Here is a 72,089-nt window from a genome sequence, read left to right as displayed (position 1 = left end):
AACACTTACACACACATAAAGTACATTTATGTGAAATTTCGAAAAAAAAATCGGTTCAACCGTTTCCGAGTCCATAGGAAATAAACATATATTAAGTACCTTTTATATATAAGTAGAGATAATTGGGTTTAACATGATTGTTTCCTTTTGAATTCTATTCGTTTTAGTATTTAATTATCTACCCCTGTTTTTATTTTTGATTTGAAACATCTGCCGAATGAAATAAAGAACAGCTTTTTCCTAATTATTTCACTTGAAATTTTTAGAAGATTATTTGGTGAGCTCTTTAATATACATCCAATTTATTTAGAGACATTCGACATTTTATTTATTTTTTTTTTTTTTTAGAATCAAGTTTTAGCCTATGTCATCTGCATTTCAAGGTTGGTATTTCTAGTACTTTTCTGAACATTTTTCTGAAAATTTCTTTGCATAAATTTTGTTCGTGATACTTTCATTTAGCAAGTGCCTTTATAGATAAGAGATTCATGCGATACCTTGAATTTTTTACATTAAGCTCTTAATTTTTTTTCCAGAAACGCCTGTAAATTGTCTTTGCTCCTAAATTGACATTGAATCACAGTTTGATATACCTCTGCTCACTAATTTCATTGATTATAGTTCCATTGCATTTTTTTTTAATAAAAAAACAACTACTAAAAGAATTGAACATTGAATAGTGAGATTAATTTTGACACTCGTGTAATTGGTTGCTGCTATGAAATCTCATGTGATTCATTAGACTAACACCTGGCTAACAGGCTCTACCGCAAGAACCACACACATGGTCGAACTCAAATGCCTCCAGAACGTTTGATACGGACAACTTTAACAAAACATGTTTCAATATGGAGCACTGATTACTGGCAGTCGTCAAAAACTGCGCATAACCGATCGCTTTCAAGTCTTCATCCTCTAGACCCTCATAGAATTTGCTTGCGTACTAAAACGAAAAAGCAAAACAATCGTGTAAAACTATAAATTCTCCGATATTTAATTTAGCAAATAAATCGTGATGGAAACTTCGGTTAGATGTGGTAGCTTTTTTGATAAAACATGAAGTCAATCTGGCGAATAGATGACAGAGCGTTATGTTTGCTTTTTTGTACAAAATAATCTTAGTAAACAAGTGTGGGAAGTCAGTAATTCTAGTCTCGCATAAAATTCCATGTTTCTATAAGTAGCTCTTCATTAAATATGTGATATGGTAGCTGAGAAAATTATTTGTTGATAAGTACGTGAAAGCATTCACCAACTCTTACGATTACAATAGAAGAATGCCCGTCCTGGGACAGGTAAAACTAACACACCCGAACACACGAGTTTTGTATCACTTTTATGCCCACCTACGAAAAGTAAAATTAAGACATAATGAAACTAAAGACTTATGGATTTTTCAAACTACTGTGCTCATCTTGAGTGTTATGCACGACGTAACCTCCGACCTTCTTCATGCTAAGGGTTTTCAGATTGTTTTTTTTTTTATTATATTTTTAAACATCTTCTTTGGTTTGTGTTTCAATCGTTTACTAGCCTGGTTTCGTTAAATCACTAAAAGTATGCTTGGTCAGTACCAGATGGATGACCATTTGAAAATACCGGGCGCTGTATGTGGGAGGACGGCGACACCTCTGTGCAAGGTGATCGACTGAGCTTCAATCTATGTGTGCTCCTGTGATGCATTCAAAAAATACCTTTAGTTACAATCACTATCCATAAGCAAAGTTTCTTTCCTAAAACTGCCCGTCTGTGGAACACAATACAGCGGGCTGCTTTCTCGCTAACTACAACATGGTCGTTTTAATTTCTAGTGTAAACAAATTTTTGCTGAGCCGTCTTCTTAAATAATCAAATTCTTCCAATCACAACCATCATTATCAATCATCATCTGATATTCTTTTAACTTCTATCCTCGAGTGGCCTTTGGATCTTAATAAGTGTTTACATCTTTGTAAAAAAAAATAAAATCATTTCATCAAAATCATCTAACCTGACTGGGATATGCATGCGATTGGCTTAATATTCCTTAAAAACTTCTTCCTTAAAGGAAGAAGTCGACTCAATCCGCCCAGGGTTAATGTCGTTCCAAGTCAGGTCAGGGTCCTGAACGATTATTATGTTACAGTTAGTTATATAACAGTTGCGTGAGGAGCCTATCGTTTTCCGTTCTAATTAGATGCCCAATCCGAATACGTATGGCGGTACTTCTATGTTGTTACTTGTAGAACACCGGTGTTCGGAGCAAATGGTTGCTAATTAACAATTAGGATCCTCTTAAAGCATCCTCTTAAAGCATCTATATTTATATATACATACATACATGCATTCATTCATACATACGTACCTACATACTTACATACATACATACGTACATAATCTCATACATGCATACATACACATGTACATACATACATCTATACATAATGTTGCTTCTTCTCCACAGAAGTTTGCGATCTCTTCGTTTAACTGCTGTGCGGCTGTGTGTACATAAGTGACTATTTAATCCGGCTTCTGTATTACAGGAACGTTTACATGTGTCACACACTTTCCTTTCTTTTTGGTAAGGGTATTCGCATGTTAATTTGCTTAGCATTTTGTTTTTCATGGGGATACGGCAGCCTACGGGATGCCAGACAATCACCCATAATTTCCATCACTCCGACCAGGAAATATTGTAAGATTCTAACCGTTACTTTGAGAGCAATTGTTTGTATTTCTCTTGCACTTGGTTTACCGAGTGTAACTCTGTAGCTTGGGTGGAACCTCAGTGCTTCACTGGTGTAGCTAGTTCCGGGACATTCAACTTTTACGCCAAGTGAGGTGGGCCTGAAGACGTCCACTAAGGTCTATAATACCTACGAGCCCGATTACATTAGATACATCCACTAATAGATATAAGGCGGGTGTATATGTCTGTTTGGCACCGACCAAGTGAGAATGAGAAATAATTGTTTGGGTTAAAGATTTATTTCCCAGCAAAAGAGGAAACGTCAATACGCTTTGGGATTTTGATTGATGAAAAAAGAGATTGTCTACTCAGAAGGGACTGCCGACTCTGGCTAATTGTTGGGATATGAAATTATATATGTCCTTAGGATAGCTTGCGTCAGGTTAGTCGGTCTGGTGTGGACGATTGACCAATTATTTTCAGCGAGAATCAAAGTAGCATGAGTTAATTGATTGATGGAAGGTGAAATAACCTCCCCAACTGGCCACACTCTCAGTATAAACTATAGCGCACAGCTGTTTTTTTATCCGTAATATCGGTTGTGTTCAGTTAAAAAATTCGGGAGGTGTAAGATAGACAGATGAAGAATCATCAAGATATTCGGAGATTCGTGAAAACTGTAAAAATAAATAACAACTTAGAATTCCTTGAACGAAAACCATCATAAATAACTGGAAATGACAAAGATATTTTCCCCTGCATATTGTTAAAGAATGTAAGAAAATTTGAATACGTCGAACTGGACGATAAAACCCCAGAAAATGGTGAAAAAGGAATTAAATGAAATTTCAGAATAACGTATAGGAACGAACAACACTCCCTCCGTTTGAAGAGAACAAAAGAAGAAATAAAACGAGAGAAAGAAAGAGAAAGAGAAGAAACGAGAGAAAGAAAGAGAAAGAGAGACAGAGAAATAAATGAAGCCCGTTCGCTGAGAGCCGAGTAAAAACGTGGACACATTCTTTTTTGCTCTTTTTTTTTATTAACTGTTTTTCTTTCTCGTTATATATTGTTGATTGTTCACCGACATGAACTATTACGTTGGTTAAAATATAAATGTTTGAAAGATCAAAGAACGACTTGCGTCATTATTTTGTCTTTATCGCTCTAACGACGAGTGTCGCTTCTAGTTGTTTTGCGAGAGTGACAGTACATCAGTCCATTTGGCGAAGACCTCCCATGAATGACGACACCTCAACCGGTTGAGCGAAGAACTTCTATGTGGTACTATAGCAATTCTATCACATTTATTTATCGCGGAGTCTAGAACACTAGAACTCCCCCCCTTATAACTTAACGGGGCTGACTCTATGGATAACAACAACTCCTATTGTTGAGGGTCTCGTTATGTTTATACCAGGTATATACAACAGGTAGTTTTTGAAATTCTTTGTTATGGGCCCAGGTGCTCCTATAATTATTGGAATTATTTAGATCTTAAGATTCCAGTTTCTTTTCATATCGTACATAAGGTCTTAGTATTTCTTTATTTTCTCCTCTCAGCTCTATTTAATCCAGCATCGTTAGGGACACTTACTTCAACTAGGGTTGCTACTACCTTCCTCTTGTCCCATATCACTGTATCAGGCTTAACGACCGTTTTCTAGGCAATCCCCAAATGTATTGTGGAGCCAATTTTTAAATTTGCAGATTACATAAAAAATATGGCACCTGGAGTTCGTGCTGTTATATCTTCCTCATCAAACTGTCGATGATGTCTAGAAGTGTGTGATTTCAAAAGATTTCCAACTCAATTTTTGACAGAAGAAACCTATCACATACAGTGCACATCAGTTTCTGATACATATTCCTGACACTATAGTTTCGACCTGCTCTCTTAAAATACACTTTAAGACATCATGATCTACACGACGCTCTTCAAAATCCTTATCTCGTTTTCTGGTGTTTTCCTCCATTTTGTTTTCCAGTTATCTACACTCATCTCAAATAGTTTCAATTTATTTTTAAGAACTTCCTTAAACCTTTTACATTGTTTATGCCATGGTCTTTCCCCTCTATCTCGCTATAAAACAGCTGTTTCGGGAGTCTTTTGTCCTCCATCCTAACCAAGTGTCCATGCATTCATGCATATCATCATCATCATCATCATCATCATCATCATCAGCGATCTGCTGTTTTAACAGCGTCGGCGACCACGGCTCCCCAAAGATGGTAATCTCGGGAAGACAAGTAAAGACGGTAGTTCCTATTTACAATGCCTCCCCTATGGGCAGAGTTAGACACAAGGGTCGTGTTTTAATGTGGAGAAAAGGAACAAAAACTAAAAATTGTCTCAGTCGTGAAGGATTTCTCCTCCACTAACAGAGAACAAGAAATTGAAGTGTAGCATCTGAAGAACAGATACGGTATTTATTTGCTCCCCCCACCGAGCAAATTAGGCACAAGGCCGATTTTTAATGTGTGGAGTGAAGGGAAAATGGGGACCAACTCCCCGGGGAGTAGGGGAGCTGGATAGTGACAATTGGTATGAAGGGTTGCCCCTACATTGACCAAGGTCTTATATGTGGGGTCGCCCCCACATATGGTTTTTACTTGCAGTATCTGTTCCGGCAGATACTACACTTTGAGGTATTTATTTGCTCCCCCACTGAGCAAATTGGGCACAAGGCCGATTTTTAAAGTGATGAGTGAAGGGGAAATGGGGACCAACTCCCAGGGGAGTAGGGGAGCTGGATAGTGACAGTTGGAATGAAGGGTTGCCCCTACATTGACCAAGGTCTTATACGTGGGGTCGCCCCCACATATGGTCTTTACTTGCAGTATCTGCCGGAACAGATGGTATTTATTTGCTCCCCCACCGAGCAAATTAGGCACAAGGCCGATTTTTAATGTGAGGAGTGAAGGGAGGGGGAAGGGGAAAAGGGGACCAGCTCCCGAGAGGTGGGAAATGGGAGCTGGTTAAAGGTCAGGCATGTGGGGTTGCCCCCCACATATGGTCTTTGCTAGTCATAGCTAGTCATAGCTAGTCATAGCTTGCAGCATCTGTCGGAACAGATACTACACTTTGATCTGCCGGAACAGATGGTATTTATTTGCTCCCCCACCGAGCAAATTAGGTACAAGGCCAATTTTTAATGTGAGGAGTGAAGGGGGGGGAAGGGAAAAAGGGGACCAGCTCCCGAGAGGTGGGAAATGGGAGCTGGTTAAAGGTCAGGCATGTGGGGTTTCCCCCACATCTGGTCTTTGCTAGTCATAGCTAGTCATAGCTTGCAGTATCTGCCGGAACAGATACTACACTTTGATCTTCGGGGATGTATCTCCTGCAATGAGTTAAACGCACCCCCAGATACCAACTTGAAAATTTCTGCTACTTGGCACGGTACATACAACGCCCAGCCTTCCCCAATGTCCACTCATCTGGTACTGGCCAGGCTCATCGTTGCTTAACTTCGATGATCTGGCGATACCGATGTGTCAACGTGATTGTGACGTATATGCATCTATACATAGATAAAAAGCAAGGTTGGTGGAACCTCTCCGGTACATATATACACAGATGTTTTATTATTAGATACTCGTCACTCCTGATCTTAAATGAAACACATACATTAAATCCGTTGCCTAGGCCGCTGGAAAAATGGTGAGATCCTTCTATCGATCCAGCAGATATCTCACTACTGATGAAATTCTTTATCTATATAAGAGCCAGGTATGTCCAATAATGGAGTATTGTTGCCACATTTCGGCAGCAGCTGCTAGAAATGACTTATCCCGCTTTGATAGATTTCAAAATAGACTTCGTGGCCTCGTAGGAATGCCCTTTTCTCTTCCCTCCAACCTCTTTCTCACAGAAGAGATGTTGCGAGTTTGTCTCCGCTTTATCGTTATTTTCATGGAAAGTGCTCGGCTGAGCTCCAATCTATGCCCCCCTCATCAAACTTTCACAAGAAACACTCGTCTAGCAGAAAACACTATCAATAATTTCCGCCACTCTTTATCTGTGCCTAAACCTAAATGTACATTCCATGATCAAAGGTTCTTTCTTAGAACTGTACGTCTGTGGAATTGTCTTCCGTTTTCCTGCTTTCCAGCTGACTACAATATGGTTGTCTTCAAGTCTAACGTAAACAATTTTTTGATGAGCCGTTCCATATAAGTTCACAAATTTACCGAATTTCCATTACTAATGATTCCTATATTGTCCAATTTCTACTGTACAACTCTTTAACCCTTATCCTCGAGTGGCCCCTTGGCCTTGATAAGGGGTGAGGCTTATGTAAAAAAAAAATAAACTAAAAAGGCTATCCGTAATACACATTTATTAAATAAGTCTAAAGTTATTATAAAAGCCAATAGTTTTTTCAAGAGTCGTGTATAAGTTATATGTATGTATAAGCATGGATATTTGCTAAAAACATCAACCACAGACTCTTTGCTTGTGCGGTGATAAAACTTCTAAAATGTACTTGTGATGTTAGGCTGCATAGGGATGTTAACTTTGGTCAAAATATGACTGTTCTTTCTTTATAATCGAATTTTTTCGATTATCGATTTTCGATACTTATCGGGGGCATTCTGATACAAAACCAATCTAATAATACTCTCAGACATAATGTACATTTGTGTGAATTTTTTTTTTTTTTAATAATCTGCTCAGCCGTTTAGGAGTCCATAAGAAACGAACTCACACACGCATACACACACACTAAGTGTTTTGTATATATAAGTAAAGATCCGTAATACATATTTGGTAAATAAGTCTAACATTATCATAAAAGACAATAGTTTTCATTTCCGTAGTCATGTATGTGTCGTATGTATGCATGGCCATAGATATTTGCCACAAACCTCAATGACAGACTTTCAGTGAATTTTCCTGCGTACAAAACGTATCACTTGTGTAAATATTTAAATTTTCCGATGTCTAATTAGACAAATTAGTCATGAGGGAAACTTCAGCTATATATGGTAGTTTTTGGGATAAAACATGAAGTAAATCGAGCGAATACATAACAAAGCATGATTTGTTGTTTTCGACAAACTGAAAATTCTTTGTAAACAAGTGTGGGAAGTCAGTAATTCTAGTCTCGCATAAAATTACCTGTTTCTATTTTTGACATGTGATATGGTAGCGAAAGATGGCGTAGAATAGAAAGACAAAGACTCGTTCCAACATTTAAAAATAATTTCATTGATTATCTTCGTCAGTAAAAAGATAGAAGAGGAGAGGGTTAATAGGAGCATGAGTCCATGTGTATGGACGGAAACCAAAGATTAAGCAATCCTGTTCGAAGAGAAAGCGCCCATGTACGTGTTGAAGATTGGATCCGGCGATAGCCATGCTGGATTCTCCTTGATGAAGTAGTACCAGCCACCAACGACTCGGGTGGATTCTGCTGCGCCCCAAGAGAGAAGTTTTGGGATTGGTTTCGAGCCCTTTGATTTCCGGCTACGAAGAGTAAAATCAATGCATAATGATACGTAACCTTATGGATTATTTGAATTATTTGGACTCCTGTTCTCATATTCAGTGTTAATCTCGCAAGGTTTCGACCAATGTAACCTCCGACCTTCTTCAGATATATGACGTTGAACTCAGGAATCGCTTGTCAAACTCGGAAATCTGTATGGAATTTCAAACGGATAAAGTACTAAGTAGAATTCAGTTTTATGTGAAGGTCTTCTGGAGGTTCAGAGTTCAATACTCAGTGTGAGCGATACTAAAAATAAGACTTCTATCCAGTCATGGTTGATGTGACGATGGCATGCTACCCTCGTGAATTAAATAAAGGGTTCCGTTCCAGAATGACACTCAAGATGAGAACAGTAGTCCGAATAATCCAAATAATATAATCAACCCTAATCTCAAAAATTCAGAAATACTAAACCCTATGTCTAGAATCCTTATTCTAACTTTGATCAAAATCCATTACATGATACTAGAAAATGACTAAAATCTAAGGTTGCGAGTCTTAAGAAGAAATTAAAATTCAAAGAGTCTTTCTTTATTAGTAACTGATGACTAGGGCTGTGACAAGAGAATATTCTTTTCTTTCTTTTAATTCTTAAGTATATATCCGACACAATATAAGATACAGTCAACGAACCGAGAACCACATCAGTCTATATAAAAACACATAAGATCTTTACCGATGCATACTCAAGAGTCAAAACAATGAAAAGAATATGCTGTTGTCACAGTCCCACTGATGACTACGGATCAAATTCAATACAAATCTGATATATTTGAATTTCGAAATAAGCGGTTTTGTCCATATTATCATCCCTTAAAAACCATTTAAATACTCTACAGAAATTGAAATTTGAGGAATATTTATTAATTGATGTCTAAACGCTATTGTTAAAATTTCACAAAAATCGGAAATACTTAAATTTTCACGAAAGGCTTTCACCCCCATTTTCATCCCCCTTACATAAACTGAATTAAACTGAATATAATCCATATCGGCTTACACTTAGCAGTTGTATTTCTATGTTCATAATGATAGGTTAATTACTCTAGAAGTAAATGCTATACATACGCATATATAAATATCTAAACATACTTTATGTAGATAAACATATGTCGCGGCGCTGTAAGTTATTGCACGATTAAAGGAATAAAACAGCGATCACCGTTCTATGTATTTTCCTTTGAAGTGGTCTGATGACACAAAGCCTACTTTAATGTGTTGAGCTCTATCGTGTGCGCAGTTATTCGGTTTAAAAGTGACACCACTAGAGGGCGTTTGTGAGTCAAATTTAGATGGAAGGTTTTAATATTTCTTATTTTTTTCTTTCTTTTAAAGAGTTCAGAACACGCCAGCAAGATCTACACTGCATCGGTAAAGTAATACTTACACTCCTTACATAACAAGACATGTGCAGTGTATTAACGTAACATTTTTATAAACAATTATTAAACGAACAAACGTTAAACAAAAGGATGCACATAGTCTTTTCACACTACTCGCTGCATCTGTGAGGTGTTGCTAGTCAGAGACACAATAAATTAATAAAAGCCTTTTTTACATACGTGCGCGGTCGTCGCTTTTCCATTTAGCTGTTTAATTCAGGCGAATAAAACTAATGTATGGAAACAGAAAGGAAACTTATTGGTTTCAAATGTTTTATTGGAGAGAGAAAAGTCGTTCACGGGGTAAGCTAAAAATTCCTTCGAAAAGATAGTCTTAAATTAGTTCTTTCTAACTTAATTCTCTTAATTAGCCTTAAAAATGATTGACAAACGGACAGAATCTCAAAAATATTTCACTTAGATATTTACATTGTCGAGCACGTCTACTCTGGCCGCTTCCTCGACTTTAACTGCATTTAAATTCTGTCCCATCCAGAACACGTGATGTATTCTCTATCTAATAATTCGACACTTGCAATTCTAACACGTTTTGTCTAAAGAGCTGACCTTTGAACACTCGCATAAATCACACTAAATGCACTGGGTTTATTTCTGTTCGCCGCCAAGTTGGCCTGACATGCAACACTCTCGAAATTCATACTAGTTAATATAATCTCTACTGATTGGCGTAAATTTCTAATATATAACATTATGTTTCCTTAATGTATATAGGATACATAATTGGTTTCGTGTATCCTGCCGCCGACTATGGAATATGCTTTGTAAAATTTATGCGGATATTGGACTTGGGTGTGTAAAATAATGTTAAAAACTGATAACTAAATGTAGAGCTGGATAAAGTAAGAAAACGGAATTATTTATTAGATGCTAAGTTAGTCTTACGTGTATAAGAAGTTGGATCATAACAGGAAGTTGACGTGGCGGAAAAACCAAGTCAGCTTCTTGCGTGTTCGGCATCTAAACGAACGAACGTTTGGTTTTGAAGCTTCACTGTCGGGGTTAGAATAGAGCATGCAGTTTCTCTAGATGTATTTTCTATCAAATACTTTAAAATGTAAACTAAAACCCAGAGAAAATAATAAAATAATTTGTTGTTTTTAATTGCTTCTTCAGCTGCTACTTTATTTTAAATTGTAATGCAGGTGTCCGTGATTTACATTCCATAAATAAGAATGTTGTATTTTATAAGGTCTAATTTCAATAACATTATCCATTAAAATCTAAAAATGCACTGTTTTATAATTTCTATTTTGATTGCTTCTATGTTTAACATTGCTATCTTCGCCATTGCCGAGAGACGTGACTACCCAAAGAGACAAACACTTAAGTATCAACGAAGAGGACAGCTCTTTCTATCAACAGGATTGATATCTGGTGCGGATCGAAGAACTCGCCACGCAAGATTAAAGTTTAAATCCTATAGCATCTATTCTGTAGCTATTTCCAAACTACTCTCTCGTTTAAACAACTAATGTATTTTTACTCTCTACTTTATTACCAAACACTTACGGGTACCATTTACTCTTATTAAAATGATCATAATAAATAGTTTTTTTTGTAAAATAACGTTTTATTATTTATTTACTAGCAGGGCTACCTGGTTTCGCTCGGGACTACATAAAATAAATAGAAGTTTAATAATGTGTGTAACATATCTCTCTCTCTCTCTCTCTCTCTCTCTCTCTCTCTCTCTCTCTCTCTCTCTCTCTCTCTCTCTCATGCCGTCTCTATATCTTTCTCTATTTCCCACTCCTCCATTTTTCGTTATCGGAAAAATGAAGGAGATAATGCTTGGGAGGATGTTCACGTGACAACAAAACGAATATATATATATATATATATATATATATATATATATATATATATATATATATATATATATATATGCACGTTTCATTAAATAACACGGATAACGCTTGCTTGTTTTTCTTGTAATCCTTCTTTTCTCTTTGTCGGACAATTTTTCGAACGTTTTTTTTTTTTTTCGAGTGAAAAAAAGAGAACGTTTTCGACCTCCATTGGTCATCCTCAGGCGAGTAGTAAAAAATAAAAAATGAAATTGAAAAATGAAAATAGCGAGATGAAATTAAAAGACGATTAAAAGACGATTAAAATCGCTTAAAATCACTAAAATATTCAAAAACACTTGAGCGTGCCCTCCGTTTAAAATCGCTTAAAATCACTAAAATATTCAAAAACACTTGAGCGTGCCCTCCGTTTCATTTTGAGTCTGGTTAATCATTGGTTTATTAATGTGGATTAACAACGCCTCAGAGGTTTGGAGGCGTACCTCGCAATATGAGTCAGTTAAAGTGGCCGTGTTTTTTATTAATATGCCTCTAAATTCAGTTTTAGGGGTGTGATGTGCTATGAGGTGCTGATAGATTGAACTATTCGGGGAAGACAGGTGACATGTTAAACGACGGGAGGTGCCCGGTTCGAGTCATGCCAATGTACGAATTATTTTTGGAGACACATTCTCCTATGGGACATTTAAATATGTACACGGCATTTCTAGTTTTCAGCATACTGCCATCGGATGTAGGGTTATTATTTATTAGTAATTGGTTAGTTTTAAATTTTTTGTAATAAATAATAAATCTTATTTTAGAGTTTGTTTCCGTGGTTACGACATGTTTGTGTACAATATCTTTTATTATTTCTTCGTCTAATTTGTAATTCTCATGCATCTGCTTACAATAATATATGTCAATGTTTTTATCGCTGCCATTATTATTATTATTATTATTATTATTATTATTATTATTATTATTAATGGTAGTTAAAAGTGTCTAATCTGCTGGTCAACTTTGTAGTTTGGGAAGCCGTTATTAATTAGAGTTTGTTTTGCATATATATATATATATATATATATATATATATATATATATATATATATATATATATATATATATATATCCTAAACTAAAGAGCGTATCATTATATGAACTTTTGAATATGTATGCTAAGTAACACGGTGAGTAACATGGTGGCATCATCATCATCATCATCATCATCATCATCATCATCATCATCATCATCATCATCATCATCATCATCATCATCATCATCATCATCATCATCATCATCATCATCATCATCATCATCATCATCATCATCATCATCATCATCATCATCATCATCATCATCATCATCATCATCATCATCATCATCATCATCATCATCATCATCATCATCATCATCATCATCATCATCATCATCATCATCATCATCATCATCATCATCATCATCATCATCATCATCATCATCATCATCATCATCATCATCATCATCATCATCATCATCATCATCATCATCATCATCATCATCATCATCATCATCATCATCATCATCATCATCATCATCATCATCATCATCATCATCATCATCATCATCATCATCATCATCATCATCATCATCATCATCATCATCATCATCATCATCATCATCATCATCATCATCATCATCATCATCATCATCATCATCATCATCATCATCATCATATTATTATTATTATTATTATTATTATTATTATTATTATTATTATTATTATTATTATTATTATTATTATTATTATTATTATTATTATTATTATTATTATTATTATTATTATTATTATTATTAACATCAAGATTAACATCGGCACATTATTTTTTGTAAACTTTACTATTTAGGGAATGTGCTATCTCAAGCCCAAATAAAAAAAAATGAGAGAAAAGAATTGCTCTAGATCAAATTACATTTTAAAAGGATCAGTGTGCGCTCGAGCGTCAATATTATATATTAACTTGGTAAATCTTAAGCTATTTAACTTATTATGAATTATGGAATATGCAGGATGTGTAACGCGGGAACATTATTTATTTATTCATTTTATTTATTTATTAATTTTTTTTATTTATTTATTTATTTATTTATTTATTTATTTTCCAAACTTGACCATTTAGTGGAGTACTACCGAAATCATACCACAGTCCGTAAGAAGAAAATAACATCAAAATCTAAAACTAATTCTATATTTATAATACTGGAACGGGTAATCCACTAGTTCATCTATACAAATAAATAGACATAACTCTTTAGTATAGAGCGGAGGATTTTCCGGGGAGAAAAAAGTATATAAAACTTCTCTTAAAGATGAGAACGTTTCAAACGTTTTAAGAGAAACGTTAAATCTTTTCCTCGAAAAGCAGAAAACTCATTGTTGACATTTGTATGGAAAGCTATGAAATGCGTTTTTACAACATGCTTGCTTTGACACATAAAACAAATCTGCCTGCAAATCATACAAAATAAAACGTCCCAAGTTTAGGATTTGCTTATTGATTTGTTTTATTGTCTCCCTTTGGGGATCCCTTAGCATTTTTTATTGCTGTTGTTGTTTGTGTCTTTAAATCTAAAGCAGGTGGAATTCTTAATGTTTTATTTTATTATCAAGTATAAATTACATTTGCTTTTATTTATTCGTCGTGAAGGAAATCGGGTGTTTTTGTCCGCAGATGAGGACGAGTAGCATGTATAGCTGATATGACTATGCAATCCCCATGGCTACTTCCTTAAAAACGGGCTGTTAAACATAACATAGTGATATGGGACAAGAGGGAGAAAGTAGCAACCTTAGTTAAAGTCTGTGTTCTTAACCCATTAGCGGCCGAATTAAGTGAAACATTTTAGGTGTAAATGTAGATATTTTTTAGAGTCCCATTAATGGGATGCTGGCAAGTAATGGGTTAATGATGCTAGCTTTAAAGGAAAAAAAAAACAGATCAGAAGAAGATAATTAAATATCGAGTTCTTCTGTACGGCATGAAACGGAACCGAAATCTTAGGAAGGGAATTTTATCCCGAACCCCCCAAAATCAACAGAGATTAGATAATTCCTGGCCCTTGTTAATTGCGGTGTAATGCTGGTTCTGGGCAGTTCTAGGAGGTCCACCCTTCCAGGCTTTGCGTTCTCTCTTTGAGAAGGGGTTTATTGCTAATCGTCTGAGGCGCCCTTAGCGGGGAATGCCGACGGGGTTGCCCAAGCACTTTTTGCGGGGCAGAATACCCCTCCTCAGGGGGCGCTGACTTCTCAATCTGACTTTTCAACCCTGATGTCACAGTTCTTGTAGTGAAAGAGAACTAAGATACCTTTAGAAAGATCTCCATCATTGCAGTAATCATAGGAGCAACTGGGCTCAGTTTCGACTCAATCATGAGCTACATCGACACATACTTATATAGTAAGAAGCATGGGTTTACTTCCTTTTTACAACAGAAATACGTGGCACAAGGTAAGCCAGCGCATTTAAAGGAGGTGCATTCTGGCCTTTTAAAATTGCCTGAATAGTTCTGTCGATATTCCCTACAAGGGTACTTCAGGCAGAAAGCAATAAAGTTACCCGACCCGAAACACAGGAGGCAACGATTTGAGAGAGTAAACGTCCGAGGACTACTCAGAATCATACCTAAGACTAAGACATGACAGAGTACTCCCTATTCAAAAATCTAAGACTCATCGATTGGCATGAATATACCTTTCTCAGGCTCTCAAGTAAGTATTCAATCAAAGCATATTGATATTCTCCTTCAAACCAATCTTTATAAAAACCAGATCATTTAGCGTGTTACTCATCCGACTGTTGATTTATCCCATCCCGAACATTATACCCAACACGAACATACTATAAATCGATTAATCATGAATGTTGTGGTCATAGGTCTGTGTATTATTGTAATCGAAATAGTAGCAGGCCGCCCAATCGCAAAATACGCTGAAATATAGTATTTTAATTCATGCAAATTTCGTATCTATTATTATTAAAAAGCCAGTTCTCTATTGATGATTATATGATACCCAATATATAGTAGTGCTTTCAGAAGTTTATATATATATATATATATACTTGTTTATTGTTATATAAACATGCTCACATCCCGCTGCTACATACTATATACAGCGGGATGTGAGCATGTTTATATAACAATAAACAAGTATTATCAGCTCTTTTTATTGAGCACTATCTAACAACCTCGTTGAATTCATTAGTCCATTACTTTTTAATATAAAAACCCGAGTATATATATATATATATATATATATATATATATATATATATATAGAGAGAGAGAGAGAGAGAGAGAGAGAGAGAGAGACTTGTATGTAATATACTGAGTTCGTGTAATCCAGTAAATTTTCATATACCAATAAGTTTTAGGCTAAAAAGAGATGACTTAAAAAGTAAGCTACAAAATTATCATATTTCATAATTAAGCATTAATATATTGTGTAAGCAAAATCAAGACTTCAAAAAAGGTGTTGATAGCAATAAAAAGTGTATTTCATTTTACGTTACAATTGTTTCCATGCCCGGTCAACAATTTCAAACATTATATCGTTTGAAAATTTTCAAAAACCAGCATTTCTTCAGACTTTATGAATAAAAACACTCTTGACAATAGAACATTGTTTAAAGAGAAAAAAGAAAGAAAAATTCCCTTAACGGAAAAAGAAGCATGTGAGAAACATTTACTCTTGGGGTAACCTCCGTGGGGGCTTTCCATATATATATATATATATATATATATATATATATATATATATATATATATATATATATATATATGACTTGGGCATCATAAGCTAGAATCGAAAACAAAACATTTAGCTCTCCAGCCTTATTTATTACCGTCTGACACAGGTGCATACGCATATGAAAAAACGTTTAAAAAATAAAGATATAAATGAAAGATAATTTTTATAGATATAAATGTATATTTGTGCATGCGTAGAAATAACATATTTAGTCGATTTACGTCCACCTAGTTTTAATTATTTTCAATTTTGACCTCTTAGCAGATACAGTAGCGTCCAAAACTAAGGGACAACATTTTAAAAACCTAATATTTGTTAGAAATAACAACTGTGAAAAGCTGAACTGGTAGTCGTTACCATCCATAATAACATACTAAAATTTGAATAATTTGCAAGGCTTTTGACAGGGTATGGCATGAATGTCTTCTCGGGAAAATCAGATCATACGGTATTACTGGAAGAATACGTAACATAATTAAATCCTTCTTAGATAATAGAAAAATCCAGGTTGTCCTCAACGGTCGTTCATCTAAACAATATTATATAAATGCGGGAGTGCCTCAAGGGTCTATCTTTGGACCTCTATTATTCCTAATATTCATAAATGGCCTCCCTGACAAAATTGCCTGTGGAATTGGTATATATGCTGATGACACCACGCTCTACAACAGACACGACAGAAAAACAAATTAACACAGATCTAAAGAAATGGGAGAAACATTAGAGGATGACCCCCAATCTGTAGTGGAATGGAGACAAAAATGGAGAGTCACATTCAATGCTGCCAAGATTAAACTTGTTTCCTTCAATAATTACAAGAAACCATGTCTGCCACCAATAGCAATGGCCAAAGACTCTTTCCCTGAAAGTACATCTTTCAAACTGCTTGGCCTAACGTTCACAGTAAACATGAGTTGGAAAAATTCCATTGAGAGCATTGCCAGGACCACTGCGAAGAAGGTAGTTTCTCTCCGTCGTGCTAGAAAGCTACTAACGCCCGAAAGTATCCTGTACCTCTATAAGGCCATCCATTCGCCCATGTGTAGAGTATTGTTGTCATATTTGAGCTGGTGCATCTGCTACTTGTCTCTCGCTCCTAGACTAGGTACAAAAGAGAGTCGCCAACCTGATAGGCCCTGAACTGTCATCTAAGCTTCAGCCTCTGTCCCATCGATGAAATATAACATCCCTCTGCCTGTTCTACAAGTACTTTAACGGTGAATGCTCGGGCGAACTGCAAGCACTTGTATCCTCTCAACGGAAATACCCCCCGACAAACCCGACAAGCAGCTAAATCCCACTCCTTCACAGTAGAGATCCCTAGATGTAAGAGAGTCTTCTACTCCAATAATTTCTTCCCCAGAACAGCTAGACTTAGAATTTCCTTCCGGGTTCCTGCTTCCCCAACTGTACTGACATGCAGAAGTTCAATTGTAACGTGAACCGATATCTTGCTGCCCAACTCTCCACATAGTACCCCTGTAGCTTATGTTTCTGATATTAGCCCCTACATCAAAGTGGCAATGTGCCTTGTTTGAGGTGAAAATGTAATAAAAAATAATTTTAAAAAAGGATAGAAAAAGAATTATAACGATTATTTATTTATTTTCAAAATAGGAACGTCCAAAAGTAAGGGACAAAGTTGAGAAAACCAATGTAAGCAGTATGCTATATATAATTTTTTTTTCCTCTAAAGAATAAGTCTTACTTAGTCATTTGTAAACGTTGCATCAGCAGGCATCATGGCGAAACGCCAAAAACTTTATTACTTTATGAGAAAAGCTATTGTGAAGCTACACAAGGAAAAGCACACCATTAGAGAGATTTCCGAGAAAGTGAAACGTTCCAAGGGTTTTGTAGGCAGGGTTGTTAAATCCTACAATGATACTGGCAAAATAGTTAGTGCTTTTAAAACCGGCAGACCTCGCAAAACTTCGGCAAGAGAAGATCGAATAATGCAGCGTATGTCATTAAAATACCGTTTATGTCTTGCACAGAAATTAAAGGGGTTATGAATAGTACCTCATGTGTTAATGTGTCAAGACAGACTGTTTCTAGACGACTGCATGATCGAACCCCATGGAAGAAACCACTTGTTAGTTTGAAGAGTAAGAAGAAGAGATTAGAGCCTGCAAACAGGAATGTAATTTGAACATATGAAAATTGGGCAAAAGTATTTTTCAGTGATGAAAGCAAGTTTTATATGTTTGGAAATGAAAAAAAAAAACAATGTAAAGAGACGTATTAGTGAAAGATTAAGTGCAAAGTATACTAAAAAAAACTGTTAAGTTTGGGGGCGGAAGCGTTATGGTATGGTATTTGGAATGTTTTCTAGCCAAAGTACAATGCCTCTTGTCCAGTTACAAACTCGTGTAAACACGCAGATCTATAAAAACATTGTTCAAGATCATGTTGTGCCAATCATACAGAATTTAGGTTTCGATAGGACTACCTTTATGCAAGATAATGCCCCATGTCACAAGGCAAAGGTGGTAATGAGTTACCTTAGCGGGCAAGATTTCGAAATTACGGATTGGCCACCGCAAAGTCCTGCCGTAAATCCAACAGAAAATCTTTGGAATACCTTAGGAGTGAACATTAAGGAAACACTCATTATCCCCAAATCCTCGAGGGGCTTCCAGACCTTGATGGTGACTCCTGTGTAAAAAACAAAAATAAAAGATACAACATAACTCCAGGGTCATCGTCAACGGTGAGGAGAATTAAGTAAAATTTAACATTTATAAACCCATGTACGGATATAAACGTTATTGAGAACGATTTACCTTGACCAAGCGACCGGGAAGTCGTGATCTCGCACGTAAGCCAACTGACCGACTTTTTTTATTTCACAAACAGTGCTCAAACTTTTATTTTCTTTTGTTTATTTGACTTAACAGGTTTTCTCTTCTTATTCGGACATTGTTTTCAGTGACCCTGGCCCTCTCCTTGCGATCAAACAATCTGTAAGGCACTTCATGTTAATATTTAAACACCGCGTGTCCTTCAAATTGGTTAGCTGTAAAAGCTCAATGAATGGGTTGTGCATTAATTAACTAAATAGATGTTGGTTTCAGAAATCGGTCATCCAAAAAAAAAAAAAAGATATTTCTGTACTTATACGATCATTGTTTCCAGTCGTCCCGATCATCTCCTTGCCACTAAACAATGTTTAAGGCACTTAATGCCATTATTTCAGCGGTGCTCAGTCATCCAAAGCAAATTGATGTTGAAAAAGCTCGATAAATAGCTTATGAATGAACTCACTAAATAAAGGTTTCTTTTTGAAATCGGTCGTTATTTTCCGATAAACTTAATTGACTTTCTCTGCTTATACATACACTGTTTCCAGTAGACTTGAACTTCTTGTCGGAATCAGTATCGAAATGGAAAAAATCTTGATTGAAAATTGTGATACAACGAAATAATTATTTCTCTTTTAAAACAAAACGTTAGTTGACAAAATGCTATTTGGATCATTTCATTAAAATAATCTACGGTTGGTATTCAAGATGGTGTCTATAAGGTTCTCTTCTCATGTTAAGAAGTTATAAATAATCACGTGACTAATTAGAAAACCATTCTTAATATGAAAAGGGTCAGACGGATATGCTTTGTTTACTATTCTGTGCTTTCTTTCTATCAAATGTTTTTCATGTTTTATCCTAATTATAAATAGTTAGATAAAAAATTGGCTGAGTAATTTGGTAGAAACCGCAGAGGTCATTTATTTAAACACTTTCACCCTTATTATGACCCCTTAACATTTATTGTTTTGGGCTTAAATCAAATTATAAAGTAAGATCCATGTCCAAGTAACCTATATCTAAAATTTCAAGTGTTTAGACCCAAAATTAGCGAATGAGTTAAAGGTTACAGCCAAACTTCTGGCCGAAAACTGATTAAAAAGATTTTCCCAAATATCAATACTCTTATGTCAAATCTAGAGTATGTAGACCGAAAATTGACAGAGTTATTTGGTAGGGAAATGTACACAGACATTTTAACTTTTTTTTTTTTTAAAATTTTCATCCCAAACAAGGCACAGTGCCACTTGAAGCAGGAGGCTACTATCAGGGACTTAATTAGCGGGGTCATTATGAAGGGAGATGAGTAGAAAGATGTTTGTTAACATTACACTTGAACTCCTGCATATCATTGCAGTTGGGAAAGCAGAATCCCGGAAGGGAGTTCCAAAGACCCGCAGTTCTGGGGAAGAAACTATTGGAGTAAAAGGCTTTCTTGCACCTAGGGATCTCTTCTGTAAAGGGATGAGACTTAGTAGCTTGTCGGGTTTGTCGGGGGTAGTTACGTCGGGGAGGTACAAGTGTTTGCAGTTCGTCAGAGCATTCACCATTAAAGTATTTGTAGAACAGGCAGAGGGATGCAACATCTCGTCGATGGGACAGAGGCTGAAGCCTAGATGACAGTTCAGGACCTATCAGGTTGGCGACTCTCTTTTGAACCCTGTCCAGGAGCGAGAGACAAGCAGCAGATGCACCAGATGTGACAACAGTACTCCATACATGGGCGAATGGTGGCCTTATAGAGGTATAGGATACTGTCAGGCGTAAGTAGTTTTCTAGCACGGTAGAGGGAGCCAACCTTCCTTGCAGCAGCCTTGGCAATGCTCTCAATGTATCTATTCCAGTTCATATTCCCTGTAAACGTTAGGCCGACTTTATAGACATATAGATACATACATATGCACATAAAGTTATGAACAGTACATAGGGCCAATGCGGGCTGAAAAGCTAGTATATATATATATATATATATATATATATATATATATATATATATATATATATATATCAAACACGATTGTGTTTGAATATATGATTAAGTGGCAAGTTTAATCATTTATAACCGCTTAAAAGCTTCACTGCTCACTCATTTTTCGACCAAATTTCAAACAGTTATTACAGTTTATGGATCACCTTCTTAGCCATATTATGAAAAAAAAATTTTCAATTTTTGTTCAGTAAAAAAAAAGTTATGATCATTTTCTGGTGTTCAAAATCGTAAAAATATGTAAGAAGGTGAGCGACGTTTTTTTACACTGATTTTCATGGCAACCACGTCGCTTCAGCGACTACTGTTGCAACTAATTCACTGCTGTCGTGAAACGAGAAGTAACAAGTGAAAGAGAAAGAATGAAAGCATGAAAGGGAAATAAGTGGGGGATTTTATTGAAAGCAGGTGAGTGCCGTACATTGTTATTACCTATGTGTTTAAGGAGGGCAAAAAATAAGACTGAGATTAAACAAAGAACAGGTGAATTTATTGGAAACCTGGAAAAATTATGGATTACAATAGAAAAATTTATAACTTAAAATATGGCAGCATTAAGAATTTTTTTTAATTCAATTTATAACATTTTATAATCAATTCTTAATGCTGGTATATTTTAAGTTATATATTTATTATATTTTTTACTAGAATATCTTGTCCTTTTCTTTTCCAGTTTTAACAACTAGTCCTTTACTTTTCTAGGTTTAAGCTTAACCATATTACTTTTCACGCTCTCATTTTCTATTGTAATATATATATATATATATATATATATATATATATATATATATATATATATATATATATATATATATATATATATATATATTAAGAGAAATAAGAGAAAGAAAATTAAAACTGAAAGTTGAACTTTACAATCAAAATTTATTGTTCCAATCGGATTATATGTATCGTCACGCTGGACTTATTTTGGAATACATTCTCTCTAAAGAACTATTTTGCATTTCGGATCAACTTGAGAGGATTTTCATGAAAGCTGAAATATTATACGCGGTTTGTTTTTATATATATATTTTTACATATCCAACATTTTTTCACTTTTTTATTCGGCAATTTATAACTACAATAAATTGCGGTTTCACTTAATGCCTTAACTAGCAAATTCTAGCATTGCTACAAATATAATTTGTTGATGTCTTTGTGTCCTCTTATGAGAAGAATAACAAGAATAGCATTCTTTGAAACTCCGCGGAATAAGGACTTTGTAAATTGTTTTTTGGAGTATTCAGTCGAACAATAAATTTTAATTTACACTTTGATTTACACTTCCAGTTTTAATTTTCTTTCTCTTATAATAAGCTCTACTATCTATTGCGTATTGAGCTTTTTTTATTCGGTTGGGATTAAATTTTCTATATATAAATGCTGTCATTTATATTAGTTTGAAGTTTACCATTGCGTATATCAGGTAAACACTACATCCCTTTGTTTTCATTAATTTCTTTCTCTTATATATATATATATATATATATATATATATATATATATATATAGTAGAACTCCAAGATAAGATGGCCCTATGATACGGTTTTTTGAAGTTACAATATGGAATACGATATTTTTCCGGACTCTGGTTTTCCCTACTTTATCGTGTTATTTATGATGTTATTATATTATATACATGTATATTATATACTGTACTGTATTTTGTTACTAATTTTTAATGCCCTATCCTGGGATTATACTGTGTATATATATATATATATATATATATATATATATATATATATATATATATATTTCTTCATAAGTTTTGGTTTCGGTTTCGATTCAAGCTGATGCACCCAAGTCATATGGATATATTTTTTTTATTTTTGAAATCACAACTTTATAATATATAAGAATCAATAGAAAATTGACTATATAATAATATATACGAAATTTGCATTAATTAAAATATCATATTTAAGCGTATTTTGCGACCGGACTACGCCGGGCCTCCCTGCTAGCTTAGATAAATACTTTTACCGCTTTAGCAAAAGAGCTACAATAATATCAGAACTTCGCCATTTACGTTGAACATACACAGAATGCCAACATCAATTTATGACATAAGAAAGAGTCCGCTGTGGAATTTCCACAGTTCCTGCTAATAATACTTATGCCAAATTTATAACTAAATCACCCCCACCCACCCACCCAAAAAAATGATATTTTACTTTTTTAAGTGATTACATGTAAACCCTCTTGAAAAAAGTTGACAAACTGAAAAAGAAGAGTAAAAGATCAGTTTCGTACATAAAATATACGTAAAAAGATCATTTCCAGGGCATTCTAACTTTTTAAGTATGTTCACTAAATATTTTTATTGCTAACTCTAAGTTCGATTTGAAAAGTTGTAAATCACTAAAGAAAAAGTAGATCTTCCCAAAAAATAAATATATGTACATAACTTTTTTTTTCTCAATGCAAAATACCAATTCTTGGTTAAGGGCTCTAAAATGCTAGAATGTCTCGAAAATAGGAGCTCATTTTACGTTGAATCTATATGCGAAAACATATAAATTAGAAATAAGCCCCTTAAAGCAATATTCTGGAAAAGCGGAGAGAGGTTCTAGTCAGATTCTTTATCTAAAAACTAATGGTTTCTAACGCTCTTTGGCTATTTCTTATGGAAATCGCTCCAGACAATACCTGAAGCCACTTGATATAAGAAGTTAACAAGAACAAATGATGATTATCGAAAAGACAGGAGATGCTTAGTCTTGAAAAAATCAAGATTATAGGTAGGAGGAAAACAGTCGGCAGGAAGACAGTTCCATGAGCTTGTAGTTCTTGGAAAGAAGCTACTGAAATAAAAAGTTGTATTACAATAGAGTATCAAAACAGCGAATCGAGGAGGCCATTAGATCAATGAGTCAAGCGAGCTGGAACAAAAGAAGCAAAGAAATATAGTTGATGTTCATATATTTTCGTATGAATCAGATTATGTTGGAATTCGTTTCCCCGATATCTTTCTAGTTAGAATTCGTTATAGAAAGACATGGGTTATTTACTTATGCAACATCCCAAAGTGAAAGAGTTTCTGTGTAATGAACTGGATTCGAACTTGGATCCTCAGGTTATCAGTTCATGCCGTTAACCACCCAGCCATCGTTAATTCCTAAGTGTTGTTGAATAAACAAATCCAGTATATGAGTGTGTATGCGTACGTGTGGTGTGTGGGAGGTAGGTAGATAGATTGGTAGAGAATAAGAGCGAGAGAGGGATAGAAAGAGAGAGGGCAAATCTTTCGTCGGCCATTTGCCGACTAACAAGGTGAACGGTGAGGTAGTGGGAGGGATAATGGCCAAAGCATGAAGGTTAGGTGTTGTCATTTGCTTGGAATGTAACATTTGTAGACTTTTTAGAAGGAGACGAAATTGGTCTTCGTTTGTCATCATCCTATTCTTTGTTTTTTTTTTTATGGGGCTTGACAACTGAGGAAATATAGAAACGATTCTGTTTTTTATAGGTTTTCTTTGTTTTTTTTTAAAAGGGAGGGGATTTTGTTTGTCTTTGTTTTTCTTTTTACTTTTTTTTTGGGGGGGGGTATTAATTGGGTGTTTTTTAAACGTCAAAGAGTGTTTATGATTAACTTGGCAGCTTTCGCTTCCAGTGAAAGCTTTCAGTTCCACCCTGGGTGATTGACACGCCCTACCCATCTTAACTGCATAAAAAATGCCCTTAGTTCGTCACATACAATGTGTACATAAGATGAAAAGACTCTCCTGGCACTCAAAGATGACTTTCATTTGTAGTTTCTACACGAGTGAAATTGACGTTCCTTTTTATTTATTATGTTGGTGCAAAAATAATGTCGTTTTTTTTACGTTCAACTATATATACATTGTTTTTGCACTAACCTAATATTTATTTTAGCTGCAATTTTGGCCGATTTAATATAGATGATAATTATTAGTTTTGCGTGAGAGTATCCGTGCTTTATTAAAACACAATTTAGATAGATAGATAGATAGATAGATAGATAGATAGATAGATAGATAGATAGATAGATAGATGGATGGATGGATGGATGGATAAATAGATAGATAGATAGATAGATAGATAGATAGATAGAAAAATTGATATTTATTAATATATAAAAAAGAACTTATATTAAAGAAAAATTATTAACTCATAGATTTTCAAAGACATACTCTTTTCATCAGAAAATAAACATCAGTAAACAATGAAACTGATTAGCATGAATTTGCAAATATATTTTTAAAAAATGTGAATTAAAAGGCATTTCCAATAGAATTAAATAAAATTTGAAAATCAAAGTAAAAATTCAAAAATTTAATCAATTAATTAATGAAGCTGTACTCCGTAATTCAACCGAAATTTTCACTTTACTGTAATCGATTCACACTTCAGGTTCTAGATTCTTCCTTTTGGTCCTTACAGAGTACAGATATTTAAGGAAAGACGTAAGACTTTTAACTTCAAAAACGTTAGTGGAATTTAAAAACAAAAAAGAAAAGGGAACGTCTCAAACTAGAAAATTCTTAAAAAAGTAAAGAAAAAATGGAAAGGAAAAAACGTATATATCGGTACAGGAAGCAGAAAAGAAAAATTGTCTCGTTACGGAAATAGATTCACGTCATCTCTTATTCTTTTATTTATCGCACACACATTTGTGTGACGAGACGAATACATACTTACAAATACACATTGTTCTTTATTATAGCGTCAGAGATCCCCATTTTCAGAGAAACATTATTAACGACTGATTGAGTATTTAAAAGATTTCAATAAAAGAGAAATTAATTTCTCCCGGGCTTCTTTTTTCTACTCTCCGCCCTTTCTTACATTTTTTTTTCTTTTTCCCCTGCCAATTATCTTTCTGCATTCACTTGCAATGTTTCTCCAATATGGAAATATGTTATCTCTCTTGGCATTTACATTTACGGAAGTGTCATATGGATTAAATAAATAAACGATTTTTTTCTCTACGACAACCACCAAACTGAACACTATGAATAAATATTCGAATATATAAACAACTTGAATCGTAAAATATTTTTACCAAAATAGCTGAACCCGAAAAGGGTCGATATGCCCTAAAACAAAACAACTAAACTAAACATCATGAATAAATATTTGAAAATATAAAGAACTTGAAACATAAAACCTTTTTTATCCAAATTTATCGGATTCGGTATTAAATAAATCGAAAACGGTTGATATACCGTAAAACAAAACAATTATACAACCAGTTTTATACTGTTAATGTCGCAGAAATTTTGCTTGGATCAGTCTTCCACTTAACTCACTAATGACGTAATTCTCTTCCTGTAAAAGAGTCAAATTGTCAGGAGATGGAGTACTTTTGCTACATCTGAGAAGTTGCAGCTCAGATTTTCTGGTCTTGCCGTGACAGAGTACAAAACCGACTACGGAATCTAGTGAGAGGCGTCCTTTTTTTATGCAGACTTTTTCTCGCAAGAGAGACGTTGCTAGCCTTCCCATAACCCATCATTATTTTCATGGCAGGTGTTCTACAGAACATCAATTTAGGAATCCCCCCCACACACACACCTTTTCCTTCAAAACCTCCGCATTAATAATTCGTCTAGCTACAACCAATAAAAATGATTTGCCTCAGTTTACTCAAAAATTTCTTTACAAGAACTGCCCGTCTGTTGAATGTAATAACATGGGATTGCTTCCCAGCTGACTACAACATATCGTTTTTAATTCCAATTTTAACAAATTCTTTTTGTACTGTCCTTTTAAATAATCAAACTGTCCATCATTACCAATCATCAAAACAAACTCGTAAACCTCGAGTGGCGCCTTAATAATGGGTGATTTGCTAGTATATAAAGAAAACTGGTGTATCCCATTGAAAAATGTTGGATATGTCGATTTCCATTTTTCTATAGCTTATACTGTTTTATACCTCGTATGAAATAAAATATTTGTGAACTTTTGGCATTTTTTAATTGAAAATTGCTTTAGACAAGACATGAAGCCATCTAAAAATACTATATCGAAATTAAAAACTAGCCAATGATAAATGGATAGATTTAGACAAAAAATAGCAATTATTCCCCCTTTGTTACAAACATCGCTCATGGAATGTGAAGACTAAAGGACAAAGTAAATAAATTGAGAGTTACTCGGTATTTGCAAGAGAGAGTAACTACGATGAATGTACGTACGTATTGTTTGTTATTAGCAAAAATAAACATTAGAAATTATATAAAGGTAATTTAAAGACGACAATACAATGCGGGGGCGTTACGGATACAAACAAACTGAAACAAATTAAGACATATAACGGTGCAGATTCACCATATGTACGTATATGTTTTTTTAATATATTTATATACTTTTATAGTATTGTATTATATTCTTTTGTTATTTGCGTCAGTGTAGTTTGATGGAAGTTCCGTATAGTATGATATTTCGGGAGCATTACCTTCCTCAAATGTATTCAACCTTAGAAATTATGTTTTTGAGCAAACATAAGTCACTTTGAACTAATGCTGGATACCATTTATATCTACTTTTTTTGCGGATTATTGAAAACGGCTCACTTAGTTTATAATATTTCTATTTTAATTTATTATGTCATATTAATGCCTTTAATTTGACGTATTAAACGTATTTAAACTTCTTTAAATTTAAGTATTAAACGTATCCAACTACGAGCGGCGTTCCAAAATGCCGCCTATTTTTTTATTCTGCACGAATGGATCATAGAGGATTGCAAATGGCATTGTTATGATGACTAAACTTGTGCATTCATGACCTGAAAGTTTCATCTCTGTTGCAGATATTGGCGGTGTGAGACTCTAAGAAAGCAACCCCTGTCATGAACTTAGATACGCATCATTGAATTCGTTCATGTTGAAAAAAATTAAACCGATCAATATTCACGGGTTCCTATTGAACGTTTATGAATCCGATACAATTGATGTAAGTACAACTAAGAGACGGGTTTGTCGATTTCACAATGGCGACAGAGATATGAGTAACGAAAAGCGCTCAGGACACCTATACACAACCACCACTCCATCGCCGGAAAAACTTGGTGATAACGTAGAAAAATAAATTCTGGGGCACAAAAGGGCGCTGGGTTTAATAATACCACTCTCGTTTTCGTAGTTCTTCAACATTGTTTTAGTTAAAAAAAAATAGGAGGCATTACTTTTGGAACGAACCTTGTATGTATTACGTATTAAACATATCAAACTAATTTATTTTAATTTACGTATTAAGTGTATCCAATTACGTATTGAATTAAATGAAAACAATCCTTACAAGTTACGTACGATTCAAAGTTGGGTACTGACAAAAATTGTTGTATTAATGAGTAACCAACCTATTACGTTTTCGTCAACGAATTACTATCTGCAGGATGAATATCTAAACTCCCAAAACATCTTGATTCTTTAATAGTATGAATAGATGACAAACAGATGTTCTCGTAATCTTTAACCAATTCTATCCGATATCTGCCGACCCATTTTTTTTTTTTTTTTTTTTTTTTTTTTTTTGTTTCTCTACATATACATCACGCAAAATGTTATCCCAGATTAAAAACGCATTTAAAATCGAGTTTTAGAAATGATTCTTGAAACGGTGAGATTTTCAAATGACGTCGTGAGTGCTAGTTTTACGGTTTACTTCCGACATTCAGGCGCCTATGGTTTCATAATAAATACATGTGGGAAGTTAAGGAAAATGTTAATTTCATTATCGGGTGATTTTGTTTTGTTTTGGGTTTTTTTAACATCTCACCAAATCTATCTTAATACAAAACAAATTCCCTGTAGAACATAATATTTATAAATTACTACGTTTTATATATATATACACAAAGTTATTCTGACGCAAACGACCACGTCTAAACCTTTATAATAGTCTTGGAATATTTTTAACCTTGAAAACTGCAAGAACATTTTTAAAAAAAATTTTTTTTAATCCTTCGTTGAAAAATAATTTTGTTAATAAGTCATTTAATTTCCTTCAATTGCTGAATCAACTTGTATTCTCGTACTCACAATAGTCCGAAGCTTTCAGGGTTCACCAGTTGTTTATCCGGAATTTAAAAACAAAATAGTATATTAAATCATGACTCTCGAAAGTGTTTGATTAAACACCACTTTATATAAACAAAAGAAGAAAATGCTCCGGATATATATATATATATATATATATATATATATATATATATATATATATATATATATATATATATATATATATATATATATATATATATATATTATAAGCTCTATTTCCTTTTCGGTTTTATTGAGCTTTTTACATCTGGCTGAGTTTATTTTACTTGTAAATATTAAGTCTTTAATATTTAGAATATATTTTAAGTTTACCATTTTGATTACCTTAGTAAACTTATTGTAACTTTTATTTTTTTTAATTTTATTTTTATTATATATATATATATATATATATATATATATATATATATATATATATTTAAAAAAAACTATAAAGCGGGAGAGCAGTACACGCATTAAGCTGGTCTGCAGTTTAACTTGCTGCTGGCTATCTTGCTCTTGCTTGTTGTTGGATCTCAACATTTTGAACCGAGAGAGAGAGAGACTTAGCTGCCGTACAAAGGTTAGATTCTGTAACATCATCTGTGTATAGATACTACCTCAGGCATTTGTCTATAAAAATGGTCCTGTCTCGATGGAAACGTGTCTCGTGGAAACCTGTCTCGTGGAAACGCGTGGAGGCTTGAAATGCTGGAAGCATGTAATAATTGATCTCAATGACCGTCTTCAGTATCATGCCTGCTTTGAGCGTGTGAATTCACCAGTAGGACTAAAAAAAAAAAGTAATTTTTCGGCTCATCGACTTAACTGTCTGAGGCAATGGCACCCGTCTGACAAGACGTTGCAATCATCATATATACATATATATGTGTGTATATACATATATATATTTACATATATATATATATGTATATATATGTATATGCATATATATGTGTGTATATATATGTATATATATGCATATGTATATATATTTACATATATATGTATATATATATGTATATATATACATATATATATATATATATATATATATATATATATATATATATATATAGATATATATACATACATATATATATACATATATATATATATATATATATTGTTAGTCCTAGCGATTTGAACGCCCTCGTGAAGGCAACCACTGTACACTGTAGGTCCTCTTATGAGAGGGCTACAAGGGCGTTATCGTCTGCATACTGTAGCTCCATAATAGATATGGTGTTCGTTCGACCTTTGGCCCTAAATCTGTTGATGTTAAAATGTCGCTCGTCAGTACTGTACATAATCCGAACTCCATGGGGAAGATGTTTGTCCGTGAGATGGAGGATAGCAGTAATGAAGATGGAGAACAGGGTTGGGGCAATGACACATCCCTGTTTCACTCCCGTGTCAACCCTGAAGGGCTCTGTTTCATCTCCACTACTACTGAGGACTGTAGCTGACATATTGTCATGTAGCAGTCTCAGCACCCGAATGTACCTCTCTGGGCATCCAAACCTTGCAAGAACCAGCCAAAAGGCTTGACGGTTCACAGAGTCAAAGGCTTTAGTAAGGTCTATAAAAGCTATGTATAATGGTAAACTTTGCTCCCTACACTTTTCTTGGAGTTGGCGAGCAGTGAAGATCATGTCCATCGTGCCTCTATTTGGTCGAAAGCCACTTTGGGACTCGGGAAGGATAGTTTCTGCAAGGGGTGTAAGCTTGTTGGCCAAAACCCGAGCTAGGGCTTTCCCTGTGGTAGAGAGGAGAGAAATGCCCCGGTAGTTTCCACTTAATATAAAAAAAAACCCAAATCCTCCATCAATCATCACCAAACAGTACTCCAGTCTCACCCCCAAACATCTCCATCGACAACGCTAGACTGGAAAATGTGGACCACTTCCCATACCTAGGCAGCATCCTATCATCGAAAGCCAACATAGATGATGAAATACAACACCGTCTCAGCTGTGCCAATGGGGCTTTCTCAAGGCTAAGGAAGAGAGTATTTAAGAACCGTGACCTTCTGGCAAAGACCAAAATCATGGTATACAAAGCTGTCTTGCTGCCCACTCTTCTCTATGGATCGGAGACCTGGACCACATACAGGAGGCACGTAAAAATCCTGGAGACGTACCACCAAAGATGCCTCCGAAAAATCCTCAGAATCAGTTGGAAGGACTGACGCACCAACACCAGCGTCCTGAGTGAGGCTGACATTCCCACTATCACCGCTACTGTTGCTCAACGCCTGCTCAGATGGACTGGTCATGTTGTCCGAATGCCGGATCTCCGCCTCCCAAAACAACTTGTTGAGGGAAAGCGTGCCCAGGCTGGCCAAAAGATGAGGTATAAGGACAACATTAAAGTAAATCTAAAGCGGTTTCATATGGACCTTGAGACATGGGAGGACGTGGCTGGGAGCAGGTTGGCATGGAGGAGCGCTGTCCACGAAGGTGCTGCGCTTTATAGTAGTGACCTAAATAAAGCTGCTGAGGATAAACGCAAGCACAGAAAGGACAGATTATCAACCAGACACACCCAACCCCACCCCACCACCACTACCTTTATCTGCCCAAATTGCACAAGACAAATTGGGTCTAGGATTGGGCTCTATGCTCACCTGAGGACCCACAGAAGCCACAATGGAGGACAGTCTTACTCGGACACGAGTGACCGCCGATGATATATATATATATATATATATATATATATATCCGCCGGTTATATATATATATATATATATATATATATATATATATATATATATATATATATATATATATATATATATATATATATACTAGCATTTCAGCCCGGCGTTGCCCGGGTGTTTGGAGGTGTATGTTGCGCAAAAAAAAAATGGTAGTAAGGAAACAGGCGCGAACACGTAGCGCAGAGGAGGAAAATAACAGGAAAAAAACTGACGTCTTTGGTTTTACGACCACCGCCAAACCGGAAGTGACGTAGGTTTAAATTAAGGCTAGACAATCTAAAGGAGAGGTTGACTTTCGAAAATATCGGCGAAAAAAGCGACCCCCCCCTATAGGAAGTGCCCAGTTGAAGGTTAAGATATTAATGATTTTAGCCAATTTTTCGATATTTGTCGTCTGAAAGGTCGAACTTTAAAACGATACTCATCTCGTAAAAATCCGTCGCCATTGTCGAAAGTTTTAGGCAGACAAGCAAACATACATACATGCATACATACATACATTTATATAATGGTAACTAAAAATTTTCGACCCAAACCGATTAAAATGCTCGCCCTATCTCTGAATACCCTTTTTGTAAAATTTCAAATGTTTAGACCAGAAAGTGTCTGAGTAATTTGGTAGAGACCGCAGAGGTCATTTTTTTTAACTTTGACCCTTATTATGACCACTTAACATTTATTGTTTTTTGGCTCAAATCAAGTTATTAAGTTAGATCCATGTCCACGAAACCTATATCTAAAATTTTAAGTTTTTAGACCCAAAATTGTCGAAGGGGTTTGGTACAGTTCTCAAAGGTCAAATCGTTGAACTTTCGCCCCTTAACAGCCAAATTTCTGGCCGAAAATGGATTATAAAGATTTTTCCAAATCTCAGTACCCTGTATATCAAATTTCGAGTCTGTAGACTGCAAATTCGCAGAGTTATTGCGTAGGGAAATGTACACACAGACACACAGGCACACAGACACGTTCACTTTTATAGATATACTAGCATAGGCGCCCGGCGTTGCCTGGGTGTTGGGATGTGTATGGATAGCAAAAAAAAAAAAAGTGGCTCGAACCCGTACCGCAATGGAGGAAAAGAACGGGGTATGCTTTTACGACCACCACTAAACCGGAAGCGACATTTTTTTTAATTAAGGCTAGACAATCTAAAGGAGAGGATATCTTTCTAAAATATTGGCGAAAAAAGTGACCCCTCCCTGTAGAAAAGTGCCTAGTTGAAGGGGAAGATATTAATGTTTTTAGCCAATTTTTCGATATTTGTCGTATGAAAGATCGAACTTTAAAACGATACTAATCTTGGTAAAATCCGTCGCCTCTATTGAAAGTTTAAGGCAGACAAGCAAACAGACATACATACATACATACATATATTTATATATTGGTAACTAAAAATTTTCGACCAAAACTGATGAAAAAGCCTGCCCTATCTCTCAATACCCTTTATGTAAAATTTCAAATATTTAGACTAGAAATTGTCCGAGTAATTTGGAAGAGACCGCAATTTTTTAAACTTTGACCCCTATTATGACCCCTTAAAATTTAATAACTTGATTTGAGCCTAAAACAATAAATGTTAAGCGGTCATAATAGGGGTCAAAGTTTAAAAAATTGAACGTTTTTTGTTTTGTTTTGTTTTTGTTTTGTTTGTTTTTTTTTGTTTGTTTTTTTGCTCAGCATACAACTCCAAACACCCGGGCAACGCCGGACACCCATGCTAGTATATATATATATATATATATATATATATATATAGAGAGAGAGAGAGAGAGAGAGAGAGAGAGAGAGAGAGAGAGAGAGAGAGAGAAGCCTTCCTATGAATATTATTTTGGTAACTAATTTCCTCTGCAGATAAGAAGCCATCTTTGAAACTTCATGGAATCAAGATTTTCTTTTGGTCCGTCGATAAAAGGAGAGTGGACTTGTAAATTCACCCTTGTCCGTTCGTTCGTTCGTTCGTTCGTTCGTCTGTCCGTACTTTTCTCAATAACTATGCCTTGGAATGTTTTTGAAATTTTGCATAAACATTAAACATGATATGAGTAAAAAAAATTAACAGAACGGATTTTCCGGGAAAATTCCTGTTGACTCTTAGGGGTGCCTTTCGGGTTTAAATTGACACTTTTGTGCTTATTAAAAAAAATGATGACTTGGATTTTATAAAACTTTCTGAAAAGTTGTAACTAACTGATTTCTACATAATTTTGTTGTCTATACTTCGCGATAATTCTTAGGTATCTCCCAGGGGCTGTTTTAGGGCTAATAAAAATACTCCATTTTGGGGACTATTTTACTATATTTGTCCAAAGTTTTCTGTGTATGTCTATTTAGCAGTTTTGCATATTGCTGAACTCAAATATGTTAAAACCTTGAGGACCTTTCGGGCTAAATGATGGGAGCGCAAATGATGGACTTAGTCATTTCTTTTTTTTTTTTTTTTTTTTGCATGGTGCAGAACTCAAATTTATATATTTTAATGTATAAAATAGCATCGTTTGTTCATTTTCACCAGGATTTGACGCCCCTGTGGACTTTTGTGGCTAAATGGTGAGGGAGGGGGCAAATGCTGAACTTAGTCATTTTTTATGCCTCATTCACTGTGCATTTACGGGGGACTATGCATGCTTCACTTGTTAATTTTTTTTATTCCTTGTCGAATAATAAATTGTTGTAATTTCTTATTTTCAGAGTATATACTGAATTCCTTATATCAATGCTCTATCTCGAATATTGAGCTTTTTCATCTGGTTAGGATTGTTTTATAAATATTGATATTGATATTTATACTTGCTTTAAGTTTAGTATTTAGTTTGTAAACTTTTAAAAAATTGGAATTTATATATATATATATATATATATATATATATATATATATATATATATATATAGAGAGAGAGAGAGAGAGAGAGAGGAAGAAAGAGAGAGAGAGTTAGATCTAATGATTTCGTCGCAGTTTAAGGTTTTTCACCTGACCTTCAGATACTATTTATCAAGATTCTTCTCTTCTGATTTTATCTTTTAATAGAAGTTAGACTTCATTAAATAAATCCGCAAGTCAGGTTAAAAAGTTTCGCGAGTAAGATTTGGCTCATGGACTCTACTTTGCCCATGCCTGCTTTTAGATCAACAGCGAATGGCGCGATACCTTCATCACGTCTTTGCCTACCCTGTCCCTATAACCCCCAACTGAAAGATCCGTTTCTAACACAGTTTACTCGGTATCTCCACAATAACAAACCGCGCGCTACCCGAGGGAGGTGAAAAAGAATTCACTGGAAGGGAGTGCTGACAAGCTATACTGCCGCCCTCTGGCGTGATCTATTTTGAACCAGTCGTCGCCATGTGTACTCTTCTTGAAAGAGGAAGAAGACTCTCCAAGACTTAACACGCATTTCTATTTGCGCACGTTACGGGTCTGGCACTGTATGGTGGGTTTTCTTGAAGGGTTGAGAGGGGAGGTCACTTGTGTGTGGCAAGGCGTTTGGTAAGCGAAGTCGGCTGTCGAGTGATCTTTTCTAACAATGTTAAGATTTATCCTCGCCGGCTCCATTGATTTTACAAACCCCCTAGAATTATTCAGATGCCTTTAACAAATCACGTTTATTTTGGAGAAGAATTTCTTCTTTGGTTTACACTAAAGTGAGAATTTGGGTTGTCTTCGATACAACAGAAGCGCTTGCAAAATATGCGTGTTTTATTTTTTTTTCCTTTGGCGCACATGAATCATGACATTTCTTCTTTTCTTTCAACTTTAATTGAAACCAGAAATTCATTTAAGATCGGCAATTTTCGACACAACTTTCGAATTTCGAACAGTCACTGTATAGTAAAGAAGTCGGCCATTTTAAAAATTAAATAATACACTAACAGGAAGACTCCTCGTTTGTCGAGATTGAATACGAAACACTAATATTACCTTTTTTTAATATGCTCATAAAACCATAGCATTGTCGTTTTTACTACTCCCCCCCCCCCGGTTTCGCTCTCTAACAAACTCTGAAAAAGCTGAAGTGTTGAAAAAAATCTCTCTGAATTAGTATTTCCTATTTTTGATTAGCAGGATACTCGGCCTTCGCCGGTTGTAAAATACGCTTAAATATATTTTAATTTATGCAGATTTCGTATTTATTATTACAGAGACAATTCCTATTGATTATTATATTGTACCCAATATACATCAGTGATTGCAAAAGTTAAAAAATTAAAAAAATAAAAAATATGAAACACTAATATAAAAATATGGCTTGGGTGCCATCAGCTAGAATCGAAACCAAAGAATTTAACGTTCCAGTTAGTTGTTACCGTTTGAGCTATCGTCAGACAGATAAAAAATAGTTAAAAATGAACCGACTTATAAAGGCATAAAAGTATATTTGCTTATGTATACACAAACATTTTAAGCCGACTTACGCCTGCCAAATTCCATTTTTATAAGTTTCGACCTTTTAGCAGCTATTTTTACCGTTATATATATATATATATATATATATATATATATATATATATACATATATATATATAACAACAGTACACAAAAAATGCAATCATTTTATCCGCCTAATGTTGCTCTGTGACTTTGTGTGACGTAACCACCCCAAGGAGCGGTAAGGCTCCCCATTTGGGGGAGGTTGAGAATCCCGAAACCCTGGAGAATGCCGGGCAACTATGCTTGTGTTATGTTAAGCATTATTGTATGCCCGGGTAGCTGCGACCGACCCTGCTGAAAGGAAGAGTTAAGTTACAAATTTTATTATTTTTTATGAAACCGACATATAAATCTGATTGTTTGGTGAATGTGACAATTTAACGTCGCTTTGAGAGACTTAACGAAATATAATTTCGTTCCTGAGGTCAGACGAGGTATCATGGCGTTAACCTCTCCTGATCGTAAGAGCCAGCCACATCTACGAGCGTTTGCAGATTCGCAGGTGCATGCAGAGAATCGGGGAATCCCCCTGATATGACGTAATCAGTGGTGATTGGCCTAGAGAGCAACCTACCCTACCCCGATACCTCTGTACATAAGCGAATCCCCGCGCCAAAATCAGTTAGTTCGAGAGAGTTGGAGCTGAGTTTTGAGCGAATCTAATCCTAATCGAAAAGTCGTCGTCACTCTCTTCTCTTTCCGTCCATCGTTACCGCCAAAACTGAGAGTAATTAAATCTAATTGGAACTCAATAATGTTGTTAAAATTCAACCACTGAACAATTGTATATAAATGCATATCGTATTTTGTATATCTGGCTTGAATTTGCTAAGTAGAATAGCGATATCTGAGTCTGTCTTTCTTTAGCGTGCATAAAAATGTATTCCCTTCCAGCGTGACAGTGGCATATCAACCCGAAGATGAAATAGACAGCGACCAAATCTATCAACGAAATTCTGCTACGCCAAGAGATCTTACGGAGAATTCCCTGTGAAGAATGATCACGACGCATATGTGACAAGGAGATCCCCATTAGGGGTCTGTTGCCGGTGACCCGAAAGGTCACACTTGTATTTTGAGGGAGATGCACTTTTGAAAAAATGGAGACAAACAGACACACAGACATAGTTATTTTTATGCATAGAAGGAGAGAAAGAGAGATTTAAATTTTATTAAAATCAAATATACATAGATTTTTAGGGCGTGTTGCCCCCATAGCTCACTTAGGGAACGTGGAGATTGGTCATATATGTACGTAGAGATCCGTGACAACTTACCGGAGAATTTTATTCTGATGATACAAATTTCATTAAAGTGGGATATAAAGGATGACCCAAAATTAACGATCTATTTTTTATGCTAATTTATATTTCAAAATAGATGGTTTATTTTGGGACACCCTGTAGTTGAAGTTTTAAAAGAGATTCGGTACCAATAGAACTCTTAGCATGCCACTGAGAATTTCAGAATCATTTTCATTTTTCATTGTCATTGTCTTTCTTAAGATAATTGTATACATATTATTTAAATTTTATAAAAAGTAAGATATATTCAAAGTTTAAAATGGGGCTCTGCCCCGATATGTCCATTGGGGTGCACTTCAAAATTCGGAACTACTTCCATTATCTTTCCCCAGGAAATATTATCTAAGACTAGCGGGAGGTGGGCGTTGCCCGGTCGTAAAATACGTCTAAATATATTTTAATTCATGCAGATTTCGTATTTATTATTACAGAATCAATTCTGTATTGAATATTATATTGTACCTAATATATATTAGTGATTTCAAAAAATTTGGAAAAACATGATTTGGATGCCATCAGCTAGAATAGAAACTAAAACATTTAGCGCTCCAGCCGCGCACCTACCGTTTAAGCTATTGACAGTTAGATAAGAAAATTTCAAAGTTAATTCAAAATTAAACCGCTTCAAGCTATGAATGAATTTGCGCATGCGCAAAAGTGAAATGAACATTTTGTATTCCAATTTGCCGACATGTTTCTGTATTCGTTATTTGTCCATCCAAGCAAAAATTTTACTCGTTATAAACCAACCTTGCTGTAAGATTACTATTTCAGTGTTATGTGGCTAGTTTATCGTTTAAATATTTTCACTCAGATACACACATCTTACGAATTTCTTTTAAAACTTCAACATCTACTGTTTTATTTATACAGAATACGGTTTTTGATTTTATGTAGATTCTCTAACCATTCTTTTTACAGGGAACACACACAGGCATTAACGTTTTTATGTGGATTAAGTTATATTCTACAGAGTGGTCACTAGAAAACGGTACTTTATTTTTACAAAGAATACTTGTAATAGTAAAGAATAATAAATAAACACGGCGTTTGATAGCTATGGTTGGTTTATATGAATAACTAGACTACCCGTGACCCGTTGGGTCATTATGTTATATTAGCTATGGAATTAATGTATGAGCGTGACACGTGTGACGTGAAAAAAATAGTTTTTTTTGTGACATAACAGAAACATTTCTATGAAAGTATATTAAAATGAAAACAGAATATAGATAGATTTCTGTGTGTCGTTCTGTTTATAATTCTTTATTTTTGAAAAAAAAAATTACAGCCATTGAATTATAAGTGATTTGCCATACTTATAGGTAAATGTGCACTGAACAGATACCATAATATTTAAAGTTAAATTCAAATTTTGATATATCCTTTAATTTAAACACGAACAAAAATTGGGACGCTGAAAACGTACACAGTAAAACAATACGTTTTATTATCGCGTTGATTATTTATTTGTAACGCAAATAAAAAACATATTTTCGGTGTTCTTTATTTATGTTGATAGTGTAGAAGAAAATGTATGAATGTTTTTTAAGAAAGGTATATTAAAAAATGGAGAATAATTTTTTAAAAAATGAAGGCGGTGGGTAAATTGCCGTTGTAAAATGCTCTTATGGTTGTCAACGGGTTAAAGTAGATGTATTTGTAGAAAATTGCGTTAAAATAACTTAAATGTAATACGGAAATGAACGATGTAAAAAAATGCAATTGTTTATTTGGATAATTTAAACGCGAAAAAAACAATTGGGACGCTGAAAACATAAAGTAAAACAATACGTTTTATTGTCGCGTTGATTATTTCTTTATGTACGCATGCGTAACGGGAAGTCGTAAACCGGATGTTGGGTTACAACACCCGTTGCAAGGTCATTTGATTTTTATAATTATATAGATTACTAGCACTTGTAAAATCATTAAGCTTAAATCTGATGCTGTTAGGTTTGGTTTGATTTGGTTTGGTTGTTTATTTTTACGGCATATTAACTCTTTTCGGATTATTTAATGCCGAATCCAGTCCAGTAAATGATTTTATGCTTCAAGTTTTTTTTTAAATATTTATTCATAGTGTTTAGTTTGATTTTGTGGTTATTGTTGTAGAGGAATTTTCTTTGTCTATTCAGAACATGATTGAGTTTTGCGAAGGGAAAGGAGAAAATAATAACATTAATGTTTGCTGTATTTTTCGGTCAGGAAGCCGGTATCTTTAGACGGCCTGATCTGGTAGCATCAGTATATACAGCCGATTCCACTTGCTTTGGATAAAGTTTTAACAGCAAAAATAGAGTGCTATTCTTCATTTTATATATATATATATATATATATATATATATATATATATATCCACGAAACGAAGGAAAACATGGATATTTGCACGCACGCCTCCTTGTAACAGAACGAGGATGCGTGTATGGCTGCTGTATGCAAATGACCGGGCCGTGTGCGAGATGACGTCACGGCAACGAAAAAGATTATAAAAGGAACGTGCACACAGGCCGAGGATCACGTTCACGTTTTATTTGGCAAAGTACTCGGAAATAAATGTCGTTGTTTCAACGGAAAAAAGTGAGTCGTGTTTTTTTTGGTCTTCTTTGCGACGGAGTCTACAACATCTTGGGTCCCTAGTGTGTAAACGTGTGCAGCGTTATACCCTCGTATTGATATCTAAGAAAGCAACGTCGGATTAGAATAATTCCGGGTGTCACACTTGCGTTCAAGAAGAAAAATGTAGTCGATTTGTATATTGTTGTGTTTACGGGATGTCAACCTTTATTATGACAATTTAATGACCAAATCGTACATGATTTTTAGTACACAATGCATCTAGAGATCCTTTTGGATTTGAAGATGAGCTCGTTATATACAGCACCTAGTTTTCCTAAATTGTTCCCCATTTAGTACTGGTCATACTCGATGTTGCTTAACTCTTACTGGAACCTGTGTGTCAACGTGACTATAGCCTTATATGTTGTTTCATTTGGCCTTCGGGACAAGATCAAAGTGTAGTATCTGTTCCTGCAGATACTGCACTTAAGATAATTTGTACCAGTCAATGGAGGGGAAACCCTCTATACTGGGACAATTATTATTTTTGGTAACCAGAGTGCCCCCTTTTTGCCTACTTTAAGGGGAGCTGGTTTTTACCTCACATTAAAAACGGCCTTGTGCCTAATTTGCTCAGTGGGGGAGCAAATAAATACCATCTGTTCCGACAGATACTGCAAGCTATGACTAGCTATGACTAGCAAAGACCAGATGTGGGGGCAACCCCACATGCCTGACCTTTAACCAGCTCCCATTTCCCACCTCTCGGGAGCTGGTCCCCTTTTTCCCTTCCCCCTCCCTTCACTCCTCACATTAAAAATCGGCCTTGTGCCTAATTTGCTCGGTGGGGGAGCAAATAAATACCATCTGTTCCGACAGATGCTGCAGCTATGACTAGCAAAGACCAGATGTGGGGGCAACCCCACATGCCTGACCTTTAACCAGCTCCCATTTCCCACCTCTCGGGAGCTGGTCCCCTTTTTCCCTTCCCCCTCCCTTCACTCCTCACATTAAAAATTGGCCTTGTGCCTAATTTGCTCGGTGGGAGAGCAAATAAATACCATCTGTTCCGGCAGATGCTGCAAGCTATGACTAGCTATGACTAGCAAAGACCAGATGTGGGGGCAACCCCACATGCCTGACCATTAACCAGCTCCCATTTCCCACCTCTCGGGAGCTGGTCCCCTTTTTCCCTTCCCCCTCCCTTCACTCCTCACATTAAAAATCGGCCTTGTGCCTAATTTGCTCGGTGGGGGAGCAAATAAACACCATCTGTTCCGGCAGATACTGCAAGCAAAGACCATATGTGGGGGCAACCCCACATATAAGACCTTGGTCAATGTAGGGGCAACCCTTCATACCAATTGTCACTATCCAGCTCCCCTACTCCCCGGGGAGTTGGTCCCCATTTCCCCTTCACTCCTCACATTAAAAATCGGCCTTGTGCCTAATTTGCTCGGTGGGGGAGCAAATAAATACCATCTGTTCTTCAGATGCTGCACTTCTATTTCTTGTTCTCTTTCGGTGGAGGAGAAATCCTTCACGGCTGAGACAATTTTTATTTTTGTACCTTTTCTCCACGTTAAAAAACGACCCTGGTGTCCAACTCTGTTCCAGGGGGAGGCATAGTAAATAGGTACATCTTGATGACTTAGACGAATTTCTTGGTTACGCTGAAGACATCTCTCATAGGCAAATGGTAGCAGCTATTCCAAACAAGTCCGTTCTCTCTCACTGTTCAGTAAAAAAGAGAAAGATCTGTTCAGCTTGTCCGCAGCGTGTTACTGTAAACTTTTTGTTTGTGGCGCAATATCCTAACATATATCGCTAAATTTAACTTAAAATTCCCTCATCCTGCTTAAACTAACTTAAAGTTGAATTTTTCATTACAAACCTTCTTTTTTACACACCAAACATTACAATTAGCTACGCTTGTATTACTATTCTAGAAAATCTAACGACAACTAGCGTGAGTGGGAGTAATTATAGGTTATAGATGAGGGTGTATCGGTGTTCTTTGTTGGCCTTTAAGTTGGATAAGGTTTTTGTTCTTCTTTTATAGATGCTATCACAGGCAATCAATCAAATTAACTTCAAGGAAAGTTGGAGTTTTTTTATATATTTTTTCAATTGATGGTACTCTAATAAATTAAACACAGCATTCTGCTTTTCTTGATTTCATTACAAATCGCAAACATTGTTGCTTTCTGCGTTCAAAACATGTGCGTTTTTCTTCATTTTGTAATTCTTTTAAGCGGCCGTGTCATTGTTCAATTCTCTACAATTTTTTTAGTTGCGAGTGGATATGTTTTTATTTTCTTTATTTCTTTCTTTATTTTTTCTGTTCTATTTTTTTTTCTTTTTTATCTTTGCTTTTGCCTTTCTTTCTTTTGCTTTACTTATTTTGTTATTTGTTTTCGTTTTGTTTTTCCCCCTTCTTCATTTCATTTTTTCTTTCTCTTTTCTATTGCTTCTTTTAACTATCTTCATTTTTCTTTCTTTTTCTTTGTCTTCTATTTGTATTATTTTATTGGACCATGTGCTTGTCCCAATATCTACATTTTTTCTTTCTTTCTTCTATTTTTTCCTTCACTTTTTTTATATAACCTGAATTCTTTCTCGCTGTCTTTCCTCGTCTTTAATTCTTTTCACGTCCGTTTTCTTCCTTCTTTCTTTTTATGCTCGTATTAATTTGTCTTTTAAGAGAATTAAGGTCTATTTCTGTCTTTACAAGCGGACATATCTAACAGTTTGTCAAAAACAAAGTTCAACAATGCGGTCGAACAGAACTTCGTATTATGCATTTAATTTGACAGTTTAATTATAATTTTCTTAAAGGGGCCGTCATAACATTAATAGGTCTATAAACAATATCATGATAATTTTTTTTCTTATCCATATACACATGTGTTTACATCTTTTTATGAATTATTAGTTATACATGTGTGTGTGTGTGTGTGTGTGTGTGTGTGTGTGTGTGTGTGTGTGTGTGTGTGTGGTATTTTTAGAATAGTGGTGAGACGATTCTAATATTTTTCCAAATTCCGATGATTTTGTAATAGGCTCTTCTAAATTTTACTCGAATTTCGTTTGACTCCAAATTTTAAATTGTGAATCTACATTCCTAGATTTTCTTGCAAAATTCAAGATTACAGTTTCAGAACCTGGATTGGATTTTTTTTTTCTTCTTCTGTTTGTTTGTTTTTTTTTTTTTTCTGAGGGAGGGGGTCTTTTCTCTGAATATCACATTTTAAATGAGTATTTCAAGGTTTTGAATTACTATTCTTCCTATCTTTTTTTAAATATCAGACGTCTTTTTTATTTCCCCCTTTCTAATTTATATCGATTTTTCTGATATCTGTTTGTCTCTGAACTGCATGATGACACAACGACAAAAATGTTCACAATAGCGAAACACGTGTAAGACAGTAATAAAGAAAATAATGGCATTCACCTAAATTATCATTAACGAAATTAAAAACATGAAAAACAAAAATACAATAAAATAATAAAATAAAATTATGATAATGGACTGATTCAATCCAATGAAACGCTCGATAAATATATGGGTTGTCAATCAATGTGGAGTTTTGACTCAATTAGAACGGTTATAAGATCACCTAGCTTTGGGTCAAGTCGGGTTCGATTCACGCAGCAATCAGTTATCTCATTTAAAAGGGTCATTCTTATCAAAGAATCTACTGTTGATTTTATAGGCCGCGCGTTTCTGCTTGTGCAGTGATAAAACTTCTCAAATTCATTTGTGATGCGAGGCCATATAAAAGTGTCTACTTTGGTCAACACCGGACTGTTCCTTCTTTAATTGGATTTTTTCGATTATCGATTTTCGATACTTATGGAACACATTCCAATGCGAAACCTATCTATAAACACTCCCAGACACAAGAACACATTTGTGTGAAATTTTATAAAAATCAGCCCAGCCATTTTCGAGTTCATAAAGAACTCCCTCCCTCTGTCTCTCTCTTCCACACACACACACACACACACACACACACACACACACACACACACACACAGTGTATTTTATATATGAGTAGAGGTAACCCTTATTCTTTTCCTTAAACCATATTATATCCACAAATACATTAATTTTTGAATATCTAACTTTTATAGTTTTGACCCAAACAGAAATTTTCTCCAGTTCTCATGAACATTACGGGATTAATCTTATGGGTACATTTGCAAACTACGGAATCGGCTATGTCGAGTTCAAATCCTAATGGTGTTTGAAAATAACAAGAAGTGAGGTAAAATAGCAACGTGTTTAATTAATCGTTTACAATGAGTTATATGTGTTTAAATGAAAATTGGGTTGATATGCCGCAAACACAACTTCGCTCATTTTTTCTCGCACAAAAAGAAATTTACTTTTTCGTTCTGACGCGAACTATCGTATTTGTTCCTCTACCTTTTTTTATTTCCAATACTTCGTCTTTTGTCTTTAATGTTTTCTGTTTTCTAACCTTTTATCGCAAAAATTCTTTTAATTTTATTTCATTAATATTCATGACTTTTTTTTAAAATAAAATGTAGTCGATTGAAACCGATAACTGGGTCATGCATTTTGATACAGCAGGTTTATGTTTTGTTTTATGTTGTGTTGTTGTGGGTGGGTGGGGGATGTCTGTGAGAGAGAGTGAGATAGAGAGAGAGGGGGAGAGAGAGAGAGAGAGACTCTGTATTGACATCAATAGAGTTTAATGAAGCAGAAACGGTTATAAATTTGCTATTTAAGACGGACATTTTTTTTTACTTTTTAAAGATAAACCAGCAACTCTCTCTCTCTCTCTCTCTCTCTCTCTCTCTCTCTCTCTCTCTCTCTCTCTCTCTCTCTCTCTCTCTCTCTCTATTTTTCTCAATTAATCTTCGTTTTTTTCTCATTCTGTAGTAATAATTTCTTTCGCTACCTTTTATCTTTTTGCTATATAATGAGATAATAGTATTCATATTTTTATATGGAAACTAATTTTCTTAAATGTACTAAACCCTTAATGTAGCAACACTGTATGTAAAAATAAACCAAATAACGGAAAAGTCCACGTAAAGTTATCACTAGGGCTATGACGACAGCATATTCTTTTATTGTTTTGACTTGAGTATATATCCGACGCACGACGCAGTCAGACACAGTTAATCAACGGAGAACCACATCACTTCATATAAAAGCATAAGATATCAACGGATACACACTCGAGAGTCAAAACAATGAAAAGAATATGCTTTTGTCTTAGCCCTTGTTATAACAAATAAGAAAAGGGAGTTTTCCATGAAAGAATACAATTACTGATAAATGTGCATGCGAAATGGTAACGTCTTCAACTTCTATCCTCTCCCCCCCCCATCATTTATATTTGAAACAGAAAAAAAAAAACTATTTCAAAGTAATTTCTACGATGTTTTTTTTTTTTTTTTTTTTTTTCACTATTTTAAAATCTATATATTTGTTATGGTCATTTTTATTTAGCCAAACAGGAGTATTTCCATCATCTGAGTTTACGTCGCACCCGAAAAATATCTAAGAATGTTTATTACCTTCCCTCCCCCCACATCATCATGGTGGATATCTTTTTTATTTTTTTTATTTATTTATTTTGCATTATACTTTTGGTCGACAACCACCAACTGAATGGTAGATCCATATGCCAAAGAAACTGTTATTTGTGGCATTGAAACAGTTTCAAACAATTTTGAATGCAAAATTTACAACAAAATTTACTCGGCGTTACCCGAGATGGAAGCGATATACAGTAATAAAAATGCGCAATATCCTAATTATAGCAGGTGTGTCCAAATGCAACTCGAGCAACGCCGGGTGTCTTTGCTAGACTATATATATATATATATATATATATATATATATATATATATATATATATATATATATATATATATATATATATATACTAGAGGACGCTCAGTTTTGCTCAGGTGTAAAATACGGTTAAATATGATATTTTAATTTGTCCAGATTTCGTATATATTATTATAGAGTCGTAATTTTAAAAGTAAGAAAAACATTCAGCTAGAATCGAAACTGTAACATTCAAAGCTGGTGACGTTTCCACTATACCAACATGACACTCATATGAACTGATTAAAAATTAAAATTAAAAAATAAACTAAGATGAATGTAGAAAATGTACCACGATTTTTTAATTTTTCACCCATTTTTGACCCATTAAAACTATTTTAAAATAACTGTTTGTAAAAATCCAATTATTTGAGATTTTCTAACGCCGCTCTGCGACTTTTAGTTTCGGGGGAGATAGAGTTTGAAAATATGGAGACAGTCAGACATATAGCCTTTTTATATATATATATATATATATATATATATATATATATATATATATATATATATATATATATATTGTGTGTGTGTGTGTGTGTGTGTGTGTGATTGAAACAAATATTCATATTTTTTTCTATTTTCTGCTCAAAATCTATGTATAGATATTCTGAAGCAAATCTTCAACTAAGCAGTTTAACGAAGTATTGCATCAACATTCGACCTGTTTATATCCACGTTCGATCACGTGTTCCGTTTAACATGAAATCCTCTTGCTGTCCTTCTATGAGAGCGAATCTTAATTATTTGAGTGTCCATGAATCTATATAGCTATATATCCTATTATTAAAAGTGTTGTTTTTTTTTAATATAATGGTGATAGTTCATGAATAAAATTCAAAATATAATTTTAGAAAAACGTGGTGTTTAATAACGTATGCTGTTTTATTTATTTAACAATTTAGCAAAATATAATGTTTATGTATTTATTTTATTTTATTTTTATTTATTTTATTTATTTTTTTTTTGCCATTGGAACGAATGAAAAACTTCGCTTTCTTTCTCTTAAATTAGCACAAAATCGTATTTGACTTTAAACTGTAATTAAGTAATCAGAAAATCGTTTTCTATTTGCCAGTTTAAAGTGTTTAAAATTACTTTAATAAAACAGATGGGGCACTTTTAGACTATTAGCGTTAGATGTCACACGTTTTCTATGGCTGACATGTTTACTATCGCGTGACTTCGAAATTCGAAAGTAATTTGTCGACCATTAAATTGCGATTGATTACGACTTGTTATGAACCGTCAAATTGTTTATATTTCATTCATCATTTTGAATACTCTCATAAATTGTTTTTCATATTTCAACTGACAATCGATCAATCGCATAAGCAATTATCCACGAGTGGCTATTGGCCTTTCAAAAGGATCACTGATAAGTAAAGATGTTCGTAATCATAACAAATAGTCGGTCTGAAAAGGGAAATCAATGGTTTCTGAATGTATTAAGCAAACTCGCAGATAAATAGTCTAAAAATAATTGTGCATGAGAATCTCGCGAGAGTTGTTTGAGGTTTTTTAGATGATGATGATGATGATGATGATGAAGAAGAAGAAGAAGAAGAAGAAGAAGAAGAAGAAGACGAAGAAGAAGAAATGTGTTTATTTAATATGATATGAACGAATTGGAGGTCAAATTCGCGCATTCTTCTATTACATTTTTCGGTTTAAAATGAGTTATCGTCATTGTAGATGTTTTAAATTTTAGGTGACTATTAAAAATTGTCACATATCAGCAGTCGCCTGGGTCTGTCTAAGACATTCTTTAGATAAATATATTATAAAGAAAAAGAAAAAAGAATTTCAGAACTATAATAGGAGAGGGGGTAGCAAAATTCCATCAGGATATGTAGCTAGTTATCTGTGAGTGTTATTTCAAATAGTTTTTAAAAAAAAAAACAAGATCATTTTAAGGTTTACTACTCACAACACTCTGTATGTTACTTATTTTTTATGAGGCATATACGTCAGAAGTGATAATTGGGAAAAAGTCAATAGAAAAAATGGCGCTGTGTTTTTTTTTATGTTCAGCGGTAGAAATTTAAATAAACAAGGCGCGAAAACTGAAACCGAAAAAAAGAGATGATTACGTCTGTCGTTAACTAGTTGGATTTCCCTAGTTTAAAGAGATTTATGAACAACACAAGATTAGTACACACACACACACACACACACACAGACACACACACAAACAAACACAAACGCACATATTAGTGGTCTGTCAAGGCCACAGAGGAGAAAACCAAGCAAAAAACACTAAGCAAAATTTATCCCAAAGCATCAAAACTGAAGCTGGCCTGACAGGACACTATATATACAAATGTAGGTAAATTTGGGCATATTTTATTGGTTTTAGCTTCCACCTGGTGCACCGCGATGAGTCCCCAACTAGAGCAGGTAATCAATCGATTTGATTGAAAAATGGGAGATTTAACCGATTTCGATAACAAAAAAATATGGGAGTGTGAAACATTTGTTGATCATTATTCAATACTGGCCAACGTCGAGTACCCTGCTATATATATATATATATATATATATATATATATATATATATATATATATATATATATATATATATATATATATATATATACACTCGGGGTTTTTTTGTATTCAAAAGTAATGGACTTTTTTTTCTCTATTTTCTTTCTCTATTTATTTTTTTCTCCTCTTAATCATTCTCTCTCCATTATATTTTTTTAACTTTATTTAGATTGCCCCTCCCTCTTTACATCTTATAATTAAAGTTCTGTGTTTTAAGGTTTTTTAACTCCAACTTTTAAAGAGTTCCTACCTAAAATAAAAATCCATTATTCATTGAACATTTAAATAGTCAAGTCGCTGCCTGATGATATCTGTTGTTTGATTGAAACAAGTGGCTGTTTGTAGCAGCGGGATGTGAGCATGTTTATATAACAATAAACAAGTGCATATGTGTGTGTGTGTGTGTGTGTGTGTGTGTGTGTGTGTGTGTGTGTGTAAAGATGTATAATTGTAAATTATGAATCAGTTTCAAAAAGAAAACAAACAAAATCAAATTGAGTGTATGATCGTTTCAGAAACAATATTCATTTTATTAAAATTGAGAATAAGCATTGACAATAATTAACAAATACTTTTGTTTGCTCTTCAGACTCGAGGTCTAACTCCCTCTATAAAATATAAAAGATATATATATATATATATATATATATATATATATATATATATATATACATATGAATATATATGTATGTATGTATATATACGTATATATATATGCATACGTATATGTATATATGTGTATATATATATATATATATATATATATATATATATATATATATAGAGAGAGAGAGAGAGAGAGAGAGAGAGAGAGAGATAAATGTTATGTCGTATGTAGATGACTATAGGTACCCCTCTATCGGTTAATACTGTTGTTAATGCTATAGTAGGCTACTACTTTAGCGTAATGCAAAGATCTTTATAAATAAACAAACGAATTACTGTTCATGTGGTGATCATTTTTCAGTTTAAAACCTTGTAGATATTTACTAATGTCACCCGTACGTGGCCTGATGATTAGAGCTACTGTCTATCAACTATACCGTTGCTAGTTTGAACCCTGTGATACGGCGAAAAGATGTTCCATTAGAAAAAGTATGTGAAAACAGATGAAAGCCCCGGTAAACAAAATATAGAAATGAAGAAAACTAAAAATTGGCCTAGAAACAAGCAACCAAGATCTATTTGAGTGTAATGAGAAGAAATTGGGGGGGGGACGCTTCAGATCGAAAACGGTCTATTTTGACTGCCTCATCCGTCGCATTGTGCGGGAGTTCATAGGTCTAAGTAAGTAAGCTCTTTTCAGGATAGACATTGAATTACTGTTATCTGTATTTTTTATGAGGCTAATTATTGTTATTGGCGGGACCTGTGGAAATTCCACAAGAGACTCATTCATATGTAATATATTGATGTTGGCATTCTGTAGATGTTCAGTGTAAATGTAGGCGCTCTTATATTATTGTAGCTTTTTTGTTAAAACTGCAAAAGTATTTATCTAAGCTAGCATGAACGCCCGGCAAAGCTTTGTCGTAAATTACACTTAAATATGATATTTTAATTCTTACAGATTTCGTATATATTATTATAGAGTTAATGTTCTATCGATTTTTATATATTATAAAGTTGCGGTTTCAAAAATAAACAAAATATATCCATATGACTTAGGTGCATTAGCTTTTACCGAAACCGCAATAAAAACTTATGAAATATATATATATATAACTTGAGTTCCTTCAGCCATAATGGAAACCGAAACCAAAACTTATGAAGAATTCTTGATAAAATTATTTATGACAAGAAATGGAAGTACATAACAATTAAACGACCCGGATGTAAACGTGACGTAGAAAATAACACATACGCTATCGTATTAATATATACATTAAAAAGTCTTTGAAAGATATAAATATTACACCAGTTGCTGTATGAATAACTATTCCCACAACAACTGGTGTAATATTTATATCTTTAAAAGACTTTTTAATAAGTTTTTAAATCATTCTTGAGATCTTGATATTTTGTTTTCTTTTTTTTCGTTCCGCTCTATTAAAGCCAAAATCATTTAGAATGGTTACATCAATAATGAACGCAGTCCTTTCGGGAGTTGTTGTTTTTTTTTTTTTTTCACATTTAACGACGCCTAGCTTGCTTGAAAACCTTGTCTTTTGGATATCTGTCTGTATGTGTGCCTTTGTTATAGAACGCTGTTATCATTCCATTTGATGTCATCGGTGAAGGTTCATCTCCCCAGATGTTCGACTATTCATCAAGCTGCATTTCTCCGCAGACATTCCTATGGGGATATCTACATATATTGTTGTAGCTGACAATGTAGAGGCGATCTGCCAATGAGACTCAACATCCAGACATTATTCATCATCATCATCATCATCATCATCATCATCATCATCATCATCAGTGGTCCTGCTGTTTTAACAGCGTCGGCGACCACGACGGCTCCAAATTGTAGAGCCATAGTAATCTCAGGAAGACAAATAAAGGCGGTAGTTTCCCGTTGCTTTCCGTCTTGGTTCGAGGGTGCATCTTCTCCAGTGAGTTAAAAGGGCTTCCAGATACCAACCTGGAAATTTCTACTACTCGGCGCGGTACATACAGCGCCTAGTTTTCCTAAATGGTCACCCCTATCGTTGCTTAACTTCGGTGATCTGGTAAGAACCGGTGTGTCAACGTGATTGTGCTGTAATCCAGACATCATGTGGCTCTTAATCAGAGAGTGAACAACAACTGCACTTGCCATTAGTCTGTAGGCCAATCATTTTAAAAGCCATTCGTGAGAAAACCTTGATTTTCTCTTGCTATATGTCTTTACTCATGATATGGAAGTCTCCTATTGTTGATCCATTAGATTGAAGCTTCTCTGTCTATATATTTTTGTTAAGCTCTTTCAGGAATTTATATTTTTGTTTCCGTCCTTGTTTTCTTGTCTCTATCTCTTTCATTGTGTGTTTCTTTCTTTTCTGTCTTGCAATCCAGTTTGCTGGTTCATCATAGATCGTGTACATCTCCAGATATAATAAAATGACTGCAGAAATTCTCCTCTGTGCCAAAGTATCGTAGTTTTGCAATAACATATGCCATATAAAATTCAATACATCTAGACTAATAGCCACTATCTTATGTAGCTTACAAACACCGTTTTCGTCACATTCAGCCGTGATAATAAAATGCTTCATTGCATTCTACGAGCAACATCATCACAATCACAATCCTTAGAGGAAGGAGTCCCTATTTTTCTTTCTAAATATTTAGTCCGAACACTTCCACCAGTTGTCACCGACACGAATTCTACATGTTCCACAGATTCTGTGATTTCATCGACAGTAACCGGCTCATAGATACATAGACATCACATAATCTTTCCAATTTCCGATTCATAAATACTAACGGCTCCCTCGCCAAAGTTCGTCCATTCTGATTGGCTGAGTTCTGACAATATCAAGCTATTTGCTTTATAAATGAACGCTTACTAGCATTACAATATGGTGTCACTAAGAGACATATTATTACGCATGTAGTCAAGTTCATTTACTGCATAGATCATTACAGACATGTAAGATCGAAAATTATATGAGAGAACAAATAATTAAACGAACGTTAAATAACCCGTATACTTGCTTTCCTTTACAAAGTTTAAAACACGCTATCCACTATAAGAATCGCCTTCGTCGCCGTCAATGTCCACAACAACACCATCGTCTTTGTTAAAACAACAAACTTACACATCCCATGCTATCGAGTTCTTTTACCATTAAGCACATTACGTGTGCATTAGTGATGCTTTAAAACGACGCATTACATATATATATATTGATACATTGAAGAGTTTCGTACCCAGATATTTGCGTCTTTTATATTTAGATTTTTTTCTTTAAAAAAATAAAACAACAACGAGATATATAAAGGAACTTAGCTCTCACATATTTGTGTTTATTATTATTATTATTATTATTATTATTATTATTATTATTATTATTATTATTATTATTATTATTATTATTATTACAAACTGTTTTGAAAAAATGGAATTTTGTTGCAAGAAATTAAACGAACTTATTCTTTGCCAACTATTTTATTTCTGCGACATATTTCTTCTAATAACTATTCTAGACTAAATTCAAGTGGTTAGCTCCAAAATATTTCCGTTTCTTTGCTCATGCGGAAACAAAAAAATACGCAATTTTATTATACGAAATAAAACAAAACTTATTTTTGGCCAACTATTTTATTTCTGCAACATATTTCTTTAAAAAAAATTCCGTTATTTTTTCTCATATTTCTTATAATAATATTCCGTAATTGTTATTTGTTTATTTTCGCAACATATCGTATTAAAAACATGCGATTTTTTGAAAGCTAAACTTTTGAATGTATAAATATATATGACGTGCGTCGGTTTAAAGCACAAAAAATATAATAATAATGACATATTCTTAATTTTGGACTGAATTGAAGAGTACCAAATATTTGCGTTTTCTTTATCATTATGCCAATAAAAACAAACAGAAGTTCATTGAACGGAATAAAATGAACTTATTTTTTTGCCAATAATTACATTTCCCCAACAGATTTCATTTAATAATTATTCTAGACTAAATTGAAGAGGTTAGCTCCCAAATATTTGCGTTCCTTATATTTTTATGCCGAAACAAAAAATACGGAACTTTATTAAACAAAATTAAACGAACTTATTTTTGGCTCAATATTTTATTTCAGCAACATATTTTTGTTAATAAAATTCAGTAATTTTTTTGCCAATATATGTATATATATATATATATATATATATATATATATATATATATATATATATATAATGCGTCGGTTTAAAACATCACCAATCTACACAAGAACACAAAATATAACTATAATAACGCGTAAAATAAATAAATGTTTATATATTTACGCACACACTCGTTGTTTTTCCTATTTAGCTTATTTGTTTGTAAAAATATGGCTATAGGTATCAATTTGGCCTTTTTTCTGAAAGATTTAGCTTCAAATATTTTGTAGAGTATGGCAACCCAATTAGGGTCAGCTATTGGACACGTTTACCCTTTTAGAACCTTTAAAGTAAACATAACATTCAGATTGCAAAATAATAATTTAAACAAACAAAAGAATTGGTGAACCTGAACAGTGCTGCTCCTACCATTTACTTTCTTTTTTTTTTACTTTTCACTTATTCGTAAATGTTCAAGCGATTATCAGCGCTTACAACCTTAAATTTAGAATTATAACTACTATTACAGTGAACACCCACTTTTTGGCCACTCCCGTTGTTAATGCTGCCACTAGCATTTAGATTTTCCTTTTCATTTTTCGCAAATTTCTACGTAGATTACACGATTAACTTTTACATTACCAAAATAATTTGGAAAAAATTGTATACACCTTACCAACAAAAAAAGGGAAACATTTAAAAGCTAGGGACAGCATTCAACTGACGTGGAAAAGGAGTGTGTGTTCGATTTATAAGAACATTATCATTACAAATTGATCTCCGACTATTACAGTCATTAAAAACGCTACCTTCAATTTCTTTTTTTTTTAATCTGAAAATTAAATCTGTACTCGATGATAATCGCCGGAAAAAAAAATTACGACAAAGTTAAAATAAAAAATTTAAAGGGAATGGGAATCATTGTCCAGATCTGCAGACACGTTAGGTGAAAGCACAGATTAATCAAAAGACATAATGAAATCCTCATGTTAAGAATGGGTTTATAGATATTAACATTGTTACTTCAGCATGATACATTCATTTTGCCCACGGACGCGATGGGCCGCTATTTTACTGGATCGGCAGTGGCTCCTACTAACAACCGTAGTTTAATTGTTTGTTTGTTTTTTGTTTTTGTTTTTTTACAGGTGGTGTGGGGGGCATACTTCCACCAGGCAACGCTGATATACGGGTCCTGCTAGTAATAAAATAAAACAACGAAATGTTACGTTAAATTTCTTATTCCACTCAGGATGAATCTGTATTTGTTTTTTCGATGTGCCGAGTTTATTTTTTATTTGATCAAGAAATCTCGGGCCCAATATTAATTCCGGCTAAGATATACGACGACATTTTTTTTCTAGTTTAGTCACAGAAATTATTATTAGTTGTTTACGTTTCGTAATTAATGTCGCCGAATTTTTATAATGTTTTTCGCAATCAGTAACACATATATTTATGTAATGTAAACTGCACTTATCAATAGACATGAATTAAATTAAAGACACCAGTAGAAAAAAGGCGTTATTCTTCGAACATCGGAAATTTATTCATATAGTGGCATTAAAAAGATATCAGCATGTAGGATTCGGTCCATGCAAACGATCACGTGTTCTTTAATTCTTCACAATTCCGACAATCCAGAATATTTACAGTAACAGGCAGTCAGAACTGCGAAAATAATGAAATTCATTTTTCCGTAAGTACAAGGGGGTGTTCGTTATTTAGATTTAAAGTCTAGTGTAGTGTGTATACAAATAGTAAAAAGAGAAATGTGAAATAATTTCGATGATTTAACCAAAATTCTCTCTATTAAGAAAATTCCCCGTGATTGTGAGAGACATGTGAGTAGATATTAGTATAAGAGTGAAAATGTCTCCCACATTCTTTGTGAAATACTTAGTTGGAAGAAACGGTTAATCCGGAAGAATTTTTTTATCTTTTTAATGAAGGTAACGAAATGAACGCATATTTTCTGGAAATACGCATGAGGCTTTGTCGTCTAGGTGGCTAGCGGAACAGCTTAACATTTTAAGTTTTTTGTTCTAAACCTATAATAGTTAAAACGACAAAAGAAAATCCACTTTATTGGTGAGAAGAAAGAGAGAGAAAGAGAGAGAAAAAGGGGGGGCTAGAGAGATGGTCAAAGAAGTGAAAAGAAGGAGGAGATAAAATTAGAGTGAAGATAGCAATCTTAGGGAGAGGGAGAAAAAGAAATTTTAAGACAAATATGTTACGCACACTTTTAAACTCTTCTATTTTATTATCCATGCTCCCGGACAACAGCGGATAGCCCTAATGGCACCGCCTATATAAGCCAAGCTTTTGTCAAAGTTGCCCTCGTGAGAAGATGTACAAATACATCAATTACAAAAGCTGTATTCTAGGAAGGCAAGGGAGGCAACGTGTATCGTTATAATAACACGCAATTTAATGAGAGGCAAAAACAGTTCATTAAGTACGTCATGTGACACTCGCTGTCCGATTCTTACCCTCCTATTCTTCGTATGTTGGCATTGTAAATAAGACGTGAATGGTCGAAAGCATCAATGGACGCGCGTGTCTTGGTGGATCAGTAGTTGTTTGGGTTTTCGTTTCTCTGCGGCGGCACGCTCGACTAAGCATTGTGTATAATACGAAATGAGAACCCGAAAACAGTCGCCGTAATACAATATGTAATTGCTAACTCGTCAGATAATAACGATGGGAAAATCTCACACTAAATTGGCAAAGTTGGAAACGTGTTCTGTGTGGCCCGAGGAGGAGCAAAAAGAAAGAGAGAGCGATCGGAGAGGAAATAATCACAATTGGGATAGAGAGTAGGAGCAGTGAGAAACCGGCGAATATATATATATATATATATATATATATATATATATATATATATATATATATATATATATATACTTATCTAGCTAGCTATCTGGTATTATTTTTATCAATTTATATAAACATTATTGGCTACATATTTTCATACCTGCTTCTGCTGCGATTTCTTTAGAAATTCAATGTCATCTGGCTGAGATCCTACAATGAACCGAAATGTTCTTTTAATACAAACCTGTCTGTCATTTGAGAAGGAAAAAATAGGAAGTGGAAAATAAAAATGATACTAAAAGGGGGAGAAGAAGGAGGACAGACCCACTGAAGAGCTATGATACAGCGAAACAGTCTGCATGTAGATGACTATATATATATATATATATATATATATATATATATATATATATATATATACTAGTTTATACCTTTCAGCAAAAATATTAGCACTAATGTTGAATGTTCATATTCATATAAAATAGCGTCTGCATCGGAAAATGAAATAAGGAAGAAAACGTGTCAAATTGGAACGTTTTTAAAAACGAAAGAAAGGAAAACATCCATCGGTAGAGAAAGAAGAATTTAAAAAAGAAAAAAAGAAAACGTCTCATTATAGAAATAGAGTGAAGGTTTATTTTCTGAACTCATTCCTTTCTCTCTTTCCATAATATTCGAAATAGTTTCATCCTGCATTTTTTTTTTTTACTCAGTAACATTTGGGTGTCGGAACGGACATATAAATATATCCAAATTATTACACAGGATTTGAACCCTATACCAAAGTCATCTTTAACTTACAAGTCTGAAAGTTTATATCAATTCGACCAACCCAACAGTCATGGAGAAAGAGGAGAATTATCAAGTTTAATAAAACTTCGCATTAATTATCAGCCTGTTTTTAATTCTATAAAAAGGCCCATTCTCTGCAAAGAATATATATATATATATATATATATATATATATATATATATATATATATATATATAAATGTAAAGTTGGTTCGTTCTAAAGAAATAAAACCATGTTTATACGTTACCAATTTATTTGAAATTTTCAGACAACCAATTTTTAGAGTCGAGGTATGTTTTTATGTTATTAAAATAAATGTACCTAATTAAAATTAAAATATTAAATAAAATAAATATATTTATTTATCGGTTCTGCGAATCTGTTCTGTTGATAAACTGAACTTCCGGTTCGATTCATTTCACAGCCACGATTTGACGAAAGGTTTAATTTTCTGTTAACTCGATAAGTAAAAAAACAAAAACAAACAAAAAAACATGTTTCATTTGTTGTTTTTTAATTTACACATCTGTTCTTTATTATATAAGGCCAAAAAAAAAAGTTTGTTGCTTGCTTTTGAGTTTTTTTTTCTATATAAGATTACTCATGCAGAGAGTGATCCGTGCTGAAATAATGTTATTATTTAAAAAGTCATTCTTAACATGGGGAGGTAAGGATGTTTTGTACCTATTCTGTACTTTAACCTTACAATTGAATAAATAAAAAAAATAAAAAATCGTAAAACGTTATTTAAACGTGGAAATATGATTTAAAAAAATAGCGCGGCTCTCTGCATTAGCACCATTTTTATTTATTGTTGTTGTTTCACGAATTTTCGGCCAACTATTCCTCTGGCCTTCATGAAAAGAAGTCCTTTTATAAATGTTCAGTAACTTTTTCCTTTTATTATTCTTAAAGAGTAAAACTTTTCTTATTCATGAAAGGAGTTAAGCCTACGTAAATAAATAAATGTTTGTACACGTGACAAATTATCAATAAATGGTTTAGTTACTTTTTTTAAAAAATGTTTGTAAAAGTGCGAAAGGCGACGTTACGTTGTACAAACATTACTCCCATGCTTTATTTCTATACTTATAGGTTTTTGGAATTTTTTTTCACTGGATTATTATTGATTGGACACTAATTAAACAGATTATTAAAAAAAAAATGTAAAAAAGAAATCATTATTTCGACATTTGAAAGTGGTGCTGTGCTCACTTTTTAGTTACAACGTTCTGATAAATCAGTCACCCATTTTGTAAGCAATAAAAACGCGGTATATCAAAACCATAGAAAGTAAAAATAATGAGTCTCTACCGCATTTGTAAGTCAGAAATATATTTGTTTCTCAAAGAAAAAAAAATAGAGAGAACAGGACTTTTTTTAATTGTTTTCATGAAAATAAAGTTTCGAGATTTTTATTTTTATTTTTTTTAGTTATCATAACAAAAAAAACACAGTTTGTGTGTTTTTTTTTAATTGTTTTTGTGAAAGGTGAGTTTTTTTTCAAAACTTTTGTTTTGTTTCTTTTTAATTTTTTAAAAGTATTATAAATTTCACTAACATGCTGGAGAAATGTTTAATAATTTGGTATTTTTTTAGATTAGGTCCACCTCCACAATTTTCCTTTCAATGACGACATTTATAGGTTTCCGAGTATGCTGAACACGCAAATTGCATTGAAATTTTGCGGAAATAAATAGTTGTATTATGCATTGTATTCTTCGGCGGCCATCTTTTTACGTGCACACGCGCCATAAACAAATACACACGCGTAAAAAAGATGGCCGCCAAAGATTACAATGCATAATACAACTTTTTATATCTTGATAACTACTTATTTCTGCAAAATTTCGATGCGATTTTCGTATTCAGCATAGTCGAAAACCATTTCAAGTCGTCATTTAAAAGAAAATTGAGGAGGTGGAGTGGACCTAATCTAAAAATTTACCAATAATTTTTAATCCCGTACGCCTCCCGATACATTGCTTCGTCAACATGCGACCATTTTATATCTCCCGAAGACACTTCCGTATTTAGAAAAAAAAAATAAATAAATAAAAAGTGACCGATTTACCAGAACGTGGTAACTAAAAAGTGAGTATCCCTTTCAAATGTTGAAATGATTTTTTTTTTCAATTTTTTTTCATAATCTGGTTAGTGGTCAATCAATAATAATCCAGTGAAAAAATTTCAAAAAACCTATCAGTATAGAAACTCCACCACGTAAGTAAATAAATAAAAAATGTTACGTGCGCATGCGTAGCAGTATCAGAATTTTTGTAGGAATTTTTGACACCCCTAACACGAAACTGCGAATACAATATAAACATCTCGGAATTTCTCTGTTAAAAGTGGGTTATTTATTTTATTTATGGATTATACTTCCAAAATAAACTATTACAGTTGTTTTAAAAGTAATAGAAATATTTTTTTTTTTAAAAACATTAATGAATTTTCCGAACTCAATATTTTTCAATTTTTAAACTCAATATTTTTCAATTTTTAAATTTTAAAAATCTATCAAAATTTTTCTATTGATTCTATTTTTACGATATTTTCAGGGTCAATGTGAAATTTTATGTTCTTTCCAATAAATCGAATATAATATTTTAGACAAACGTTTTTTTTTTAAATTCACGACCCCCCCCATACCAATTTTTAAGTGTCTATTAAAAAGTAAATACTTAATTTAGTAACCCGAAAGTAAATAATTAATTTACTCACAAATTGAAGAGAAAAGGTCAATACATAATATATTCAAATTTAAAAAAAAAAAAAAAACATAGTGTTCTTTTAGAATTTTACCTGTAAAGTTTGAAGTTTAAAACCTTTTTTTTAAACCACGTTATTTGTTTTTTCTTTTTTTTTTTTTTAATGGAACCTTGGTCCTTGCTCCTTTGACAAAAAAATTAGGGCTTGAATTACATTTTTCGAGGAGTTATAAGCTTGGAAAGACAGGGGGTCGAATAATTCACGCCTCCCATTTTGTAAATGTCTAATAATAATTAATTTAGAACCCGATAAGTACATAATTATTTACTCACAAATTGAAGAGAAAAGGTCAATACATAACATAATATATTCAAATTTAAAACAAAAAAAACATAGTGTTCTTTTAGAATTTTACCTGTAAAGTCCGTAGTTTAAAACCTTTTTAAAAAAAACACGTTTTTTTTTGTTTTTTTTTTTAATGAAATCTTGGTCCTTGCTCCTTTAATTGAAAAAAAAATTAGGGCTTGAATTGCATTTTTCGAGGAGTTATAAGCTTGGAAAGATGGGGTGGAATTATTCGCTATTTTCACGAAATTTCTGACACTGCTACTAGGGGGGTACTAAGGGAACGACCATTAAATAATTCTGCGGGTCGCCATGGAACTCAACGCCCAAGGAGTATCAAAATAGTTTTCATGATCTGAAGAAATTTTTTTTTCCGAAAAGTGGATGATCACTTTTCCATCTAAATTTAACTTAAAATGAGCACCCACTTTCTGGCCACCTGAGGAAGGGGTATTTATTTTCGTGTTTATTGGCTTAAAGGTTTTTTTTACAAGGCAGTTTGGTACGCGAATGCATATTTAACAGTTTTCGTTTATGCTCACGCATAGCATAAACAAAGCCTACGTCTGTAAAATGGAAAATAGTCCCAGAGTTCAGGGGTTAATACCATGCGAAAGAAATCAAACAAAAAGACTTTTAAGCCAAGAAACACACAGAAAGAAAAAAAAAATAGCATCCATTTTTTTTCTATCGAATTCATTTGCTGTTTTTATTGAAAACTATTTTCCCCCGGATTTTTGATATAATTTTCCATTAAGGGCTGTGTGTCTCACGTTCGTAAATAACAAAATTTTTTTTGTAGATTTTGGTGTGCTAAAAACGAATCTGCAAACTGTTTCCGTCACAAAAAAATAGTTTTTATGATATGAAGAAATTACTTTTTCGAAAAAGTGGCGATCACTTTTCCATGTAAATTTAACTTAAAATGAGCACCCACTTTCTAGCCACCTGAGAGAGGGGGGATTTTTTCCCATGTTTATTGGCTAAACAGCTTTCGTTTATGCTTACGCATAGCGTAAACGAAGGCTGCGGCTGTTAAATGGAAAATAGTCCCAGAGTTCAGGGGTTATTACCATGCAAAAGAAATCAAACAAAAAACTTTTTAGCCAAGAAACAGAAAAATGCCCCTCTCTCAGGTGGCCAGAAAGTGGGTGCTCATTCTAAGTTAAATTTACATTGAAAAGTGATCACCCACTTTTCGAAAAAGTAATTTCATGAATGTCATGAAAACTTTTTTTTTTGCTACGTAAACGGTTTGCAGATTCGTTTTTAGCACACCGAAATCTACAATAAAATATTTCGTTATATATGAACGTGAAACGGGCCTTAAAGTAAAATAATACCGGATTTTTTTTAGCAGATTTGCCGTTTAGTTGTACAAATATCCTCACACCAGGTAATCACTAAAAGGGATTTTTAAAAGTCGTCACCTGTATCGAGCAAAAGTTTAAAACCACCGATTATATGCCAGCCTACATCATGGTAACATATATTGAGTGAGTTCCTAACAGTATTTTTAGTTTAAACTCATTTTCCCAAAATTTCCCCAAACTTAACATGTTCGATACAGTCTGCCGCCATTTGTATTTTTCATATATACCGATAAACATTGAATGTTTTTGAACCGATTATACATTACATAAAAACACTAAAATCTTATCCAGTTAGGTAGAACACTTACTTTTCTTGCCTTTGATAACATTTATTTGTTATATATTTATTTTTTGACAACTTCTTTGTATCTGTGTTTAGTAATATAAACCCTTTTCATTTAATGTAACGTTTAGTCGGCTCGAAAAACAGTGTTTATTGGTGTATTTGAAAGCTACAAATGGTGGTGGACACTGTTGATTACTTTAAGTTAGAGAAAGTGAGTTAAAACTAAAAAAACTATACAAAATACTATCAGAAACCTATCCATTATGCCAGCCTATGTCATGGTAACATATGTTCGGTGAGTTTCAGACACTGTTTTGTATAGTTTTTAGTTTTCAACTTACTTTCCCAAACTTAACGTATTCAACAGAATTCGCGACCATTTCTGTTTTTTGAGCCAATTAAACATTTTACATTACATAAAAACATTAAACAATTATCCAATTAGGTAGAAACGTAAATTACCTTACCTTTGCTTTCATTTATTTGTTTTTGGACGACTTTTTCGAATCTGTGTATAGTAACCCCCCTCCCCCCCACCATCAACCAAATATTAATTACTAAATCACATTTTTTAAAACAAAAAAAAAAGCATTTAGCGTTTCAACATTTTTGCTACGTTCGGCTTCATCCACTGATTGTTGGTCAAGTCCAAAACATGAATGATTGACAGAAACTCTCGAGGATCCAGATCAAATTCTGCAAGAGCACCATTTTTTTCAGTTTCGCCTTCTTTTTCACTTTTTGCAGTGGATTGCTGTACTAATATAAGAAACATGCATTTTCTCTTTTATTAATTTTTTCCATTACACCAAATTGAGCCACTGCAACGCGTGGCAGGGTACAGCTAGTATATATATATAAACCTCAATTCTTTTTTGTATGTGCGTTTGTTTGTGCTTTTTCTACATTCTCTACAAGAAAAATGATTAGATACTCTTCATAAAATCCCGAATCTTTAAGCGCCCTTCGACGCCCCTGACTTACTTTCATAGCAGTAGAGCAACCAAACTTGTCATAGTGATTAGTCTTTCTCTGCGTAGGAACCCTCCTGAGTTACGCATTTCTCTCACCGTTTAATGCATCTCTTGAGACCATTATTTGTAGAACCCCTCAGGTTGGTCTTCCTCCAATCACGATGTGACTTCAGAAATCAAAACTGTATACTCTGGAAAACGCTTTCCTATCAAAAACAACTTCATGACTGAGAGAAGGTGAAAGTGAAAGGGTGCAAAGTCAGAAGAATAGAGGGATGGGAAATAATTTTATACCCACACATCCATACATATAATTTGTGGATATGAGCGTCATGGACCGGAACGTTGTCCTGCAAGAGGAGGATATCTTTGGTGATCTTGCTTCGCCTATTGAATTTGACAGTTTCTCTTAATTTTCCCCAAAAGGAAGCTTAATAATATAAGCTCCTATAATTGCGGTAGACTTTCCATGAAATTACTGTCAGTACTAGTCTCTGCCTCTTAGACTATTAGGCAAATAGTCATGCGTCGATCTTCCAAAATGGCAATTTCAACTTGACTGGCAAGTGCTTCATCAATGACAGTACTGGTCTTAGTCCAAGGACACTGTCCCAGAAGTATGGCTTTGGCAACGGAGGCATGCACCCTTTCCTTCTTAGAAGATGGTGAATGCAAGTACCTCCACTGCTTTGATTAAATTTATATCATACTAGCAGACCTCTTGGCGTTGCCCGGTCATAAAATACGCTTAAATATGACATTTAAATCCATGCCAATTTTTTTATTACAGAGCCAATACTCTATTGATTATCATATTGTATCCAATATATATTAGTGATTTCAAAAGTTTAAATATATGACTTGACATTATTTAGAATCGAAACCAAAATATTTAACTCTCTAGCGATATTCGCTACCATCTGACCTAAGAACACATGATTATAAAAACCATAAAAATCAACGCAGTTAAACGTGTAGATGAACATTTGCACATGCGTAGAGGTATGCATGAAGATGACTTAGACTTGGTAAGTTTTAATTTTTCAATTTTGACCACTTAGCAGCTATTTTTACCAGCTTCAAATTAAAATCAAATCTAATTTGTTCCACGGGTTCGAATCCTTTATATGTCAAGTTTCAAGTCAGTAGACCAAAAATAGTTGTTTGGTAGAAACCGTTCCGCACACACACACACACACACACACACACACACACACACACACACACATACAAGGTCACTTTTATAAAGAAAGAAAGATATGCATAAAACCCTCTGTGGAAGACAATGGAATGTTTTAGCTTGTGTAATCAGTCTTTTGACAAAAATTTGACTCATCTTCTTGGACTATCTCCAAATTCATCCTCAAACACTTGACGCTTCTAGGAAGGTGTCAGTAACCTTGAAATCCATCTGACAGATCTTATGCATATGCAAATAGTCATGAATTCTAGTTTCCACAGACCCCGTACAAATCTTGGCCTCTTCGACTATTTAGCAAATAGTCATGTGTCGATCTTCCAAAATGGCAGCTTCAGCTTGACTGACAGTTGCTTCATCGATGACAGATGGGACGACCAGGTCTGGGAGCTATTTTCACAGATTTCCAGTCATGCTTGAATTTACGATGTCAGCGTTTTATAAGATTATGTGGTGAGACATTATTTTCATACGTTTCTTTCATTTCGTCAAAAGTCTTCTGTGGTACGAGTCCTTTCAAATATCAAAACCGAATTACTACACGACACTCAACATGCTCCATTTCACACTCAATTTAGTTTAAACACCTGTAAATCAGAAACCAAAGTTAGTTAAGAGCTGTAATTTGTCATATAACCTATAGAGATACAAATCATTGCACATGCAAAATTTTAGCATTATCAGACAACTGAAAACAGATCAGGGGCATTACTTACTGAACGCCCCTAGTAATGTAAAGGACCTGTGAGAGTCAACCCTCCATTAAAATTTCAAATATATCTTATGTTGATTAAATTTATATCAACCACAATGTATTTATTGGGAGATTGTTTATTTACTACATACGACTAAGGGCCGCAGGATCGCATGTCAAGAATCCTATTCCATAATTTAGCATTGAGTTTCCGAATCTAATTAAATTTCTCTTGATCGGTAAATTATGGTAAATAAAGTAAATATCCTAGTAAATATTCACTTGCGCTTATTTTCTTTCCAAATGTTCAAAATATTTTTCGCACATATTTGCTAAACGTCTATACGACGTTTCTTGGAGTGTTTACAGTTAACTATTAAAACGCTCAGGACAAGTTTTTTTGTTTTTTTTTTGTTGTTTTTGTTTTTGTTTTTTTGCCAGCGTCGACTTTACCATGGCCATGGTCCGCATATATATGCTTTAAATAATTAATGAAGTTTTCGGTTTGAAATTCCTTAAACATTATGTTTATTTCCCTTTTGAAGTTAATTGAATCACATTTTAATTTATGAAGAATTTGAAAAATGTATGATTGCGAAACTATTCCTAAAATAGCAATTTTTACTGAATTTAAATAATAATGGCACAATTTGATAAATAGGGGAAATGGTACAAAAGAAAACATAGATGAAAATCTCACAATGAGTTTACCAAAGTTTTAGATGTTATTGCATCAAAAAAGGAAAACCTTTAGAAATTTGTCAAATTAAAAACCGATATTAAAAAGTAACGTCTCCTCTAAAAAATGCGATCCTACTTTTTTTTTTCAACATATTAGGTTAGCAACTAAGTTGTTGCCGATTTTCAACTCTACATTTTTTTAGTAAAATAAGAACTAACAACTATTTAAGAGGTGTCGAATATGCAATTTTTTTCCAACTTGAAATCTGATTATCTGAAAATAATAAAATTTTTCCAACTTGAAATCTTGATTATCTGAAAATAAATAAATTGAAATAACTTCAACCAAAACCCCAAAAAATGTGGAGAGTAGATAATGCATTGTGGATGTATTATCGGCAGCTCCAGTAACTCTCGCTTCTCCTTTTTTGTCCCTCAGTCCTCATTTCCAATGAGTGATTTTTCTGACAAAGGGTGAAGAAAAATGCTGCTTTCCAGGTCGGTAGTACTTCGTGAAAAGTAACCTTATAAGTCGGAAATTTTCTGTTTCTATGTCTATCCTAGTAAGGGTGCTGGAGGTAAACGTTTCATCTGGGCTGCCCTTTTCTCTTCCCTGCAAACTCTCTCCCACTCTGGTCCCCCCTCGCCAATCTTTCACGAAAAACACTTGTCTAGCTGAAACCACTGTCAGTAATTTTCCCCACTCTTTATCTGTATTTAAATCAAAACGTAGATTCCATGAACAAAGCCTCTTTCTTAGAAAAACACGCCTGTGGAACTCTCTTCCATTTGCCTGTTCCTCACCTGCCTACAACTTGGATGTCTTCAAGTCCAACATAAACAAATCTCCAACACTAACGATTACTACGATACTATCCTATTGTTTACTGTACGCTCAATAACCCCGATCCCCGAGTGGCTTCCGGTCCTTGATAAGTGGTGAACTCCATGTAAAAAGAAAAAAGAAAAGAAAATATAACAAATAAATTTTGAAAACACAATACATATATATATATTCCTTTTTTAAATGGCAACGACTTGGTTGCCAACTCAATATTATGTGTGAACCAAATCAACGTAAATGATCCCCCATTTCTGGTCAATCTAACCTTTTAGAGCAGTTAATTAATTTCTTACCATTAACCCTAACTTCGACCTGCAAAGTTATAAAACCACATGTAATCATTTCATTTTTCGTATAACCACTCGGACCTAAAATAAGTAGCAGGACGGGGCGTGGTTTTTATGATATATAATAATGAAATATTTTATAGAAAAGTTTGATCAGAAAAATCACTAAATTTATAACAAACAAAAGTTACACCTTAAAAGGCTCTCTGATCTGATGACGGCGATCATTTTATATTTAATATATATATATATATATATATATATATATATATATATATATATATATATATATATATATATATATATACTAGCATGGGTATCCAGCGTGGCCCGGGTGTTTGGAGGTGTATGCTGAGCAAAAAAAACGGTCAATTTTTTTTAACTTTGACCCCTATTATGACCCCTTAACATTTATTATTTTGGGCTCAAATGGAGTTATTAAGTAAGATCCATGTCCAAGGAACCTATATCTGAAATATCAAGTGTTTAGACCCCAAATTGTCGGAGGAGTTTGGTAGAGTTCTCAAAGGCCAAATCGTTGAACTTTGACCCCTTAACAGCCAAATTTCTGGCCAAACACCAATCACATCGATTTTCCCAAATCTCAGTACCCTGTATATCAAATTTCGAGTCTGTAGACTAAAAATTAACAGAATTATTGCGATGGAAAATGTACACAGACACACAGACAGACACACAGACACACGGACACACAGACACGTTCACTTTTATACGTGTTTATTTCAGATATAGGTTCCTTGGACATGGATCTAACTTAATAATTCCATTTGAGCCCAAAATAATAAATATTAAGGGGTCACAATAGTGGTCAAAGATAAAAAAAATCGACCGTTTTTTTTTTTTGCTCAGCATACACCTGAACGTATATACAATTCACTGGACAAAGCGGGGGAGAGCAGAACGGTAGCTCTAGATATATCTAAGGCTTTTGACAGGGTATGGCATGAGGGTCTCCTCAGGAAGATTAGATCATACGGTATCACTGGTAGAAAACTTAACATAATTAAATCCTTCTTAGATAAGAGAAAAATCCAGGTTGTCCTCGACGGTCGTACATCTAAACAATATGATATAAATGCGGGAGTGCCCCATGGGTCTATCCTTGGACCTCTACTGTTCCTGATATTCATAAATGACCTCCCCGACAAAATTTCCTCTGAGATGGGTATATATGCTGATGACACTATACTCTATAACAGACACGACAGGAAAACAAATCAACACATATCTAAAGAAATGGCAGAAACACTAGAAGATGACCTCCAATCTGTAGTGGAATGGGGACAAAAATGGATGGTCACGTTCAATGCCGCCGAGACTAAACTAGTTTCATTCAATAATTACAAGAAACCTTCTCTACCACCTATAGCAATGGCCAATGACTCTTTATCTGAGAGTACGTCTTTCAAGCTCCTTGGCCTAACGTTCACAGGAAACATGAGTTGGAACAATTACATTGAGGGCATTGCCAGGGCCGCTGCAAGGAAGGTGGGCTCTCTCTCTACCGTGCTAGAAAACTACTAACACCCGAAAGTATCCTGTACCTCTATAAGGCAACCATTCGCCCATGTATGGAGTATTGCTGTCATATTTGGGCTGGTGCATCGGCTACTAGTCTCTCGCTCCTTGACAAGGTTCAAAAGAGAGTCGCTAATCTGATAGGCCCTGAACTGGCATCTAAGCTTCAGCCTCTGTCCCATCGACGAAACGTTGCATCCCTCCGCCTGTTCTACAAGTATTATAATGGTGAATGCTCTAACGAACTGCAAGCACTTGTATCCACACGACGTGAACACCCTCGGCAGACCCGACAGGCTGCAAAATCCCACCCCACACTGTAGAAATCCCTAGATGTAAAAGATATTTCTACTCCAGTAGTTTCTTCCCCAGAACCGCTAGACTTTGGAATTCCATTTCAGGTCCCTGCTTCCCCAACTGTACTGACGTGCAGAAGTTCAAGTGCAACGTGAACCAACATCTTGCTGCCCAAATCCCTACATAGTACCCCAGTAGTTGTTTCCCCTGTTAGTGGCCCTCTACACCAAAGTGGCAATGTGCCTTGTATGGGGTGAAAATGTAATAAAATATATATATATATATATATATATATATATATATATATATATATATATATATATATACTAACATTTCGGTCCGGCGTTGCCCGGGTGTTTAGAGATGTATGCTGAGCAAAAAAAAAACGGTCAATTTTTGTAACTTTGACTCCTATTATGACCCCTTAACATTTATTATTTTGGGCTCAAATCAAGTTATTAAGTTAGATCCATGTCCAAGGAACCTATATCTTAAATTTCAAGTGTGTAGACCCCAAATTGTCGGAGGAGTTTTGTAGAGTTCTCAAAGGTCAAATCGTTGAACTTTGACCCCTTAACAGCCAAATTTCTGGCCGAAACCCGATCACATCAATTTTCCCAAATCTCAGTACCCTGTATATCAAATTTCGAATCTGTAGACTAAAAATTGACAGAGTTATTGCGTAGGGAAATGTACACACACAAACACACACAGACACACACACAGACACGTTCACTTATATATATATATATATATATATATATATATATATACAAAGAGGCAACTCGAGGATAAGGATTAATAAGTGTACAGTGGTCAATGGGACAGTGACGTAGTAATTGTTAGTATTGGAAATTTGTTAAATTGGATTACTTAATGGGAACGGCTCATCAAGAATTTGTTTACGTTGGACTTGAAGACGATCATATTATAGTCAACCGGAAAGCGGGTAAATTGAAGAGAGTTTCACAGGTGTGCAGTTCTAAGAAAAAAGCTTTGTTCATGAAATCTACATTTAGGTTTAGGCACGGATAAAGAGTGGGGAAATTATTTATGGTATTTTCAGTTAGACGAGTTTCTCGAGAAAATTTGGCGAGGGGGGACCATAAATTAGAGCTCGGACGGGCATTTGCCATAAAATTAAATTTATATGAGAAACAGAAGTATTATTATTATTATTATTATATTAATACGCTTTTCCGTCCAACGACTGTGTCATAAAAATCATTTTCATCGCAAACTTTAATTAATGAGAAGAGAATTACCTCCCGCATTCACACATAGTTTATAGATTATTCTACTAAGAATATCATCCTAGGCTTTATACCTTCCTTTTTATTAAAGTGGATGGAGGATAGGCGACTAAGGAGGTGTTAACTTCCGGTGATGACGTCATTCCTCTTCAAATTATGGTTGTATGTGTGTTACGAATTGAGATTATCCTCACAGATTGGTGATTGTTTTAATGAGAATATCCTCTCAGACTTTATAGCTTCCTTTTTATTAGAGGGGGTGGAGAATAGGCGAGTGAAACGGGTATGGTCAACTTCTGGTGATGGCGTCGTTTCTCTTCAAATTATGGTTGTAGGTGGGTTAGGAATTGAGATAATCATCACATGGATTGGCGATTGTTTAATAAGAATATCCTCCCAGGCTTTATAGCTTCCTTTTTATTAGAGTGGATGGGGGATATGCGCGTAGACGATGGGGATTACTTCAGGTGATGACGTCATTCCTCTTCAAATTATGGTGGTAGGTGTGTTACGACTTGAGATTATCCTCTTTCGGATTTACGATTGTTAAAATGACAATATTGCCCCTGGCTTTATACCTTCCTTTTTATTAGAGTAGCTGGAGGATAGGCAAGTAGGGGGGGGCTGTTAATTTCAGGCGATGACGTTATTCCTCTTCAAATTATGGTGGTAAGTGTGTTACGACTTCAGATTATCCTCTTTGGGATTTACGATTGTTAAAATGACAATATTGCCCCTGGCTTTATACCTTCCTTTTTATTAGAGTAGCTGGAGGATAGGCAAGTAGGGGGGGGGGCTGTTAATTTAGGGCGATGACGTTATTCCTCTTCAAATTATGGTGGTATGTGTGTTACGACTTCAGATTATCCTCTTTGGGATTTACGATTGTTAAAATGACAATATGTCCCCTGGCTTTATACCTTCCTTTTTATTAGAGTAGCTGGAGGATAGGCAAGTAGGGGGGGGGGGGCTGTTAATTTCAGGCGATGACGTCATTCCTCTTCAAATTATGGTGGTAAGTGTGTTACGACTTGAGATTATACTTACATGGATTTAAGATTGTTATAATATCCCCCCAAGCTTTATACCTTACTTTTTAGCTGGAAGATAGGCGAATAAAGGGCAGGGGTTAACTTCCGGTGATGACGTCATTCCTTTTCAAATTATGGTGGTAGGTGTGTTACGGCGAGATTATCGTCATTTGAATTGACAATATCCTCCCAGACTTTATGTTCCTGTTTTTATTAGAGTGGATGGGGGATACGCGAGTAGAGTAGATAACTTCCGGAGATGACGTCATTCCTCTCCAAATTATGGTGGTAGGTGTGTTAGTACTTGAAATTATCCTCACATGGATTGACCATTGCTTAAATGAGAATATCCTCCCAGGCTTTGTAGCCTCCTTTTTATTAGAGTGGAAAACAGATAGGCGAGTATAGAGCGTGAAGGTTAACTTCCGTTGATGACGTCATTTCTTTTAAAATTATGGCGGTAAGCGTGTCATGAATTGAAATTATTCTCACAGATTGATGATTGTTTTTATGAGAATATCTACCCAGGCTTTATACCTTACTTTTTATTAAAGTGGATGGGAAATAGGCGAGTAAAGGGGGTCGGGTCAACTTCCGGGTATGACGTCATTTCTCTCAAATTATGGATGCAAGTGTGTTACGACTTTAGATGAATATAACAAAAGGAATTTCTTGCTGATGTCTTTTCAAAGGTTTTAACTATCGTGGAATTCCCATGGGTCCTACTAGTTATTATTATAATTTTTAGTAGTAGTAGTAGTAGTAGTAGTAGTAGTAGTAGTAGTAGTAGTAGTATGTCGGATAACTTTTAACAAAAGACGTATCTTGGGAATTTTTCCCCACATATGAACTGACAATAAAAGAAATTCTTATTTATAAACACCATCTTTTTTTCTTTTTTATTTTCGAGAATGAATACCATCCATGCAAAATAATGATGAGAAAATATATTAATATAGAATTATAAATTCATATTCAAGGTGGCTTGAGAAAACTACAAACGATTCACCGAAATCATATATATATATATATATATATATATATATATATATATATATATATATATATATATATATATATATATATATATATATATATATAATTTAATTAGTCGAGCCAGAGTGATGGCTTTGAAAGTGAATATTCCCTGTGGTCGAGAACAAGTTTATGAAGATAAAATGCTGAAAAATTATTTTCTTTATTCTTTTTTTTTTCTTCATACGGTCCACTACCTTTTCATTATATTCATTATTTCCTCCTCTTCTACACATATTCTTTATTCTGTTTGTTAGTTGTTTTTTGTTTTTTGTTTTTTTGTTCTGTTTTTTTTTTTGTTTTGTTTAGTTTTTTTTTTTAGTTTTTTGAGGTGGTGAAATTATTTGTATATCTCACCATGTATATCTCCTTCTCCGAATTTCAGTTTTTTGCAGACATTCCTTTTGTAAATACGTATGTTTTCACAACAACGGTCAGACCAAAAAAGGAGAAAAGAGTAAGTGAGATTCTCAGTCACAATTTTTATATTGGTGACCATGTAACTAAATTGATCACGTGATGTTAGACTTCAAATATTAGGAAAAAGGCAACTTCATTATTCTATTCACTGCCATATGTTTTTGCTTCGTTCCCCATAGGTCTTTTTCCTATTGTTTCTATCAATAGTTTCTCGCATGTTTCTGAATTTTTGAGACGAGGATCAATAATTTGTATTATCTTGATTATTCCTACTACTGATCTCATCTTGAAATGTTGATCAAATAACGCCCAATGATCCCAATAATGAAAATGATATAAAATGTCTCCCCCATGATATGCATTTTCGTCCCGACT

The sequence above is a fragment of the Euprymna scolopes genome, chromosome 6, assembly GCF_053919585.1.
Source record: "Euprymna scolopes isolate OS-2025 chromosome 6, ASM5391958v1, whole genome shotgun sequence".
In the NCBI taxonomy this organism is placed as follows: domain Eukaryota; kingdom Metazoa; phylum Mollusca; class Cephalopoda; order Sepiida; family Sepiolidae; genus Euprymna; species Euprymna scolopes.
Note: the sequence above shows the minus strand (reverse complement) of the source record.